The sequence below is a fragment of the Oncorhynchus gorbuscha genome, linkage group LG16, assembly GCF_021184085.1.
Source record: "Oncorhynchus gorbuscha isolate QuinsamMale2020 ecotype Even-year linkage group LG16, OgorEven_v1.0, whole genome shotgun sequence".
Classification (NCBI taxonomy): domain Eukaryota; kingdom Metazoa; phylum Chordata; class Actinopteri; order Salmoniformes; family Salmonidae; genus Oncorhynchus; species Oncorhynchus gorbuscha.
The window spans coordinates 66,284,789-66,356,629 of NC_060188.1; the positions used below are offsets into that span (position 1 = coordinate 66,284,789).

The following is a 71,841-nucleotide window of genomic DNA, read 5'->3' on the forward strand; positions in this document are numbered from 1 at the left end:
TCCACCTGCCTGTTACTCTCAGGGTGAAAACCCGAGGTAAGGCTGATTGAGACACCCAGACGTTTCATGAACGCCCTCGACGTGAACTGGAGACCTCGAACAGACACTATGTCCTCAGGTACCCCGTAGTGTAAATGGGAAAGTGGGTTTCCAGGGTTAGAGTAGTGCAGAAGTTGTCATATGCTGAGTCAGTGGAGAAAGTAGAGGAAGATGGGTCAAGGTGGGGTAACCTGAGAGGAGTGGTGTGAGTAGTAGATCTGTACCAGTACAGAGGGATAGGCCAACAAGTGATATGTTTCCGTAAGATTGGATTTTTAGCAATGGTTATCAACTGTACTGCTGGGATGGAATATAAGTTACAGAAAATTGAGGTTGTGGTGGCAGCTGCAGAGAGGTATTTGGATGTGCAGAAGTTACAGGGTGTGTTAAGTGGTGGTGTATCATCCTTTCAGGTCGTTGGCCTGAAGTAGGACTAAATAGATTTAAATAGTGGAGTAGGGTGGTGTTTTTTTTTTGTGAGTGTAGTGTTAGATGGTAGGGTATTTGTAGAAAAAATAATTACGCAAAGTATAAGGGAGTTGTACTCCAGTCTAGTAGGTTGCGGTAATGAAACAATTATTGGGTGCCAACCGCCGTTAAACCTCATCGAAGAAGAAATAAGAAGGCGCACATCACAGAAGAAGCGAACGAGACCAAAAAGACAACATGAGAACAAGCTGACATAAACGCTCATAACGAAAAATACAAAAAACTAGATTATGTGATACATGCATTTCGAATATCGCGCATAAACTTACATGTGAAATAATCGATTTAATTCGATATATCGCCCAGCCCTATGGATAGGGTCTAGTCGCGAAAGTGCAGACACGAAACATCGGAACCATTTTGAGAATTGTAAACATTCGTCATTCATGCTTGGCAGTGCTCGTTTTAGCTCAATGGCAGTGGTGGGCTACAAGCTAGTTAACCGAATAATTATAGAAAGACAGTAAAATAAAGACTAATTTAAAATCCAATACTTTTTTTGTATTATGAAAGTATCAGCATGGATGCAAAGCAAAAGCTTAACATGTGCTTGCTTATTATAGAGATAATCATTTAGCGCGAGCCAAGTTACTCCCCACGGAATTTTCACTTTGACCGACCTTTCTTTTTCTTTCCACGACAATCAGTTGAAGTTGTTATGATGTTGGCGTGTCAACGATTTGTGAGTGTTGTGAGGAACTCAAGGACACTATCACGACATGTCACTACTTGGTCTCCGGTTGGAGCAGCATTCAATGCCCAGCAGAGGAAAGTTGATTTGTTTCAGAAGAACGTGGTAAGTCAGCTAACGTTAGCGGTTTGTTTGCGGACCGCCATAATACCAGAGAAGAAGTTAACTAGCTGTATAAAATCCCAACCTATATTAAATGTCCTCATTGTCAAAATCACCCATAATTGTGTTCACTAGAAAAATACTTGCTCTTTTATAAATGTGTAATTTGGGGTTGTTGTAATGATCAGCCTCGAAAACGAAGAGTTGGCCACACAGACTTTTGACATGGCATTGTACGTGCTATATTTGCACAGGGATTATTCGGGGTTCCAGGGTTGAGTACTCCGGCTGGTTTCGAGGTGGCTCAGCAACGAGCGCTCAGGGAAACAGAACAGTTGGTAGAAACAGCCTGCAATAACCCACCAGGCGCCCTGACCGTGGAGACCTTCGATCAACTTTCTGACAGCCTTTGCAAAGTGGCAGATTTGGTAATGGCTCACAGTCACACTCAGAGATCATTGGCATCGTTGTTGTCAAGCCAAACTCCCCCCTGTTGAATATGATACACCCTTGATGTTGTATTTCTTTTCTTGCAGGCAGATTTTGTCAAAGTTGGCCATCCAGACCCTGCCTTTCGGGATGCTGCTGAGAAGGCATGCATAAACATTGGCACAGTAGTAGAAAGGTATGAACCCTCTTCCGTAGTTTCTCTAGTAAAGTATTACATGATGTCAAGTAAAACACTTTTTTAATACATTCTTTCTTTGATGTTTTCTCTTTTTTTGCCCTGATAGGCTGAACACTAATGTTGAACTGTGTAGGAGTCTCAAGAACCTACTAGATAACAAAGAGGTTCTGGATTCCTTGGACACAGATACAAGGTATGTACAATCATCTTCCTGTTTGTACGATGAGTAGCAGTGCATTTTGTCTTTTGCCTGACGACTCAAACTGAATTCTTCCGCTGCTCAATGTTTGCTACATATTTCATTGCAGAGAAGAAACTAATGTCCGTGGGCATAGTGTTTGGCTGGAGCAAGGAGGTTGGGTAGACAGGCAATCTTGTTTTACTGATATTTCACAACACATTTTGCAGGAGAGTAGCAGAACTGTTCATGTTTGATTTTGAGATCAGTGGCATTCATCTGGATGAATCAAAGGTTAGTGATGTGATATAAATGACATTACTAGCCTATCACTTATACTTCATGGAATATATTTTTAAATCAATAATTGTCATGTACACATTGATTATTAGCCTACTAAGCCACATCCTAAGGGAAGTATAACCACAATGTGAGCTTAACCTAAACAGCACCTCTGTTTCAATGTATGAATCTTTTTCCCAGAGAGGGAAGGCGGTGAGCCTCAATGTCAACCTGCTGGATCTGAACAATGAATTTCTAAATGGCACCCACCTGCCCAATAGGATAGAGAAGACGGCCCTGCCAGAACACATCCGACACTGCTTCTCCATAGACGGCAACTCCATCCAGATTGGAGGTCTCCATGCAGATTCTCCTGATGAACTGGTGTGTGTGTGAGCGTGTGTGTGTGTGAGCGTGTGTGTGTGTGAGCGTGTGTGTGTGTGAGCGTGTGTGTGTGTGAGCGTGTGCGCGCAACCCAGAGGTTTATCTCTATACATAATTAGTGGTCTTCCAGCTACTGTCCCATGGTAGGAAATGGTATTGGGCATGTTTGTTTGCTGTGCAGTAGCCTAGAGATATTATTTGCTTGTCCTTTTCTCTTAGGTGCGGGAGGCTGCTTATAAAATCTTTCTCTTCCCGAATTCAAGTCTGCTGCTTTGTCTGGATGACCTGTTGACTTGTAGGAATGAGCTAGCCAAATTAGTGGGCTATGAATCTTTTGCACACAGGGCTTTAAATGGAACTATGGCCAAGACTCCAGGTAAAGTACTCTGGCTGTTTACCTAATTTCTTTGTGCTCTGCTGCTTGGAAGAAATATTTAATTAATTGTATGATTCTTCGAACAGAGAAGTGTGTACTATGCTGTGTTGACCAGTGTGTTTTAGTATGTTTTTGTTTTGTAGAGACTGTCATGAAATTCCTTGAATTGCTGACAGACAAACTCTCGGACAGGTATGGTAGGAGTCAGAGAGCCAGACACTGGCATGAACACTGTACAACACATCAATGTTTTGCCCATCTCAAACATACTGTAAGAGTAGCACATGCTCATACAATGTCCCTATTCCTCAATCCAGAACTGCCAAAGATTTTAACCTGATGAGGGATATGAAGATGAAAATGAACTCAAGAAGCACCGTGAGTCATCTTATAAATGCGTATAAGTAGCTCTCATGGTTCTGACATCCATGTGTAAGAGATTATGACAATCTTTCTGCTGTTTGATGTTTCAATGTTTAAAAAAAAATCCAAGGTACTCATGCCATGGGACCACTCCTACTTCAGCAGCGCTGTGCGGGCAGAGAGGTAAGATACCTATACAAAGGTATACAGTACTGTAAACCTATGTGTATATTCTAAGTGGAAATAATATAACTTCTCAACAAGGAATCGTTTGGAATCTCCTAAAGAAACTATGGATAGGTTGACGGGAGTACCTGAGCTTTATTTTCTACTAAAAGGCCTCTAGAGGGGGCTTGTGTATTGCTTAACATTATTTGGCAAACAGTCTGTAATAACATAGCCTTACAAGTGTATGTTTGTGTGTGCAGGTATAAGATCGATCCCAGCCTGTACAGTCCTTACTTCTCCTTAGGGGCCTGCATGGAGGGCCTCAACATGCTGTTCAGCCAGCTGCTGGGAGTCTCCTTCCGGAATGAACAGCCCATGGCAGGAGAGGTGTGGAGTGAAGAAGTCCGCAAGTTGGTGAGAGAACAGTCTCTGTCTGTATGACACTCAACACCAGTTTCTGGGGGCTCCTATGAGTGAACCAGCAGAAAATGTAATAGTTGCTGCTTGGCTTTTTGTCATTTTAAGGCCCATCGTTTCTTTTGGGGATGGATTTTATTTTAAGCAGTCCTAAATGTCAGTTGGTTCTCTTAACAGGCTGTTGTCCATGAGACCGAGGGTCTTCTGGGATACATCTACTGTGACTTCTTCCAAAGGCCTGACAAACCACACCAGGTAAGACAAGCTGCTGCAGAAATACTGCCTAAATCCTCTGCGAAAGTAAGATACTAATGCTGATCATATCAAGGCTTTCTCTGTGCTCCCAGGATTGCCACTTCACCATCCAAGGGGGGCGTCTTAAGAAGGATGGGGAATACCAACATCCTGTGGTGGTGCTGATGCTGAGCCTGCCCCCTCCCACACGTAGCACCCCAACACTGCTCAACCCCGGCATGATGGAGAACCTGTTCCACGAGATGGGCCACGCCATGCATTCCATGCTGGGACGCACGCGTTACCAACATGTCACAGGTAACCTGAGTCCAGGCCAGAGCCTACTGCTTTAGGAGGGATTTCCCCTGTCTCTCATTATTGCATTGCATATGTTCCGCATTTGCTTAGCAGACACATTTATTTGCTTAGCAGACACATTTAGTGAACTACCATATGTACCAAACACAGTCTTGTGTTTGTAAGACCTACGATACAGTGCTAGCATGGCATGCTATCGCAAAACATTTTATGACATAGTACAGTTGGTAAACAATCTCTTTTGTGAGAGACTCATCTTCTGACTGGTCTTTTCCAGGAACTAGATGCTCCACTGACTTTGCTGAAGTCCCCTCCATCCTCATGGAGTTCTTTGCCACAGACTATCGGGTGGTAAATCAGTTTGCACGGCACTATCAGACCGGACAGGTGGGCAGCACAAGTTCATACCTGTCCTCTGTAACTTTCCCTCACACACAACACAGTCATTCTTAAGATTATGTCATCTATCTAGCAGTAGTTCTTGAGCTGTTTGTTTACTGCTGTGGTCCACAGATACAGTGGTGTCCTAAGCTGTCCTATCAGACTGTCTGTTATAATAACATAGACTTTGCCCCTTTGGTATGATAATAGTTCTGAGACGCATCACTAGCTCTGCATCAGCTCTGAACCAAATGCTCTCGGCTGCACTTGAACACACGTGGGTTTTGTGTGAAGTCTTTTGTCATGATTTTGAATTGGACTGAAAGTCTGTTGATTAGACAGACTACAAACAGTCAAGCTAATAGCAAACTATTTATTTAGCCAAATACTGAAGATAGCAGAGGTTCACCACACAGAAGACTCGATAGATGGGTGTGTTTTGTTTTTCTCAGAAATATTTTGTTCTATTTCAGCCCCTGCCCAAGAGCATGGTCTCTCGCCTTTGTGAATCCAAGAGAATCTGTGGGGCTGCCGACACTCAGCTTCAGGTATAGCCACAGTGGCAGTTTGTGTCTTTTCAGTACTTACTAAATAAAATTATTGGCGTGTTTATTTTTTTCACAGGTTTTTTATGCTGCTTTGGATCAAGTGTATCATGGCAAGCCACAAAATCAGTCAACGACAGACATTCTAAAAAAGATGCAAGAGAAATTCTATGGACTACCTTACGTTCCAAATACTGTAAGTGCCTGATATCTTAGTGAGTCTCATAGTACTGAAACTGTGGACGATGTACTGATCTGTGAATGTCAGATCCTTGGGGGTAAATAGTAATTAGACTATTCTCTCTACCGGATATAAACCATCCGGTTTGTACCCCCCTTACTGTGTGAGAGAGAATTTATATCCACAGAGAAACATAAAACAGAATAGAACAACCCACAGGCTATTTCTTCTCAACTGTAATTTGGACAATGATATTCTCCCTGAATTGGCTTACCACCACAGCTAACCAATATCTACTCCGTGAGTCCATTTTCTATTACATTAGTTTGTTGCCAAATAGCAGAGCTCAGTTTTTCCCTGGGGTATGATAAAAGTAGTTTCCCAAATGTGAAAAGACCAATTTATGTCTGAATGAAAAATTATGCTGTACTTCTGACAGTTTCTGATACTTTTTTAAATTTACAGTTGCAAAATGTGGTATTTTAATTTCAGGTGCAATTTAAGTTAGTGCCTGGCCATACAAACCAAACTGCATTTGTTAACTGCAGTGATCATATGGAGCTACTTTCACCCCGGTCTTAGTTTAGAACATGTTTGGAACTGTGACACTCAGCAAGTCTTTTGATAGGTCCTTATCTGTCATTGACTGTGAGAAGCAAAGGGGGGGTTCCCACTGGATTTGGATTATAACAAGTCACCACACAGACAGCCGGGCTCTTATCATTAAAATAAGACTGCGTAGGAGTTAGAAACAACTGACCAGAGAGAGAGAATACACAGAAGCAGCATCATTCCGATAGATACTGCACATCTCACTTATGTTCTGTAGCCAATTTAGTCATCTTCTATAAGGTGGGTGGCACGTAGGAGAGAGGTTTGAAAAAATATTTTCAGATTGACAATGTTGCTTGAATACAAAATATTCAATCGAAAATATGGAAGTGTCTTTCAGTGCTGGGGTTAATTCCACAAATGCAATTCAAATGAAATAAAATCCCTCAGGCTTTCAGGCTGATCATGTCACTCACTGTTCAGACAGCCTAGCTATACTGGAAATATATAAATACAAGTTGAAATTATTTCAAACAAATCCTGCAGCCCATTTTTTTTATACTAACTACATGAATTCCATTCACTGGAATTTAATTGGAATTCAATATTTGAACATTTCCCAAAGATAAAAACAGCATTAATCCCAAAACTTGAAGATTGTTGAAATTCGAATTGAAGTCAACGTAAATTCTCTACTTAATGTGTGAATTCAAGAACTGAATTGGAATTTCAAATTAAATTGGAATTGACCCCAACCCTGGTGTCTAGATGAAGATGGGTAACTGGTATTCTTGTCCCTAGGCCTGGCAGCTGAGATTCAGCCACCTCATTGGGTACGGTGCTAAGTACTACTCATACCTCATGTCGCGCGCCATAGCCTCCATGGTGTGGAGGCAGTGCTTTCAAAAAGACCCCTTCAACAGGTGAGAGAAATTCACCTGACCTGACCCCTGACCTGACCCACCTGACCCATGTTGTAAATTATTTCAAAAGTTATTTAGTCTGCCATGTGAAGTCTCTATTTGAATTTTTTTATTTCACCTTTATTTAACCAGGTTGGCCAGTTGAGAACAAGTACTCATCCATAACTGCGAAGATAAAGCAAAGCAGTGCGACACAAACAACACAGTTACACATGGCATAAACAAACGTGCAGTCAATAACACAATAAAAATAAATGATATACAGTGTATGCAAATGTAGTAAGATTAGGGAGGTAGGGCAATAAATCTTCCATGGTGGAGTGATAGATGTGCATTAGATGAATGTGCAGAGATACTGGGGTACAATTAATTGTACAGTTCATTCCAGTAATTGGCAGCAGAGAACTGGAACAGGGGAGTTGGCTTTGGGGATGACCAGTGAAATATACCTGCAAGAGCGTGTGCTACGGATGGGTGCTGCTATGATGACCAGTGATCTGAGATAAGGCAGGGCTTTACTTAGCAAAGACTTATAGATGACCTGGAGCCAGTGTGTTTGGCGTCTAATATGAAGCGAGGGCCAGCCAACGAGAGCATACAGGTTGCAGTGGTGGGTAGTACAGTGGGGCAAAAAAAGTATTTAGTCAGCCACCAATTGTGCAAGTTCTCCCACTTAAAAAGATGAGAGAACTGTCATTTTCATCATAGGTACACTTAACTATGACAGACAAAATGAGAAGAAGAATAAATCCAGAAAATCACATTGTAGGATTTTAAATGAATTAATTTGCAAATTATGGTGGAAAATAAGTATTTGGTCAACAACAAAAGTTTATCTCAATACTTTGTTATATACCCTTTGTTGGCAATGACAGTGGTCAAACGTTTTCTGTAAGTCTTCACAAGGTTTTCACACACTGTTGCTGGTATTTTGGCCCATTCCTCCATGCAGATCTCCTCTAGAGCAGTGATGTTTTGGGGCTGTTGCTGGGCAACATGGACTTTCAACTCCCTCCAAAGATTTTCTATGGGGTTGAGATCTGGAGACTGGCTAGGCCACTCCAGGACCTTGAAATGCTTCTTACGAAGCCTCTCCTTCATTGCCCCGGTGGTGTGTTTGGGATCATTGTCATGCTGAAAGACCCAGCCACGTTTCATCTTCAATGCCCTTGCTGATGGAAGGAGGTTTTCACTCAAAATCTCACGATACATGGCCCCATTCATTCTTTCCTTTACATGGATCAGTCATACTGGTCTCTTTGCAGAAGAACAGCCCCAAAGCATGATGTTTCCACCCCCATGCTTCACAGTAGGTATGGTGTTCTTTGGATGCAACTCAGCATTCTTTGTCCTCCAAACACGACGAGTTGAGTTTTTACCAAAAAGTTATATTTTGGTATCATCTGACCATATGACATTCTCCCAATCTTCTTCTGGATCATCCAAATGCTCTCTAGCAAACTTCAGACGGGCCTGGACATGTACTGGCTTAAGCAGGGGGACACGTCTGGCACTGCAGGATTTGAGTCCCTGGCGGCGTAGTGTGTTACTGATGGTAGGCTTTGTTACTTTGGTCCCAGCTCTCTGCAGGTCATTCACTAGGTCCCCCGTGTGGTTCTGGGATTTTTGCTCACCGTTATTGTGATAATTTTGACCCCACGGGGTGAGATCTTGCGTGGAGCCCCAGATCGAGGGAGATTATCAGTGGTCTTGTATGTCTTCCATTTCCTAATAATTGCTCCCACAGTTGATTTCTTCAAACCAAGCTGCCTACCTATTGCAGATTCAGTCTTCCCAGCCTGGTGCAGGTCTACAATTTTGTTTCTGGTGTACTTTCACAGCTCTTTGGTCTTGGCCATAGTGGCGTTTGGACTGTGACTGTTTGAGGTTGTGGACAGGTGTCTTTTATAATGATAACAAGTTCAAACCGGTGCCATTAATACAGGTAACGAGTGGAGGACAGAGGAGCCTCTTAAAGAAGAAGTTACAGGTCTGTGAGAGCCAGAAATCTTGCTTGTTTATAGGTGACCAAATACTTATTTTCCACCATAATTTGCAAATAAATTCATTAAAAATCCTACAATGTGATTTTTCTGGATTTTTTTCTCTCATTTTGTTTGTCATAGTTGAAGTGTACCTATGATGAAAATTACAGGCCTCATCTTTTAACAAGTTCAAACAGGTGCCATTAATACAGGTAACGAGTGGAGGACAGAGGAGCCTCTTAAAGAAGAAGTTACAGGTCTGTGAGAGCCAGAAATCTTGCTTGTTTATAGGTGACCAAATACTTATTTTCCACCATAATTTGCAAATAAATTCATTAAAAATCCTACAATGTGATTTTTCTGGATTTTTTTTCTCTCATTTTGTTTGTCATAGTTGAAGTGTACCTATGATGAAAATTACAGGCCTCATCTTTTCAAGTGGGAGAACATGCACAATTGGTGGCTGACTAAATATTTTTTTGCCCCACTGTACATGGGGCTTTGGTGACAAAAGGGATGGCACTGTGATAGACTACATCCAATTTGCTGAGTAGAGTGTTGGAGGCTATTTTGTAAATTACATCGTCGAAGATCGGTAAGATAGTCAGTTTTACTAGGGTATGTTTGGCAGCATGAGTGGAGGCGGCTTTGTTGCGAAATAGGAAGCCGATTCTAGATTTCATTTTGGATTGGATTTGCTTAATGGGAGTCTGGAAGGAGAGTTTACAGTCTAACCAGACACCTAGGTAGTTGTCCACATATTCTAAGTCAGAACCGTCCAGAGTAGTGATGCTAGACGGGCGGGCTACGGGCAGCGATCGGTTGAAGAGCATGCATTTAGTTTTACTTGCATTTAAGAGCAGTTGGAGGCCACGGAAGGAGTGTTGTATGGCATTGAAGCTTGTCTGGAGTTTTGTTAACACAGTGTCCAAAGAAGAGCCAGAAGTATACAGAATGGTGTCGTCTGTGTAGAGGTGGATCAGAGAATCACCAGCAGCAAGAGCGACATCATTGATGTATACATAAAAAAGAGTCGGCCCGAGAATTGAACCCTGTGGCACCCCCATAGACTTCGAGGTCTGGACAACAGGCCATACGATTTGACACACTGAACTCTAACTGAGAAGTAGTTGGTGAACCAGGCGAGGCAGTCATTTGAAAAACCAAGTCTGTTGGGTCTGCCGATAAGAATGCGGTGATTGACAGAGTTGAAAGCCTTGGCCAGGTCGATGAAGCCGGCTGCACAGTATTGTCTTTTATTGATGGTGGTTATGATATCGTTTAGGACCTTGAGCGTGGCTGTGGTGCACACATGACCAGCTAGGAAACCAGATTGCATAGTGGAGAAGGTACGGTGGGATTTGAAATGGTCGGTGATCTGTTTAACTTGGCTTTCGAAGATTTTACTTTAGGTGGATTCGCTCACACTAGTCTGAACATGACAGTGACAAAGAAAATGACCACACACCCACATCACAGATGTCACTGTGACATCAGGGGATTTGTGTTTAGAAATTGAGTATTGTTTTGCCTGGGGTGTTATGTTTTTCTCAGAGCTTTTTTTTCTTCTTTCTGCTCTTTGTGTCTCTGTCATGGGGGCTTGTAGAGTGGCAGACTACAGTCAGTTGCAGTGAAAGTACAGCTCAACCCACAGGAAAACCAAGCCAGTACAGTATTCAGACATATCCTTATCTGTCTGACATAAACCCCAATCCTATCTCTCTCTGCCTCTCTCTCTGCCTATTCACCCCCTCGTTTAATGTCCCCACACAGGGACATGGGAGAGCGATATCGAAGGGAGATGCTAGCTCATGGAGGTAGTAAGGAGCCCATGCTTATGGTGCAAGGTAAGGAGCTCACACTGTCACTATTTTTCTTGGCCGCTACCTTCCTCCCTTTCTTTAGGGTTCTTGCACTATTTTTCTCCTATTAGTTCCTTCCCCAGGTCACCACTCCTGTATGTATAGTACAGTGCCTTCAGAAAGTATTCACAACCTTTGACCACTTTTTATGTGTTATAACCTGCATTTGAAATTGATTAAATGTTTTTTTTATTGTCACTGGCCAACAACACACACTATCCCATAATGTCAGTGGAATTATGCTTTTCAAAATGGTAATAAATCAATTAAAAATCTGATATGTCTTGAGTCAGAGTATTCAACCCTTTAATTATGGCAAGCATAAATAACTTCAGGAGTAAAAATGTGCTTAACAAGTCCCATAATAAGTTGCATGCAATAATAGTACTTAACATGATATTTGAATGACTACCTCATGTCTATACCCCACACATACAATTATCTGTAAGGTTCCTCAGTCGAACACTGAATTTCAAACATGGACCAAAGACCAGGGACGTTTTCTAATGCCTCGCGAAGGACACCTATTGGTTGATGGGTAAAAAATAAAAAAAAGCAGACATTGAATATCCCTTTGAACATGAAGTTATTAATTACACTTTTGATGTTGTATCAAAACACCCAGTCACTACAAAGATACTCAATTACCAAAGAGGAAGGAAACTGATCAGGGATTTCACCATGATGACAATGTTGACTTTAAAACAGTTACAGAGTTTAATGGCTGTGACAAGAGAACTGAGGATGGATGAACTTTATAGTTACTCCACAATACTAACCTAATTGACAGAGTGAAAAGAAGGAAGCTTGAAAGAATACAAATATTCCAAAACATGCATCCTTTTTGCAACAAGGCAATAAAGTAATTCTGCAAGAAAATGTGGCAAAGCAACTACATTTTTGTCCTGAATAAAAAGTGTTATGTTTGGGGAAAATCCAATACAAGGCATTACTGAGTACCACTTACCCTTTTTTTAGCATAGTGATGCCTGCATCATGTCATGGGTATGCTTGTAATCTTGTAAGGACTGGGGAGTTGTTCAGGATAAAAAAGAAACGGAATAGAGCTAAGTACAGGCAAAATCTTAGAGGATTCAGTCTGCTTTCTACCAGACACTGGTAGATAAATTCACCTTTCAGCAAGACGATAACCTAAAACACAAGGCCTAATCTACATGAGTTGATTACCAAGAAGACAGTGAATGTTCCTGAGTAGCTGAGTTAGTTTTGACTTAAATCTACTTTGAAAAACTATGGCAAGACCTGAAACTGTTTGTCTTGCTATTATCAACAACCAATTAGACAGAGCTTAAAGAATGTTTGGTAAGTTTTGCACAATCCAGGTGTGGATAGCTCTTAGAGACTGAGCCAGAAAGACTCACAGCCACGATCACTGCCAAAGGTGCTTCTATAAAGTATTGACACAGGTGTGAATACTTATGTAAATTAAATATTTCTGTATTTAATTTTCAATAAATTTGCTAACTTTTCTAAAAAATATGTTTTCACTTTGTCATTGTGGGGTATTGTGTGTCGATAGGTGAGAGAAAAAAAAAATTAAATCCATTTTGGTTTCAGGCTGTAAAACAACCAAAATGTGGAATAAGTCAAGGGAGTAGAATACTTTCTGAAGGCACTGTATATTATTACATTTACATTTAAGTCATTTAGCAGACGCTCTTATCCAGAGCGACTTATTATCAACTTATATCATTTTGGCAAAGCCATCAATGCATAATTTGTTTTGCAAATGTATATGCCTGAGGCACGGGCTTTGGCTACTTCAAACTCTTAATTATAGCTGTGTGATGATGGCAGTTGCTTTGCTTTTCCCTGGGTTTGGAAACAGGTAAGGGCTCCTACTATGCATCATGGCCCTCTGATGCCTCCCAGGTTATCTTGAAACCACCATAAATCTCAAGACTGGAAGCTTTATTTGTGTGTTTAAAGGAAAGATTCACCCATTCCCCACGAATAGATCGAATCAAATGTTATTTGTCACATACGCCGAATACAACAGGTGTAGACAGTGAAATGCTTACTTTCAAGCCATTAACCAACAATGCAGTTTTAAGAAAATACAACAACAAAAAAACGTAAGAGAATAACAAATGATTGAAGAGCAGCAGTAAATAACAATAGCGGGGCTATATACAGGGGGCACCAGTGTTGAGGTAATATGTACGTGTAGGTGGAGTTATTCGTGACTATGCCTAGATAATAACAAGAGTAGCAGCAGTGTTCTGGGGGGGGGCAATGCATAGATAATAACAGAGTAGCAGCAGTGTATTGGGGGGGGCAATGCATTTAGTCTGGGTAGACATTTTATTAGCTGTTCAGGAGTCTTATGGCTCTGGGTAGAAGATATTTAGGAGCCTCTTGGACCTAGACTTGGTGCTCCAGTATTGCTTTCTGTGCTGGTAGCAGAGAGAACAGTCTATGGCTAGGGTGGCTGAAGTCTTTGGCAATATTTAGGGCCTTTCTCTGGCGCTTGGTCCCGGTGATGTACTGGGCCGTACACACTACCCTCTGTAGTGTATTGCGTTCGGAGGCCGAGCAGTTGCCATACCAGGCAGTGATGCAACCCGTCAGGATGCTCTCGATGGTGCAGCTGTAATACCTTTTGAGGATCCGAGACCCATGCCAAATCTTTTCTGTCTCCAGAGGGAGGTGTTTAGTCCCAGAGTCCTTATCTTATTGATGAGCTTTGAGGGTACCATGGTGTTGAACGCTGAGCTGTAGTCAATGAATAGCGTTCTCAGATAGGTCTTCCTTTTGTCCAGGTGGGAAAGGGCAGTGTGGAGTGCAATAGATATTGCATGATCTGTTGGTGCTGTATGCAAATTGGAGTGGGCCTAGGGTTTCTGGGATAATGGTTTTGATGTGAGCCATTACCAGCCTTTCAAAGCATTTCATGGCTACAGACGTGTGTGCTATGGGTCGGTAGTCATTTAGGCAGGTTACCTTAGTGTTCTTAGGCACAGGGACTATGGTGGTCTGCTTGAAACATGTTGGTATTACAGACTCCGACAGGGAGAGGTTGAAGGGAGAGCTTTGTACGTGTCTCTGTGTGGGGTAAAGGTGGTCTGGAGTGTTTTTTCCTCTGGTTGCACGTTTAACATGCTGAATAACGGGGATCTAGGCCTGGTCGGGTTTCTGTATTATATCCCTGACTCATTGAAGAACTCTTTGTCCAGTTTGAGGTGAGCAATCGCAGTTCTGATATCCAGAAGCTCTTTTCGGTCATAAGAGATGGTAGCAGCACATTATATACAAAACAAGTTACGAACAACGCAAAAATATATGTTTTTAAATAGTATGGTTGGTTAAGAGCCGATAAGATGGCAGCCTTCCCCTCCGGTGCCATCATGGAACATAGCTCAGAAATGCACAAAAACGATAATGTTCAAAATGGGTGGATATTTCCTTTAATTTGCACACTTAATTCAAAGCCCTATTTATGGTGATACTTTGGAAACTCTCCAGATAGATTTTTACATCCATTTAGCAAATGTTGAAACTAGAAGTTATTCCATCCACTCACACCCAAAAAGCTAAACCCACTCTCAACATTCCCTGGAGTCACTCAGAATTTTGGCACTGGCTCTTGTTTTTCATAGTCACAGTTGAAAGATGGGCTGAAGTTCATGATTTGTCGGTATTTGTAGAAGATCAAATACATTAATCAATGGCATTACTCTCCCATAGGGCCAAAGTGAGTTGTATATGGCTTTCATTTTCAATTGCTGTGTTAACGCGACCAGGCTCTGAGAGGTGACCTGCATCTCTGGTAATTAACCTCTTAGTAGCTGTCAACATGACATGAGTACAGCCAAAGCTGAGTTGTTACAATACAGAACCAGCACAGATAATCAGCGGTGTATTACAGGCCAATTTGACATGGACCTGGTTGGATCTAGTTAAATTTCTGTACATATGAATTAACTCAAACACAATGAATCCGGGTTAAAACAATAGCTCAATAGATTGAGCACTACAAATAAAATATCAAGATTTTCTTTCCCTCAGACAAGTTTCAAATTTGTCATTGAAGTCCTTTATCTAAATCTGTCCCCCTCTCTCCTGGCCTGTTCCATGGTTTGCAGGCATGCTTCAGAGATCCCCTACCCTTGAAGAATTAGTGGACGCTCTAGTAGCTGACCTGGACACAGACTCGGTAACCTGCCGTGATGATTCCTCATGAGCAGATTGTACTTTTGTTTTTTACCTACTGTGAATTATCACGGGAAATTAGGGGCAGGGCCCCTCCCCACTTACCTCATCCTACGCTTAGCGATGTTGAATTTCAAAATTGATATTACTCTGCAGTGGCCTGATGAGTATGAGGGAATGAAAATATGAAGTGTGTATAATATTGTATTTGACTTGTGATGCATCCTTGTCTCATTGTGAATTATGAACCCTTAACATCCATGTTGCCAATGCCAGCCCTATATTGTCTACTTTTTTTTTGTCATCTGAACAACTAGTGTTCTCTTACTTGGCTATTACTCTCTAAATCTCTAGCTACAGGTTTCAGCTATTGAATGAATCACTCTTGAATGCTCTTTTTTGTGAGATAGACCGCCAGCAGCCTGATTAGTGAAACAAGTGGGCCTGTCATTGTTTTGACAGAGAATAAGGGGACGGAGGATGTCTGAAGGGCTGCAGATAAATGACAGACTCACTAAAGCAATACAGCTCCGTGCTGGCCTCTGGAAGAGCTCTGCTGTATTCTCTGGTTTTCCTTCATACTAACCAACACCATTAAAATCATGTTTAACACTTTGCTTGACACCCTGCTCGTAACGGCTTCATAAAGTATTGAAAAATGGGTGCCATCCATCATTTTGAGATGTTTTATTTGTTAAACCATTTTTTTCTAAGCAATTGAACTACTATAAAATACAATAGTTCAGAATTTTTTGCTCATCTTTATCAAGGGTGCCAATAATTTGATGAGACTGTAAATTACAAGCTTTTTAAATGTATACATTGTACATATTAACATTTTTTAAATCCAAGAGAATTAGTTAAATTTAAACTTGCACTATATCAGACATTGGCCCACACATATTTGGTAATGGCAATAACAGAAGCAGAAAATACAAGTTTGAATGGCTTTGAAACCAGAAAGTCACATTTCTGTCAGCAGTTGCATTGTCTTTCACATAACCACAAGTCTGTTATGATGACAGTCAACATATCAAAGGTTATCCTCATGAAGAAATGGTCTCTGCTTTTAAGCCTACTCAGTACAGTTTAGTGAATCCCATATCTTTAGTTTAATACAGCATGGGTCCACGTCTTCTCATCAGACACTTCCACATCAGTTTGGTAGAGGTCATGGTTCAGCTCACTGGGCATTGTGTTCTCTAGTGGTCTTCTCTGAGTCCCAGGCAGGATATGTGGCCATACCATTGCTGTTCTCCATGCTGCAAGGTTCCTCAGAGAACTGATAAGGGAAAAGCTTCACTTGACCTTAGGACAGGAAAATGCAGTTTTAGAGATGTTGATGGGACATGTCAAGTGCAGCAATTCAAGTTATGCACTCTTCTCAAATGTGGATTTGGCGCCATGTGCATATTGTTAAAGAATGATATGAAAAGGTTATTTGCAAGCCCAGGCTAACAGAACAACATACCACAAGTTATGCCTGTGCCATGGTAGCAGTTTGAGGTGATTTGATGTAGCTGATGGACCTGAATATTCTCAAAGCTGGGGAACTTTGCATCATGGCAGCTACCACCCTGGCATGGCTCTGATTAGTGCAAAAACACAAGTGTTTATATCAATAAATATTTGGCATGGTATAAATACAGCATATCTGCATTAAACATTGTTTGACATGATTACAATCTTAGTCGACACGAGGGATGAGTGAGAATCTGTGATTCAGGCAGGGTTACCATGAGGTTTCTTCTCCAGCTGTCTTTTGCAGTAGATGACACAGAAAAGCATTAGGGCCAGTAGGACAGAAGTCAGAGCGATGCAGATGACTACAGCCAGGACAGTGTCCCTGGAGCTTGCCACAACAGACGAAAGGGGCACCAGGTTCACCCTGCTACTGCCTACACAGTAAACATGCATAAACACACACGCATGTGCACAAATATCACTACAGCTGTTTATCCTTGGGTGCAATACAGCACACCCACAAACATGCATTTAATTATAGAACAGTTCTTACCTTGGAATATTGAAGTCTCATGTTAAAAGGAACCAACTTTCATATGTTCTCATGTTCTGAGCAAGGAACTCAAACGTTAGCTTTTTTACATGGCACATATTTCACTTTTACTTCTCCAACACTGTTTTTGCATTATTTAAACCAAATTGAACATGATTTATTTGAGTCTACATTGTTTTTTATTGATGTATTATATTATGTTAAACTAAGTGTTCATTCAGTATTGTTGTAATTGTCATTATTACAAAGAAAAAAGAACAACTTTTAAAAATCGGCCAATTTAATCGGTATCGACATTTTTTGGTCCCCCAATAATCGGTATCGGCGTTGAAAAATCATAATCGGCCGACCTCTAGTTGTTATGACACCCACTTTCTCAAAGTATTTTTAAGTGTGGGATAATTCAGATTTGTAATTGAGTGTGGGTGCAGTGTGTGTTGGCATGTGTATATTAGGTTTTCAGTAAGGCAGTGAATGCTATCTCACATGTCCTCTTTGGTAGTGGCTTCTCAAATCCAAAGACAGCACATTGAGTCTGGTTGTCTTTGTGTCTCCCCAAATCTTTCCTGCTTTTCAGTTCAGATAGAGGACAATCCACTGAAACAAATGTACATGCTGATCTAATCATAACACTGTTCTGTGCCAAAACCCTTTAGTTTGATAACCAAACCGAACATACCCCTGGGGCATCACCAAACTGAAGCACCAGAACAGAGATGTCTAAAAGGTGTCAGGAAATCAAAAACAAGCACCTATTAATTTTTTTCAAGCCTATTTTCTCAAAAAAGTGATTGGAAGTACAAACTACGGTAAGATCCTTCAGTTGGAAGGATATGCAATAACTTACTTGTGCTGGTCTACACTTCGTTTTAGTTTTATAAAAGTCACTATGAATGAAATGCTGCTCCATCACAACTGGAGGCATGTAGTGAGAGGTGGGGAGAAGACACTTGGAGTGCACTGTCACTCTGGGATACAACAACCTATTTGTCTCATAAGAATTTCACATTTCAACTACAAGAGTTCTCAGATGGACTTCAAATAAGTTTTTGTAATCTCAAAATCATCTAAATATGCCTTTTATGGTATCAAAGTGTGCTTCAATACCAAGAGTATTTTTCCATACCTAACATCTAACAGTAGGTTGTAACATCTGGGAAATGTGTTCTTATTTCAACCCCATTTGACTGCCAAGTTAAACACAGAGAGAGACGGAAGTTCAACAGCCAGCTAGCTCACACTCCACTACAAAATAGTGGTGGGCATGATTTGATCTTCCAAGAATTTCATTTGAGGCTGGTACATAGTGGATATGTGTGTGCAAACAATCCCAGAAAGATGGTTAAACAGAGACATCAGTGAAGCACATGTTCCCTGGAAATATTTTCTTAAATTATTCTAAAAGTGGTACAGTAACATTAAACGTGCTTATAGTACATGGACTGAAGCCCAATCTTGCCTATGGGGAAATCAAAATAAAATAAAATGTTATGTCACATGAACTGAATATAACAGCCGTAGACTTTTCCCGTGAAATGCTTACTTATGAGTCCTTTCCCAACAGTGCAATTAAAAAGTAAGAAAAAAATAATTAGTAAATAAGAAGAAATAAAAGGAAATAGTAACATAAAATAATAACGAGGCTATAAACAAGGAATACCGCTACCGAGTCAATGTGCAGGACTGCGATTACTCACCATGGACTGGCAGAATCCTTTTTTTCCCTTTAACGAGTCTGACGAGGCCGACGCAAACTATACACTTTTCTCTGGTACAGGCCCAGATCCCTGTGATTTGCATGGAGAGGAGGCAGAGAAAAAGGGGCCGGAGGGCGGGCTGCCTTCTGAGAATTCATGGGCGATCGAATAAACCCCCACTTCCATTCTGCAAGCAAACGTGCAATCTTTGGACAATAAAATAGATGACCTACGCAGAAGATTAAACTACCAACAGGACATTAAAAATTGTAATATCTTATGCTTCACGGAAACGTGGCTGAACAACCACACTATCAACATGCAGCTGGCTGGTTATATGCTGCACCGGCTGGATAGAACAGCGGCGTCTGGTATTTTTGTAAATCACAGCTGGTGCACGATATCTAAGGAAGTCTCGAGCTATTGTGAGATAGTGTATCATGATAAACTGTAGACTACACAACCTACCAAGAGAGTTTTCATCTGTGTGTTTCGTAGTTGTTTACATACCACCACAGTCAGAGGTTGGCACTAAGACAGCATTGAATGAGCTGTATTCCGCCATAAGCAAACAAGAAAACGCTCACCCAGAGCTCGCCCTTGATGGGGTCAAATTGGGGTCATGATAGGGGCTGCCCCAAATGTTTGATGTATTATAATAAAATAATTTATATTCTTATGTTGTATTAATAGAAGGAGAGGGGCTATGGGACCCCTCCTCCTCTACATTTAAAGGGTCCTAGACTACAGATTAACAATATATATATATTCATTGTAAGGTTTTAGAATTGTTCCAATCTTTTCTAAGTCTCTGCCTCTTATAAAGAAATGGGGTCTGTGAAAAAGCATTTTAAAGATAAACAAAGAGCCATGCAGGGGACTAGAAGAGATAAGAGGCTAATCAGACATACCTCTATAAATCAACTTGGGGGAGTGGACATTTACTGCTGAGGCCTTAGAAAACACTGGAACTATTGTATGCATGGGCTTGGTCTGAGGAGTAGCAGGTAATGACGTATGCAGTGACATCACAGGGGGTTGACTACAAGCATGATAAAAGTAACTTGGACTTTTCCTATGGGGCAGAACTCATGAGAGACATTAGTTGTATGTGTGATGTTTGATCTTTGACTTCTGTCTACAGCTGTATTTTGATTCAAATTGTTATGATTTATAAGTGCACATTTTGAGTGTTCCTTATTTGTTAAGTAAACAAAATGGAGCACAGAAAAACAGAACCAACACCCTCCATTTGACAGATCTGACCATAATTCTATCTTCCTGATTCCTGCTTACAAGCAAAAATTAAAGCAGGAAGCACCAGTGACTAGATCAATAAAAAAGTTGTCAGATGAAGCAGATGCTAAGCAACAGGACTGTTTTGCTAGCACAGACTGGAATATGTTCCGGGATTCCTCCGGTGGCATTGAGGAGTACACCACATCAGTCATTGGCTTCATCAATAAGTGCATCGATGACGTCAGTCGAATCAGAATTAGTTAGGTAACATTGATAAATAATATGTTTTATCTACTTTCATAAATATGCTTATGTGGGTAAAGTCAGAGAGGGGAGAGGTCAGACTTGTCTTTATATGTGAACGTTTCTTTTAAACCATGTGAAGGGATGATTGAGGGGGAACCAATTATCTCTTGGCTCCACAATGTCTGTGCTAGTCACTCCCTACTTTTCCCATTTGGTGGAAGAGTATGGCAGTGTCTGGAACCATTGTGTGTCCCCTCTGATGTTGCCCTTATCTTGACCTAGAGGCTCACTCTCCTCTCTGTGAGCTTGTCCAGGAGGGATTGTATTTGAGATGGGAGTATCTAGAATTGACAATTGATATATGCCATTGGATGAGGTAATGATTTGGCACTATGTTGTACCAAGAACAGGTTTAAGAACTTCGTTTAGGAGACCAAACTGAACGATAATTTATAGCTAATGCTGTCTGGATATGGGATACTCCTCAAGTAAAAGTCTTCCTTTATGCAGTTTTCCTAAGACCTGTGGTTCGTCATTGTGAGTTGGGAGGGGTGGATCTTTGCTATAAAAGATATAGTTAGTTATAGTTAGTTGCCATTTTGTAAGCACTCTCAGAATTAATTTATAGACACTGAATTGATCTGAGAGTCAAAGGGCTATGGGGAAGCTCATATTATTAAAATATTAAGTTTAAAGTATAACTCTGACTTGTGTGTGGTTTGTAAACTCTCCTTTCACTTAGTAATACAGGAAATTACCACGACATGTCGTACCTACAGTGACCGTGATGTCAAGCAAAGAGGCACTGAGTTTGAAGGTAGGCCGTGAAATACATCCACAGGTACACCTCCAATTGACTCAAATTATGTCAATTAGCCCATCAGAAGACTCAGTTTCATCAGCTCTGTCAGGAGGAATGGGCCAAAATTCACCCAACTTATTGTGGGAAGCTTGTGGAAGGCTACCCGAAACGTTTGAACCAAGTTAAACAATTTAAAGGCAATGCTACCAAATATGAGTGTATGTAAACTTCTGACCCACTGGGAATGTGATGGAAGAAATAAAAGTTGAAATAAATCACTCTACTATTATTCTGACATTTCACATTCTTAAAATAAAGTGGTGATCCTAACTGACCTAAGACGGACTTTTTACTGGTATTAAATGTCAGGAATTGTGAAAAACTGAGTTTAAATGTATTTGGCTAATGTGTATGTAAACTTCCGACTTCAACTGTATGTAAAAATGCTGTTCATTGGCTACAGCTCAGCATTCAACACCATGGTACCCTCCAAACTCATCATTAAGCTTGAGACCCAGGGTCTCGACCCCGCCATGTGCAACTGGGTGCTGGACTGAAGGGCCGCCCCCCAGGTGTTGAAGGTAGGAAACAACATCTCCACTCCGCTGATCCTCAACACTGGGGCCCCACAAGGAGTGTGTTCTCAGCCCCCTCCTGTACTCCCTGTTCACCCACAACTACGTGGCCATGCACACCTCCATCCATGCATGCCTCCAACTCAATAAAGTTTGCAGATGACACAACAGTGGTAGGCTTATTTACCAACAATGACGAGACAGCCTACAGGGAGGAGGTGAGGGCCCACGGAGTATGGTGTCAGGAAAATATCCTCTCACTCAATGTCAGAAAAACAAAAGAGATGATTGTGGACTTCAGGAAACAGCAAAGGGAGCACCCCCCTATCCACATTGACGGGACAGCAGTGGAGAAGGTGGAAAGTTTTAAGTTCCTTGGTGTACATATCACTGACAAACTGAAATGGTCCACGCACACAGACAGTGTGGTGAAGGCGCAACAGAACCTCTTCAACAGAACCTCTTCAACCTCAGGAGGCTGAAGAAATTTGGCTTGTCACCATAAACACTCACTAACTTTTACAGGTGCACAATTGAGAGCATCCTGTCGGGCTGTATCACCGCCTGGAATGGCAACTGCACCGCCCACAACCGCAAGGCTCTCCAGAGGGTAGTGCAGTCTGCACAACGCATCACAGGGGGCAAACTACCTGCCCTCCAGGAAACCTACAACATCCGATGTCACTGGAAGGCAAAACATATCATCAAGGACAATAACCACCCGAGCCACTGCCTGTTCACCCCGCTTCCATCCAGAAGGAGAGGTCAGTACAGGTGCATCAAAGCTGGGACAGAGAGATTGAAACTACAGCTTCTATCTCAAGGCCATCAGATTGTTAAACAGCCACCACAAGCACAGAGAGGCGGCTGCCTACCTACAGACTTGATATCATTGGCCACTTTACGAAATGGAACACTAGCCACTTTAATAATGCCACTTCAAGAATGTTTACATATCTCGCATTACTCATTTCATATGTATATAAAGAATACTGTGTCCTTCACTATCCATTCTTTACTATCTATTGCATCTCAGCCGCTCTGTCACTGCTCATCCATATATTTTATACTGATATTTTCTTATCCCATTCCTTTACTAGATTGTGTGTATTAGGTTTTGTTGTGGAATTTTTTCAGATATTAGGTTTTGTTGTGAAATTGTTAGCTATTACCTGTAAGATACTGCTGCACTGTTGGAACCAGAAGCATAAGCATTTCGCTACACTTGCAATAACATCTGCTAACCATGTGTATGTGACTAATACAATTTGTGTCTGTGTGAGTGTGGTGTCAATATGCATGTATGTGAGAGTCTGTAGTGTGTGTGTGTGTGCATAGATCATTTGTATTGATGAAAAGGCCTACTCACAGAGAGGCTCATAGGCATGAGGAGGGTCTCCACAGGGTACACAGTCCATGTCCTGAAACCCACTCAGCTTGGTTTTCCTATAGAACCTGTAATACAACAACAGCATATGTGATGGAAAATGGAGACACTTCGGAGATAATGGGGAGGATGAGACAGCAGCTGTCCTCACCCGGGCAGACAGTCTCCACACACAGCGTTTCCTGTGGTGGTGCAGTTGGCTCTATGGAAGCGGCTGGTGTGGGCACATGATAGACATGGCTTGCATTTCTGCCCTCCTGCTTCCTCTTTGTAGCGCCCCGGTCTGCAGGGTGCACAGCGAGCACCCACCCCATAGCCAAAACCACATTCCTGAGGGGTTTAACACACACACAGGAGACCCAGTTGATGGTGAGGAGGTGCGGTGGGGGTTGGGAGTTTGTGAAGGAACAGCAAGCAGAGGTCGCTGACAGTGGTTGAGAAAGAGACAACTTGCATAGTAACATTTGTGTAAAATGTTTCATATGTCAACAAAGTATGTAACAGGAAATACATAACATTTTAGTCATTTAGCAGATGCTCTTATCCAGAGCAATTAGGGTTAAGTGCCTTGCTCAGGTTCAGATTGACACATTTTTCACCTAGTCGGCTCAGGGTTTCGAACCAGCGACTTGTATTATTTTATAGGGGAACCTTTCTTACTGGCCCAAAGCTCTTAACCGCTAGTCTACTTGCGGCGCGCAGATTAATTCTATTCTTACAACGGCATGACTGGTTGTATCAATAATTTTGACAGGAGGGAATACGTTTGATAGACTACTCACCGTGGATAACTCCTGCCCAGATCCACACTGTCTGCAGGCGACACAGTCCCCTGCTTCATCCCTGTACTCCTGCTCCCTGCATTCTCTATTCCCCACTGCAGTTCCGTGAACCTGACCAAGAGCATCACTCACAGACTTCAGATACACTACAACAAATGAAAAACTACATCCGTAAATGAAAAACTTTATGCCTTACCATATAGCACAAAATAATCACCTCCAGTAAAAGCGACAGCATCTTCTTTAGCTTCCACTCCATGTTAACTATTTTGTCTTAAAATGTCTGCCAATACCTGGATGGGAATCAATGAGCTAATACTATTATACCACCCACGCTCATAATAATGCGATTAAACGGTCCATGTTCTGATACAGTACGTCCAATGTTAATTGACATAAGAAGCTATTAAGTACATTAATATAAGTAGATATCTGGCGGACATGACATATGATGCTACCATAGGCAAGATAAGGCAACAGCGTTTATTCCATAACAGGTTCCTAGAAAATACCGCGCCCCACTCCTAAATACCCAGTCAGAAGTGTAGTTCGCAGACACGGCTATTGGGTAGGCTACTTTTTCAACAAATACTGTTGCCGCCTGCCAGATACTAGCGCATCAAGCTCCCCCTGAACATTATTAACAATCTTCAATCACATATGTACACTGCACGTTCAAAATATCAACCTGTCTTCAGAGCAATGGGTAGGATTTGGAAAATGCATTTGTTTCCCTCCGTTTAGTATGATATATTACCCTACAATAGGTTACGTTATGGATGGAATAGCGGTCGTACAATATCATATAGGACGTATAGTATCATACATGTTATCCGGTTGTACAACATCATAACCAACATATGTTTACTGTGAAAGGGATGAAAATATCCACAAATATAATTAATGAAACTATTCCCAGACAAAACAGGTAACATAGTTGGTGCCACTAGAGTAGCACACCTTGCATGTACATCTTTTAGATATGAAGCTGTGAAAAAAACGATTAAAATATACAAATGTTGTTTTATTAAAAGTTTTCTGAACTTTCATATTTTTCTAATATGCACTTTGCATAATTTTCAGGCAAGACACGACTGACTGCACAATGATGATGATGTATGTATAAAGATGATCCCAGGTAAATACAAAATCTCAAGATAATAAATAGAGTGTGGTCTTTTAACAATTGTGACTGTTGTCATGGCAGGTGGAGGTGTGACCAGCTTTGGACAGGTACAGTCTTCCATCAGGACACACACACACTTCATACAACTGCTCCCCAGGACTCCCTTTCTCTCCTTCTCCACTCAGAGGTAACCTGGGCAGCTGCACCCTCTCAGCATCCAGAATCAACTGCAGAAAGAGAGGAAAATAATATGATGCTATATTCATTATTTGTTTGAGCACATGAACCATAAGACATACATTTAGTTTTTGCTAAAAATAAGAAATATATTTGGAAACATGACAGTGTCCTTATTCCAATGCAAATGAATTAAGTATTGTAATCAGGACACTGAAGTAAAAAGTGTTGCCATGAGTGCTAGCCTAGATTTAGTGGTGCCTCTTCTTACCACTCCGTCCATAGAGAGTAGAGAGATGTCCATGCTGGACACGGCCTGGCCGCTGCCGGACACTGCTTTGATGTGGACTCCCTTTGGAGCATCCAGGTGGAGGGACCGGGTGGGGGCCTCTAGCCTGAACACACAGAAAGCCAGAGTATACGGTAAAGAATATTAGATAATAAGAGAATGGACACAAATGGTGCATGCTTTACACTTAGAAGGCTGAATTGGACTTGAATTAAGCCTATAGGTGGCAGAAAATCCACACATTACCAGTTTAGCACATTTATTCAGTCTACATTCAAATGCATTTAGTCATGTTATCAATTCGAATACAGAACATATTTGAATTTAATTTGTTGGAAATCGGCAGAGACTGAAAGAACTGTGGACAAATTCACTGGGGGTTTTCACCGAGCAATATGAGCCAATGACATGAATATTTATGCACACCATCTCCAAGCTGTTGCTATGAGACCCCTTGATCCGTCCAAATCAGAAATTAGCTTAACACCTCTTATCTTAATTAAACATGTAAATTGGATTGACATATTTCCACAAAAGCATCTCTTTACATCGACAGTAAAGCCCCTAAATACATAAGTCCCAATTTATAGGTCTGCCCACTCATGTACACAAAAGAGGAGGTCTCTACTCCCACCCACTGGCAGTACATGGAGTGTGTGGCATTAGGATTACGATTCGCTAAGGTAGGACACTTTGTATGCTGAGGGAGAGAGAGTGAGCAGAGCGCTGTGCATTCTGAGGGCCACACACTGGGGAAACCAAGATGGCGGGGGAGATAACAACGGCACAGGAAACACACGCTGCTCCTAACCCCAGAGCAGGGGACTGTTGTGCCTGTTACGTCTGTGCTGCAGCCTGCACTCCACCACTGCGGACACTGCTGTTGATGGGACATTTATATTGAAGAGAGAAGATGTCTGGGAAATGTTGCCCTGCTGTGTGATACATATGGTGACTGTAAGACAACAAATTATGTTTAATCGTTATGTTGTTTACCCAAGGTGGGATTATTTCTGTCACAGGAAATGGAGACAAAATGATCAAAATTCTAATTTAACAATAGAAGAAAAGCAAAGGCTTCTCTCCCCTATGATCAGATAAAAACTGCCATTAGGTGTCAACATTTTAAAGTTACCTCAAGTCCATGGAATGCTCTGCCCTTACCAGGGATGTCTCTATGGAATGTTCACACTGAGCACCATCAGAACCTGTAGAACACAAATGTAGGAGCACTGCCCAGTTTAGATTATATTCTTATAATAACATCATGTGAATCAGTATGCAGATATTGTATGTATTACCATATCCCTGGACAGTTACAGTATATCAGACAAAACTAACAAAGGATGTTTCATGATTAAACAAAGTTGGACTGTCTCTCTGAATAGTGTGAAATGCCCACATACCTGTAATGGTTAGCTTATCCGCTCCAACAACTACCTGTTCTGTACCAGCAGAAAATAACAATTTCCCAGTGCTTGTCATCACCTCAAAATGTTGTCCTACGCTTTCCATGGATTGTGGACCTAAATACAAATAATAAATTATATTACCAAAGTGATTAAAACACAGTAGGCATTTAATTAACACTTAAGTAAATGGATGCACACAGTGGGTTGAGTTCAAATGTTACAAACACATCTACCCACACAGCAATAACTGTGTGTGGAGAGTGTTTTGATTCAGCAGAAAAGCTATTTGCTATCTCCACGTACACATAGAGTAGGTAGTGGGAGATGTGAGTTAACCCCAATATTTAAAAACGCTTAGATTCTGAAATGAAAGGTGCTTCATAAATGGGATCCATTGAGTTGCCTAATGAGGGTCATTACCATAAACACATTTATATTTTACTCAAGTTTACATACACTTAGGTTGGAGTCATTAAAACTTGTTTTTCAACCACTCCAGAAATGACTTGTTAACAAACTATAGTTTTGGCAAGTCGGTTAGGACATCTACTTTGTGCATGACACAAGTCATTTTTCCAACAATTGTTTACAGACAGATTATTTCACTGTATCACAATTCCAGTGGGTGAGAAGTTTACATACACTAAGTTGACTGTGCCTTTAAACAGCTTGGAACATTCCAGAAAATGATGTCATGGCTTTAGAAGCTTCTGATAGGCAAATTGACATCATTTGAGTCAATTGGATGTGTACCTGTGGATGTATTTCAAGGCCTACCTTCAAACTCAGTGCCTCTTTGCTTGACATCATGGGAAAATCAAAAGAAAATCAGCCAAGACCTCAGAAAACAAATTGTAGACCGCAAGTCTGGTTCATCCTTGGGAGCAATTTCCAAACTCCTGAAGGTACCACGTTCATCTGTACAAACAATAGTACACAAGTATAAACACCATGGGACAATGCAGCCGTCATACCACTCAGGAAGGAGATCGTGTCACGATCGTCTTCAAGGAAATGACCAGACCAAGGTAAAGGGTAGTAAGCGTACATTCTTTTATTTTAAATGTCGCCAACAAAATGAACGTGGAGCTCTGTTATGCTATACATGCCACAAACAAAGACAACAACCCACAAATGAGAAAAGGAAAAAAGGCTGCCTAAGTATGATTCCCAATCAGAGACAACAATAGACAGCTGTCCCTGATTGAGAATCATACCCGGCCAAAAACAAAGAACCAGAAAGCATAGACTTTCCCACCAGAGTCACACCCTGACCAAACAAACATAGAGAATAGAAGGATCTCGAAGGTCAGGGCGTGACAGAACGTATTTTGGTGCGAAAAGTGCAAATCAATTCCAGAACAACAGCAAAGGACCTTATAAAGATGCTGGAGGAAACGGGTACAAAAATATCTATATCCACAGTAAAACGAGTCCTATATCGACATAACCTGAAAGGTCGCTCAGCAAGGAAGAAGCCACTGCCCCAAAACCGCGATAAAAAAGCCAGACTACGGTTTGCAATTGCACATGGGGACAAAGATCGTACTTTTTGGAGAAATGTCCTCTGGCCTGATGAAACAAAATTATAACTGTTTGGCCATAATGACCATCGTTATGTTTGGAGGAAAAAGGGGAGGCTTGCAAGCCGAAGAACAACATCCCAACCGTGAAGCACTGGGGTGGAAGCATCATGTTGTGGGGGTGCTTTGCTGCAGGAGGGGCTGGTGCACTTCACAAAATAGATGGCATTGTGAGGAAGGGAAATTATGTAGATATATTGATGCATCATCTCAAGACATCAGTCAGGAAGTTAAAGGTTGGTGGCAAATGCGTCTTCCAAATGGACAATGACCCTAAGCTTCCAAAGTTGTGGCAAAATGGCTTAAGGACAACAAAGTCAAGGTATTGGAGGCGCCATCACAAAGCCCTGACCTCAATCCTATAGAAAATGTGTAGGCAGAACTGAAAAGGTGTGTGCAAGCAAGGAGGCCTACAAACCTGACTCCATTACACCAGGAGGAATGGGCCAAAATTCACCCAACTTATTGTGGGAAGCTTGTGGAAGGCTACCCGAAACGTTTGACCCAAGTTAAACAACTTAAAGGCAATGCTCCCAAATACTGACTGAGTGTATGTTAACTTCTGACCCACTGGGAATGTGATGAAAGAAATAAAAGTTGAAATAAATCGTTCTCTCTACTATTTTCTGACATTTCACATTCTTAAAATAAAGTGGTGATCCTAACTGACCTAAGAAAGGGAATTTTGGCCTCCCGGGTGGCACAGTGGTTAAGGGCGCTGTACTGCAGCGCCAGCTGTGCCATTAGAGTCCCTGGGTTCGTGCCCAGGCTCTGTCGTAACCGGCCGGGGCGACGCACAATTGGCCTAGCGTCGTCCGGATTAGGGAGGGCTTGGTCGGTAGGGATGTCCTTGTCTCATCGCGCACCAGCGACCCCTGTGGCGGGCCGGGCGCAGTGCGCGCTAACAAAGGTTGCCAGGTGCGGCTGGCTTCCGGGTTGGATGTGCGCTGTGTTAAGAAGCAGTACGGCTGGTTGGGTTGTGTATCGGAGGACGCATGACTTTGAACCTTCGTCTCTCCCGAGCCCGTACGGGAGTTGTAGTGATGAGACAAGATAGTAGCTACTACAACAATTGGATACCACGAAATTGGGGAGAAAAAGGGGAAAATAAAAAAAATAAAAAAAGGGAATTTTTACTAGGATTAAATGTCAGGAATTGTGAAAAACTGAGTTTACATGTATTTGGCTAAGGCGTTGTCACGAATATTACCGAAGGTGACTCCCCTTCTTGTTCGGGTGGCGCTCAGCGGTCGCCGTCGCCGGTCTACTAGCTATCACCGATCCGTTGTTCTGTGTTCCTTTGGTTTTGTCTGATTGGTAGCACCTGTTTCTTGTTTGGTTGTTAGGGTAGGGTTATATATAGTTTGTTCAGCCCGCTTCTGTTTCGTGCAGGCTTGTTCGTCTGTTCTTTTGTTTGAGTGTATTTTGTTTGTATTTTGGGTTTCACGCTGTCCGTTTATATTTCTATTCATTTGTTTTCCTACTTTTGTTTATGTTATTTATCCGGGACATTAAAGCGTGTTTTTTCCCACATCTTTTGCTCTCTGCGCCTGACTCCACACCTCCTCACTCATCTGCCGTAAGAGGCGTATGTAAACCTGTGACTTCAACTGTTGTACATGGAGAGGACACAGACATTTTAAAGAGCATTGAGCATGAATACATTAAGTTGGGAGATAATTCATGTTGATATCCGCTCTCACCCTCATTATATTATAACCCGTCACACCCTTATCTGTTTCACCTGTCTTTGTGATTGTCTCCACCCCCCTTCAGCTGTCACCCATTTTCCCCATTATCCCCTGTGTATTTATACCTGTGTTCTCTGTTGGTCTGTTGCCAGTTCGTCTTGTTTGTCAAATCGACTAACAATTGTCTCAGCTCCTGCTTTTCCCAGTCTCCCTTTTTCTCGCTCTCTTGGTTTTGACCCTTGCCTGTCCTGCTCTGAGCCCGCCTGCCTGACCACTCTTCTTGAGCCTGCCTGCCATCCAGTACCGTTGCCCCACCTCTGGTTTATTGACCCCTGCCTGCCTTGACCTGTCTTTTGCCTACCCCTGTTGGATTATTAAACCATTGTTAATTCGACATTGTCTGCATCTGGGTCATAGCCTAAAACATATTAAATACAATATTTTCCACAAGGACCAACAGATTGTGCCACACCAACTCAAAGAACGAGACGGCCGAGTGCTGAAGCACATACAGTGAGGGAAAAAAGTATTTGATCCCCTGCTGATTTTGTACGTTTGCCCACTGACAAAGAAATGATCCGTCTATAATTTTAATGGTAGGTTTATTTGAACAGTGAGAGACAGAATAACAACAACAAAATCCAGAAAAACGCATGTCAAAAATGTTATAAATTTATTTGCATTTTAATGAGGGAAATACATATTTGACCCCTCTGCAAAACATGACTTAGTACTTGGTGGCAAAACCCTTGTTGGCAATCACAAAGGTCAGACGTTTCTTGTAGTTGGCCACCAGGTTTGCACACATCTCAGGAGGGATTTGGTCCCACTCCTCTTTGCAGATCTTCTCCATGTCATTAAGGTTTCGAGGCTGACGTTTGGCAACTCGAACCTTAAGCTCCCGCCACAGATTTTCTATGGGATTAAGGTCTGGAGACTGGCTAGGCCACTCCAGGACCTTAATGTGCTTCTTCTTGAGCCACTCCTTTGTTTCATTGGCTGTGTGTTTTGGGTCATTGCCATGCTGGAATACCCATCCATGACCCATTTTCAATGCCCTGGCTAAGGGAAGGAGGTTCTCACCCAACATTTGACGGTACATGGCCCCTTCCATCGTCCCTTTGATGGGCCGAAGTTGTCCTGTCCCCTTAGCAGAAAAACACCCCCAAAGCATAATGTTTCCACCTCCATGTTTGACGGTGAGGATGGTGTTCTTGGGGTCATAGGCAGCATTCCTCCTCCTCCAAACACAGCGAGTTGAGTTGATGCCAAAGAGCTCAATTTTGGTCTCATCTGACCACAACACTTTCACCCAGTTGTCCTCTGAATCATTCAGATGTTCATTGGCAAACTTCAGACAGATGTATATGTGCTTTCTTGAGTAGGGGGAACTTGCGGGCACTGTAGGATTTCAGTCCTTCATGGCGTAGTGTGTTACCAATTGTTTTCTTAGTGACTATGGTCCTAGCTGCCTTGAGATCATTGACAAGATCCTCCCGTGTGGTTCTTGACTGATTCCTGACCGTTCTCATGATCATTGCAACTCCACGAGGTGAGATCTTGCATGGAGCCCCAGGCCAAGGGAGATTGACAGTTATTTTGTGTTTCTTCCATTTGCAAATAATCGCACCAACTGTTGTCACCTTTTCACCAAGCTGCTTGGTGATGGTCTTGTAGCCCATTCCAGCCTTTGTGTAGGTCTACAATCTTGTCCCTGACATCCTTGGAGAGCTCTTTGGTCTTGGCCATGGTGGAGAGTTTGGAATCTGATTGATTGATTGCTTCTGTGGACAGGTGTCTTTTATACAGGTAACAAACTGAGATTAGGAGCACTCCCTTTAAGAGTGTGCTCCTAATCTCAGCTCGTTACCTGTATAAAAGACACCTGGGAGCCAGAAATCTTTCTGACAGAGGGGTCAAATACTTATTCCCTCATTAAAATGCAAACCAATTAATAACATTGTTGACATGTGTTTTTCTGGATTTTGTTGTTGTTATTCTGTCTCTCACTGTTCAAATAAACCTACCATTAAAATTACAGACGGATAATTTCTTTGTCAGTGGAAAAACGTACAAAATCAGCAGAGGATCAAATACTTTTTTCCCCTCACTGTAGCACGTAAAAATGGTCTGTCCTAAAAATGGTTGCAACACTCACTACCCAGTTCAAACTGTCTCTGGGAGCAACACCAGCACAAGAACCGTTCGTCGGGAGCTTCATTAAATGGTTTTCCATGGCCGAGCAGCCGCACACAAGCCTAAGATCACCATGCGCAATGCCAATCATCAGCTGGAGTGGTGTAAAGCGCTCCACCATTGGACTCTGGAGCAGTGAATCACACTTCACTGTCTGGCTACCTGCCCGACTGCATAGTGCCAACTTAACGCTACAGCATACATTACAATCAAGATGATTCTGTGCTTCCAACTTTGTGGCAACAGTTTTGAGAAGACCCTTTCCTGTTTCAGCATGACACTGCCCCGTGCACGAAGCGATACAGAGATCGGTGATGAAGGACTTGACTGGCATGCACAGAGCCCTGACCTCAACCCTATCGAATACCTTTGGGATGAATTGGAACGCTGACTGCGAGCCAGGCCTAATCGCCCAACATCCGTGCCCGACCTCACTAATGCTCTTGTGGCTGAATGGAAGCAAGTCCCCGCAGCAATGTTCCAACATCTAGTGGAAAGCCTTCACAGAATATTGGAGGCAGTTCTAGCAGCAAAGGGGGGACCAACTTCATATTAATGCCCATGATTTTGGAATGAGATGTTTAACGAGCAGCTGTCCACATACTTTTGGTCATGTAGTGTATAAGTAAGATCAGGAATCTTTATTTTTTGACTTGTATTTAACCCCTTATTTTTGGCACTAAACAGTCTCCATATATACTGTACTTCCATAAATGTTTTCAAATGGTTGACGGCGGACCTTCAGACGAGTCTTGTGTTGCTCTAGGACACCCACAGGCCCCACAACTGACATGTATGTGTTCGTGAGAGGCATTACCGTGTACCCCGAACTGTTTGGATGCTACAGACAGAAGTTGGCAGATCGGCTGTACCAACTTCAGACGAGTCACAAGATGCTTGTGGGGGTCGTAGAGCATCTTTCCATAGAGGGGTCATAATAGTTTGCGGACGCTACAGACTATTTTGTGAGAAGACCGATTTCTGGGATGTCTCATGGTCTGACAAACAACGCTCTAGCTCTGTCACCTTTCACCGCAGGTGCAGAAGTGCGACATCGGTGAATGCGGTGGACTGAGATGCACCCAATGCAAAAAAACATATCTCTAGCTTAAACTGACAGATTGTTTTCTTTTTTTGGGGGGGGGGGGGGTATTATGCTAATTAGATTTCAGCAGGGGCATGGACATCTACTTTGATAAATACTCACAGGCTATTTATATTAGCCATCAAATGTAGGGATCTAAAGTATTAATCATATATATATATATATATATATATATATGAGCCCATAAACTGAGAATAATATATTTCAGGTCTCATGTGGAGGCATCCCATCTATGGCATTTTGATTTGAATACATTAAAGCCATCCTTTCTGATTATTCAGAGTTGCACCTAGCTTTTTTGACATCTCCATTTCTCATAAATCTATTTAGCCCAGTAGGTCTGCATCTTATCAGTGCCACAGAGAAACTAATAGATACATCAGCATGAGTTCATTATACAGTCATCTATTAAACATCAAAAGTGTGTTTTAAAAATACTAGTTTTGAATTTGATTCCTTTAGAAGCATGTTTTGAGTCATAATAGCACTATATATCACATTCTTGTAGCTAGCAAAGATGGACTCTTACCCAGGTTAAGGCTACCTAACACACCTCCTTTTCCATTGTAGGCTTGAAGCGTGACATTCTGGGACTCAGAGTGGATAAGAAGGGAGGTGTCCTGTGAAGCAAGAGAACAGTGTTTGAGTGCAGTGTCCCTCTGATCAGAGGGGTATACTACAATTAAATCTAAATCTACTCAGGGTTTTCTAAAACGAGCCAGCTTCAGTTAGCTTCACATTCCAGCTCATGCTTCATTCATTTACGATGATACGGCCTGTTCTCTCTGCAGAAGGCAGGGCATTCATATGTGTTGCTCTTCGCAGAGCAGCGCAGAACTGTTGTGAAGGATGTTGTCAAGAATGTGGATTTGTATTTATACAGGACCTTCAGCCCCACCTACCGTCAACCAATCATGTCAATGCGTGGCTATACAGAGTCTCCCGCATTGTTACAAAATGTGTGCGCCGCATGCCAATGCAGTATGAAGCTCAATTTGGCCTCTGCATACCTCTGACCGCTCCGCAATTGCGCCTCCGACCACATTTTCGGATCAAGCATGAATTGGCTTTAACTAGCTAGTCAAACACCAAACTCTTCATTGAGTCAATGCTGAAACGTCAATCCATGGGCGAGTCAGTTCCACGTTTTAATTTGTGGCAAAATCAAAATTATAAAAGTTATCTTGCCAATCAAGCAGGCTACGGTGTGAAATAGGCTTGTTGAACTGCCGTCTTTATTGTATAACGTATTGTTAATGCTGGCTTTGGTGTGCTTATCAATGCACAACCACCTCCCACCTCTCCTATCAATAAAATAATTTAATAAAATGTCATACAAAACTTTTACTGTGGATGAAGTTTGAAATGCATCCCGTCATTAATAAATGTGATTGAAATACCTATGTTACTATCTTTTTACACAAAAACATTTGATGAATAAAATATTTAATCCATGGTGAAAGGGATGATGATGCAATCTTTGCAAGGGAATATGATTTCATTGGTCCTCAACTCATGGTCAGACACTTCATTCAGTATAAGTGGAGTTAGCACTGAGTTAGCCAGAACATTGAGGGGAAACAGGAAGATATGTAAATGTTCAATGTAAAGAACTTGAATTAGTTTACCTGTTTGGACTGTATCTCTTGGGCGTAGAGAGAGAAGAGGAACTCGGACACTCCATCAAGCCTCACCCGATCTGATGTTATTCTCAGCTGCCCCATTCCTTCCTGAAACAGTCAGGAGGAAATCAACTTTTAATACAAACTCTGTTTTGCCATTCTTGCTCTTGTAATATGCTGATATTCTCCTCCAGAAGAGGTCAAGTTATCTTACCGTACCTCTGAAGTGTTTTGTGAGGCTGCCGACATGCCTTGATGGTCTTTAACTAGACAAAGGTGTATAAATGACTTCCCTGTTTTATTATAGATAAAACCCATTTCAAGATAGGCTATCTCATCCAGGATGTCTAGTAATAAGCAACTGCCACTGATAAATCCTGAACTGAGCAAACTAGACTGAGCATGTACTCCTTGTGAGTCTCAAAAGTATTTAATTTGATTTCATGCATCCTTCTCCTGGCCACCTACTCAAAATTGTCAGAGGGAACCTCATAGCAGGCGAGAAGAGAAATACTGTTGGAATGCACTCACTGTGTTGAGACAGGTGACCCTGAGGATCCAGATTGTCAGGGCAATGTTGACCAGCAGGGTGGAGAGCAGGAGAAGCACCAGCAGACAGAGGCAGCGCTTCCTCCAGCCTTCGACCCCCAGCCTGTGATCATCATTCTGCTCCTCTGTATCCGGGCCTTCAGCACCCTCTGCTGGTGGGGGGTATTGCTGCAAAACCATCAGCTGAGAAGGACAGTTATAGCACTGTTGCAGAATAGGCTACCTACAACCTTGGGGAACATAGCATAAACATGGAGCATCACAATTAAAAATGTTCATACAACATGTTATGTGTACAAGTCATACAAGTTTGAAGTAAAGATGCAATAATGTGCTGCTATATGTGTGACCACATTGCATTGAAGTCATGTAATCTGCTGTTGCATTACTTTATTTAGATAAACAATCATTATACAGTACCTTGTTTAGAAACTAATCAGAAAACCGAATGCTTCAAACGTGGTGAGAGTGAAATTGTCCTTTTGAGCAGAAGTTCAGTCAATTTGAATCTTGGATGTTTAGAAGTTTTTAATTTCTGGCATCTCTTCAGTATGATGAAATGATTTTTAGAGTGGATATGAGACCCAAAATCCCAAATGTATTTGTGAACTGCACATTTCTCAATCTATACATTGCATGCTTTAAATAACTGATGGGAACAAGATGAGATGGAAATAACTTTGCCTCCAAAAGGATGAACAGCACTGAACACTAATGAGATTTTGTTGTGAAGAACCCCTTAAAAAGAAAAACAGGAACAACTCTGCTAAATCTCCCCAGTAATTACATGTCAGTTCAGTTCCTGTTCAAAGCATCCTAATGAGCTGTTCAGTATTCCCCCACTGAAACGGGAACAATCTATGGGAATAAGTGGTGTGATGGTCAAAAATTAATCTTCCATAACATAACTTTAAGCGATTGCTGGTTTTTATGTTAATCCACCGACTCATGTTAAGTGGATGTATTACACATTTTTATACCATAGCGATAAAAATGGTTCTCATCTTGAAATAACATATGCTACTTAAAAATAACTTTAATTCATATGACATGCAAGATGCAACATGATAAACAATAGGGCAGAATCTTCAGACTACTAGCTTAACCAATGACAGACAAATCAATGACAATAAGCATCACTTACCAAAGTCTCAGAGAGAAAGTTTCCCTCCTTTGCAGAGGCAATGGGACTTTTGTATGGAGCTCAGACCCATGGACCTGGCATTTACCAGCAAGATGCCATGAATCACGCTCCGAATCGGCACTGACTGAGTGATGCTTAGCATCCCTCCGCATGAGGACTTTGGCTTGCTCTCCTGCATTATATTAGGTACCCACGTTTCGCTGCCTGCCTCACTTCTCCATTCTCTTTGTTCAGCCTAAGTTATGGGCTACCTATGGGTATCCATTGGAGGTGAAAAACCATGTCATTATTCTCTGTCAAACTTTTTTGCAGAATAGCAGAAAAAAAAACCAGTCAGGTATACGAGATAAAAGAGACATAAAATATACAATATTTCAAGTGATTCTCAGTCTCATTAGAAAATTAAGATGTTTTCAGTACAGCATTCTGCTGAAGGGTTGCTGATATTATTTCAGAATTACCTATAGATTTTTGTAATAATATTAATAATTATTGCATATGATGCATTATGCATGTTGATATTATTCATTAAAACGTGCTGTTGACAAACAATCAGCACCAAGGACAGGTTTTATAATATCATCATTTTTTATAATTCACTCATTCATAATTTCACACTAGAGAAGGATTGTACCTAAATGTTCGCTCAAAGTGGAGATGCTGTGAACGAACATATCCTAAACTGTACGAATGAACACGAGTCATCACGTTTCCTTTCCGCATGCTATTCTGTCTGTCGGTCAGTGCATGCTCTATTCAAATCCTCCTCATTGTAAACAAAAAAATACCTCAATGTCTTACCGACTTGACAGACTGCACGACTAGAAAACTCGTCTCTGGCATGTTGGTGTTGGATTTACAGGCGTAAAACCAAATATTCATGACAAAGAAAGTCGTTTAAAATGAGTGATTGTCTGATACCTACACCAATATTACCTTGTTGCGATAGCGCCAATCCTGAAACTCAGATTGTCGCAAATTCTTAAAGGTGTGACGGTGCCACAGCTTTAGATATTTGGATATAAAAAAGACCCCCGACCCTGTCAACTCAACATCTCTGGACTGGAACTCCACTCCAGAATGAGTGATATGATGCCTTTATGCAATGTTGTGTTAATAATGGGCTGCTTATTCTAAATCCCCGTGGGGGCGTTATCACTACAAACATGCCACTCCAGTGCCCCTGGGTGCCATCACGCAAAGACAGGTTTGTTGATTTGGAGTTTACACATCCCAGTGCGCACACATAATTAATTCGGAACTTTAAATCACATTTTGGAAAGTAATTTGCACAACTGTTTGTTAAGTAAACACACATTTTAATGAGCCACTTGAAGACCAATACATGCATTACCAATGTTTTGATTTAGTCCTAAGCCTAAAACAACGAATCTCCCTACAGGTGAAGTTACAATGTTTCACCATTAAAATCACCATGGTACCATGGTAAGGGTTATTGGTACAAGAATCATATCTGCATCATATCATTCTATATCTAGAAAACTTGATTGCTGACTTGCAAAACATTTTGGGACTATCAACAGTGGACTATTGAAACAAATACCCCAAAATGTCTATACTTTTACAATAAGTAATGTGAAGGGAGGAATTTCATTGCTATGTGGCCTAAACACTAATGGTATATTGTATATACAGTGTGGTGTGAAATTATTGACACCCTTGATAAAGATTTTGATTAACAATATACAGTTCCAGTCAAACGTTTGGATAAACAATCTAATTTGTTTTGACTATTTTCTACATTCTAGAATATTAGTGAAGACATCAATACTATGAAATAAGACAGATGGAATCCTGTAGTAACCAAAAAAGTGTTAAACAAATCAAAATATATATTTTATATTTGAGGTTCTTCAAAGTAGCCACTCTTTGCCTTGATGACACCTTTGCACTCACTTGGCATTCTCTCAACCAGCTATACCTGGAATGCTTTTCCAACAGTCTTGAAGGAGTTCCCACATATGCTGAGCACTTGTTGGATGCTTTTCCTTCACTCTGCGGTCCAACTCATCCCAAACCATCTCAATTGGGTTGAGGTTGGGTGATTGTGGAAGCCAAGTCATCTGATGCAGCTCTCCATCACTCTCCTTCTTGGTCAAATAGCCAACCAGATTAAAAAATGCCCTGGTACTGGGTAAAGTTCATGATGCTGTTTAACGTTAACAAGGGTCCCAGGACCAGTGAATTATTTTTGCCCCATAACATCAAAGATCCACCACCATTTTTACAGTAGGTATGGGGTTGTTTTCTGCTCATGCATTCTCATTTCAACTCTTAAACCACCACTCTTATGGGTAGACAAAGAGCTCTATTTTCATGTCATCCAACAGATTGTATTGCAAATGGTGTTGGCACTTGGATTGGAACCAGTGTTTTGGTGAGATGACATGAAAATAGAGCTCCTTGGCCACACACACCAGTGGTGGGTTTTGGCGTGGAAATGAGAATGCATAAGAGGGGTGGCAGGTAGCCTAATGGTTTAAGAGCATTGGGCCAGTAACTGAAAGGTCACTGGTTCAGATCCCCAAGCCAACTGGGGGAAAAATCTGCCAATTGTCCGTGGGCAAGTTACTTTACCCTCCTGTTAGTCGATCTGTGCCCGGTTTCCCGATATTGATGGAAATTAAGCTTATGAGTGTTTTAATGATGCATTCTAAAAAATAACTGCCAAAGATGTCAAACCCGTTTCCCAAAACGATACAAGACACTTATACTGCATGTACCGACATTTGTTGTTTTTCTAAAATCTGCGATTGTGACACACGGCGCTTCATGATTTACAACTGCCCCGTTGACGGGACTCCTATCCCTAAGTAGTAGGCTAATAGGTAAGTTTACCGATTTCACACAAAATTTGCTTGTGTTTTCCTTTTTTTAAGTATCCTTGCTTCGTTTATTTATAACACAGCAAGCTTTTTAGGCTATTAATATTCATCTATTACATTTTCGGTGGTCACAGAGAGACAGGTAATTCATCTTCATTCTATGTTTAGCTGAGATTTTCTGTGTTGAAGTGACGCAGGAGGACAAATGGTGATCTACACACAAGTGGCTCGCTTGTGGCTTTGCTGGCAGCATATAGCAACATGTTGTGCGTCAAGAATTCAGCATAGCAAGTTTGTATGACGGTCTGCTTATTAAGTGGGTAAATAGTTGATTACAGCACAGCTTCGCGTTCTTAGGAAACTAGGCAGTATTTAGTTTTTTAATGTATTATTTCTTGCACTGTTACCCCAGGTAATCGTAAGTTTTGTTACATACAGCCAGGAAGAGCTATTGGATATAAAACCAACGTCAACTTACCAACATTACGACCAGGCATACGACTTTCCCGAAGCGCATCCTCTGTTTGGACCACCACCCAGGACAGTGGATCGGATCCCAGTAGGCGACCCAAAACAACGGCACCGCAGACGGAGCGGTCTTCTGGTCAGACTCCGTAGACGGGCACATCGCTCACCACTCCCGAGTATACTACTCGCCAATGACCAGTCTCTTGACAACAAGGTAGACTAAATTCAAGCAAGGGTTGCCTTCCAGAGAGACATCAGAGATTGTAACATTCTCTGTTTCACGGAAACATGGCTCACTCTGGATAACTTATGAGAGGCGGTACAGCCACCTGGTTTCTTCACGCATTGTGCCGACAGAAACAAACATCTCTCTGTTAACTAAGAAGAAGGGAGGGAGTGTATGCCTTATGATTAACGAGTCGGGGTGTGATCATAACAACATACAGGAACTCAAGTCCTTTAGTTCACCAGACCTAGAATTCCTTACAATCAAATGCTGACCGCATTATCTACCAAGAGAATTCTCTTCGATTATAATCACAGCAGTGTATATCCCCTGCCCCCAAGCAGACACCTCGATGGCTCTGAAAGAACTTCATTGGACTCTATGTAAACTGGAAACCACATTTCCTGAGGTTGTAGTTATTGTAGCTGGGGAGTTTAACAAGGCTAATCTGAAAACAAGGCTCCTTAGAATTTATCAGCATATCAAATGCGCGACCTGGATCATTGCTACTCTAACTTCCGTGACGCATACAAAGCCCTCCCTCGCCCTCCTTTCGACAAATCTGACAACGACTCCATTTTGTTGATCCCAGCCTATAGACAGAAACTAAAACAGGAAACGCCCTTGCTGAGGTCTGTTCAACGCTGATCTGACCAATCTGATTCCACGCTTCAAGAATGCTTCGATCACGTGGACTGGGATATGTTCCAGATAGCTTCAGACAACAACATTGATGTATACGCTGATTCAGTGAGTGAGTTTATTAGAAAGTGCATCGGTGATGTTATACCCACGGTGACTATTAAAACCTTCCCCAACCAGAAACCGTGAATTGATGGCAGCATTCGCGCAAAACTGAAAGCACAAACCACTGCTTTTAATCATGGCAAGGCGACCGTAAACATGACCGAATACAAACAGCGTAGCTATTCCCTCCGCAAGGCAATCAAATAAGCTAAGCGTCAGCATAGAGACAAAAGTTGTGGTCCTTCTGTAGCTCAGTTGGTAGAGCATGGCGCTCGCAGGGTAGGGGTTCAATCAAATGTATGCACACATGACTGTAAGTCGCTCAAATGGCATATATTATATTATTATTATTATTATTAAGTTGTCGCAATTCAATGGCTCAGACAAGAGACATATGTGACTGGGTCTACAGTCAATCACGGACACCGACGTCTTGCTCCCAGACAAACTAAACAACTTCTTTGCTTGCTTTGAGGACAATACAGTGCCACTGACGCAGCCCGCTACCAAAACCTTTGGGCTCTCCTTCACCGCAGCCAACTTGAGTGAAACATTTAAACGTGTTAACCCTCGCAAGGCTGCTGGCCCAGACGGCATCCCTAGCCGTGTCCTCAGAGCATGCGCAGACCAGCTGGCTGGTGTGTTTACGGACATATTCAATCAATACTTATCCCAATCTGCTGTTCCCACAAACTTCAAGAGGGCCACCATTGTTCCTGATCCCAAGAAAGCTAAGGTAAGTGCTTTGAGAGACTCATCAAGGATCATATCACCTACACCCTACCTGACACCCTAGACCCACTCCAATATGCTTACCGCCCCAATAGGTCCACAGACGACGCAATCGCAATCACACTGCACACTGACATAACTAATATGGACGAGGTATACCTATGCGAGGGTCTCGACCCCGCCCTGTGCAACTGGGTCCTGAACTTTCTGACGGACCGCCCCCAGGTGGTGAAGGTAGAAAACAACATCTCTATCCCGCTGATCCTCAACACTGGGGCCCCACAAGGGTGCGTTCTCAGCCCTCTCCTGTACTCACTGTTCACCCATGACTGCATGGCCATGCACGCCTCCAACTCAATCATCAAGTTTGCAGACCACACTACATTGGTAGGCTTGATTACCACGACGAGATGACCTACACATCGGCATACACATAACAGACAAACTGAAGTGGTCCACCCACACAGACAGCGTGGTGAAGAAAGTGCAACAGCGCCTCTTTAACCTCAGGAGGCTGAAGAAATTTGGCTTGTCACCAAAAACACTCAAACATTTACAGATGCACAATCGAGAGCATCCTGTCGGGCTGTATCACCGCCTGGTAGAGCAACTGCTCCGCCCACAACTGTAAGGTTCTCCAGAGGGTAGTGAGGTCTGCACAACACATCACCGAGGGCAAACTACCTGCCCTCCAGGACACCTACACCACCTGATGTCACAGGAAGGCAAAAATTATAATCAAGGACAACAACCACCCAAGCTACTGCCTGTTCACCCCGCTATCATCCAGAAGGCGAGGTCAGTACAGGTGCATCAAAGCTGGGGCCGAGAGACTGAAAAACAGCTTCTATCTCAAGGCCATCAGACTTGTCTCAGGATGGTAAGTTGGTGGTTGAAGATATCCCTCTAGTGGTGTGGGGGCTGTGCTTTGGCAAAGTGGGTGGGGTTATATCCTTCCTGTTTGGCCCTGTCCGGGGGTGTCCTCGGATGGGGCCACAGTGTCTCCTGACCCCTTCTGTCTCAGCCTCCAGTATTTATGCTGCAGTAGTTTGTGTCGGGGGGCTGGGTCAGTTTGTAATATCTGGAGTACTTCTCCTGTACTATTTGGTGTCCTGTGTGAATCTAAGTGTGCGTTCTCTAATTCTCTCCTTTCTTTCTCTCTCTCAGAGGACCATGCCCCAGGACTACCTGACATGATGACTCCTTGCTGTCCCCAGTCCACCTGGCCATGCTGCTGCTCCAGTTTCAACTGACCTGAGCCCTAGGACCATGCCCCAGGACTACATGACATGACTCCTTGCTGTCCCCAGTCCACCAGGCCATGCTGCTGCTCCAGTTTCAGCTGTTCTGCCTTACTATTATTTGACCATGCTGGTCATTTATGAACATTTGAACATCTTGGCCATGTTCTGTTATAATCTCCACCCGGCACAGCCGGAAGAGGACTGGCCACCCCACATAGCCTGGTTCCTCTCTAGGTTTCTTCCTAGGTTTTGGCCTTTCTAGGGAGTTTTTCCTAGCCACTGTGCTTCTACACCTGCATTGCTTGCTGTTTGGGGTTTTAGGCTGGGTTTCTGTACAGCACTTTGAGATATCAGCTGATGTACGAAGGGCTATATAAATAAATTTGATTTGATTTGTTAAACAGCCATCACTAACATTGAGTGACTGCTTCCAACATACTGACTCAAATCTCTAGCCAATGTAATCATTTACAATTGGATGTAATAAATGTACCACAAGTCACTTGAAACAATGCCACTTTATATAATGTTTACATACCCTACATTACTCATATGTATATATGTACTCTATAACATTTACTGCATCTTGCCTATCCCATTCGGCCATCGCTCATCCATATATTTATATGTACATATTCTTATTCATTCATTTACACTTGTGTGTATAAGGTAGTTGTTGTGAAATTGTTAGATTACTTGTTAGATATTCCTACACGGTCGGAACTAGAAGCACAAGCATTTCGCTACACTCGCATTAACATCTGCTAACCATGTGTATGTGACCAATAAAATTTTATTTGATTTAGTTTAATCAATTCTCCATTTAATGGATTTATTCACAGGTAAATAGTAATATGCTCTAAACCGCTCTGCTGACAAACCTTTTGCCCTGTTTCCAATTGTCAACAAGTAAATAATTTATTTTTTAAACGTTTTATTATTAGCAAACTAGCTACAGAGCTGGCCAACTTTTACATACGATATAGCTAGCTAGATAAGTGAATAAAATATCACCAGCTACCTAACTTCATATTAGCTAGCTATCTTGGTGTATTCATCATTGTAAAAAACAACTCTAAATGCATTTAGCTAAAAGCCATGGCGGAGGGTGAAAGAATAGCAACCAACTGTCAAAGTGAGAGAATAGGCTATTCTGCATAGGGCAGTTTTTGTGTAGTTCCTCTCCGAGTAAGCATGCTCATAGATAATAGTAACAATAGTAACATAATGCTCAGTGCTGTATAATTTGAGTATAATGAAGTCTGATTCTCCTGATGTTTTCTGACCTCAGATACAGAGAGCTGTGAAAGCCTGTATGCAGATGAAGAGGTCCCAATAAAGAACAGTGGTTCTCAGTCCTAGTCCTGGGAACTCAAAGGGGTGCACATTTTAATTTTTGCCTCAGCACTACACAGCTGGGTCAAATGATTAACTCATCATCAAGCTTCAAGTGGTATTTATGCATTCATTTGTGATGCTATACTTGAAATGATCCTGCTGTTGTCATGATACACATGCACATGTGTGTGCACATGAATCTATCCCAATGTTATCATGATTTGTTATAAGATATATTATACTTTAGTAATCCACAATGACATGGTGATATAAACGTCTAATAATGACATTATCTTCCATATTCCTACAGACACCTTGCAATTGGAGATTCCTTCAAAATGATTGCCTATAGTTACAAGTTTGGGTGACCAGGGCCATCTGGGACTGTCTCCTGGGAAATTCAGGCATGTGAAGGCTACCCGTGTCCTGTATAACTTCATAAGAATGGACACGGGGACCAGGAGGGGATCTGCAGCTCGCCACCGTGTCCCGGAGGAGAAGTCCGCTGCTCTGCAGGAGGGGATCTGCAGCTCGCCGCCGTGTGCCAGAGGAGAAGTCTGCTGCTCTGCAGAATGTTTCAAGGATGGGGTCCAACAATGCAGCAAGAGAGGCAATCCAATCTTCATCTCCTACTTCTTCGAAGAGGGTGCTGTTCCCTGGCAACACTATAGACTACACTATGCAAAACCAAAGGCTCTTTTAACCTCTTGGGGCTAGGTGGCACTATTTTCATTTTTGGAAAAATAACGTTCCCAAAGTAAACAGGCTATTTCTCAGGACCAGATGCTACAATATGCATATAATTGACAGCTTAGGATAGAAAACACTAAAGCTTCCAAAACTGTAAAAATATTGTCTGTGAGTATAAGAGCCATTCACATTGTAATAACAGTATTCTTCCATTTACTTAGCTATGTTAACTGCAGTTCTTCAATTCCCAATTTCTTTCCTTTTGATTTCTACTTCTCAGGTGAGGGTGCTGTTTAGGTAAGGGGGTGATGTCTGTACAAAAACAAAACACTATTTTAAGTCACTCATATTGAAAAACATTTGAACAAATACATGCCCTATAACCCACACTTACACACTCATGTATCAATCTGATCAATGGATTGTGTTGTGCAGTAAGCAGGTTCAGGTGTATAACTGTGGCTCCTTCCACCTTCATATTATAGTATGAAGTATATTATAGTATGAAATAATAGGCAAGAGGGCCTACGCTATATTGCTTATCCTCGTGTGTCTGTGCGTGTTTTTCAGTATATAGTACTCTGAAGCCACTTAGTGTGGACGCCAGGTGAGGCTACACACACAGATATCTGTTGAACACGGTCTCTTTAACTACCTTATTTTCTCAATAACAGTCTCTCTCCTTCACTTCATCCCTCCCCCGTCTCCCTAAATCCTCTAGGTTATATCAGCTATGTCGGTGAACCCTTCCTGCATCTGAACTGGCTACATAGAGGGCACAGCAGGACCAGAGGTGAGAGGTCACTTGGTTGGGTCAACAGGAAGTATTATCAATGACATGCTTTACATTGAAATACAGATAGAGATGTAGTAGTCCCAGAGTTAATGATCCAAGGTCAGTTTTGCATTTCACCTCCTAATGGTTATGAAGACTGACAGTTTTAGCGAGTTTAAGCCTTTTTTGTTCTCTCTCTCCATCTGTGTCTCGTCTACAGGTATGTTTTGATGTGAGAGAGGATGCCAACCCCCAGTCCCATCATCGCCACCTCACCCGCTCTTAAGATAAACTTTGGGCCAACTGGGGGCCCAAGGCAGGTTAGGGGACACCGCTAGAGACACTATTATGTAATTGGGATGAACTGAGAGAATATTAGAGTAGCACTGTGATTCATTAATCATATGCTGTCTTCCTTGCTCCTCTGTTCTTACCTCTTTCCCTTTCTGTTACACTCTCACACCTCTCTCCCCACCTCTTTCTTCCTCTGTTTTATAATGCACACCAGATGTGCATTGAAGTACAGATTGAACTTGTATTTATAATATTATAATTTTTATAATCCATGTGTTATGTATCTATAACACTTGGATAATGAACTTCTTTCAATAAAGCATTTCACATTCTCTACTGATTGAAATTAAGTCTATCATTTGGTGAAATACTACACCTATCCTGCCTCCTCAGATCAGTGCAGATGAAGGAAATGATATATTGATATGAACCCGTTTTTTAGTATTTACATGATGCATAGGAAGTGTAGTTTTGTGTTTCTTAGATTCTGTTTCTGTATAGAGCACCAGCCAAGTTTGAACACACCTATAATTTTTACTATTTTCTACATTGTAAAATAGTAGTGAAGACAAACTATGAAATAACACATATGGAATCATGTAGTAACTAAAAAAGTGTTAATATATTTATATTTGAAATTCTTCAAAATAGCCACCCTTTTCCTTGATGACAGCTTTGCACACTCTTGGCATTCTCTCAACCGGCTTCATGATGAATGTTTTTCCAACAGTCTTGAAGGAGTTCCCACATATGCTGAGCACTTGTTGGCTGCTTTTCCTTCACTCTGCGGTCCAACTCATCCCAAACCACCTCAATTGAGTTGAGGTCTGGTGATTGTGGAGACCAGGTCATCTGATGCAGCACCATCACTCTCCTTCTTGGTCAAATAGTCCTAACACAGCCTGGAGGTTTTTTGGGTCATTGTCCTGTTGAAAAACAAATGATAATCCCACTACATGCAAACCAGATGGGATGGCGTTTTGATGCAGAATGCTGTGGTAGCCAAATTCTCATCAGACCAAAGGACAAATTTCCCACCGATCTAATGTCCATTGCCCGTTTTTCTCGGCCCAAGCAAGTGTCTTCTTATTATTGGTGTCCTTCAGTAGTTGTTTCTTTGCAGCAATTCGACAACGAAGGCCTGATTCACGCAGTCTCCCCTGAACAGTTGATCTTGAGATGTGTCTGTTACTTGAACTCTGTGAAGCATTTATTTGGGCTGCAATTTCTGAGGCTCGTAACTCTAAGGAACATATACTCTGCAGCAGAGGTAACTCTGGGTCTTCCTTTCCTGTGGCGGTCCTCAAGAGAGCCAGTTTCATAGCGCTTGATGGTTTTTGCGACTGCACTTGGAGGAAACTTTCAAAGTTCTTGACATTTTCCAAATTGACCTTCATATCTTAAAGTAATGATGGACTGTCATTTCTCTTTGCTTATTTGAGCTCTTCTTGCCATAATATGGACTTTGTCTTTTACCAAATTGGGCTATATTCTGTATAACACCCCTACCTTGTCACAACACAACTGATTGGCTCACACACATTGAGGAAAGAAATTCCACAAATTAACTTTTAAGAAGGCACACCTATTAATTGAAATTTATTCCAGGTGACTACCTCATGAAACTGGTTGAGAGAATGCCAAGAATGCCATCAAGGCTACTTGAAGAATCTCAAATAACATATTTTGATTTAACATTTTAGTTACTACATGATTCCATATGTGCTATTTCATATTTTTGATGTCTTCACTATTATTCTACAATATAGATATAGAAAATAGTTTAAATAAAGAAAAACCATTGAATGAATAGGTGTCCAAATGTTTGACTGGTACTGTGTATGAATTACAAATCTGCCTTTAACTAGTCAAATCATGTTTCTAGTCTATTGCATAGTTACAATGTGCAGACACAGGATCATTCAAAGACTGGAATTTGATACTCCTGGTATTAGATAGGACTGAAAAAGAATGCCTCACAGACATTCATACCTGAACTACACCTTTATTTGCTAAGGTAGAGTACATGATCAGTGGATATATTCAATATACAGGCTACAATGTGGGGATCTCATGCGTGGTAATAACCACATGTATATATAACTTGTATCCAGGGCAAAGTTATATTATAGTCTACTCAATCCATAGGCTTCTTTAATTTCATTCAGACCGTTTTGAAGTTGATACACTCGGCTATGATAGCTGAGGTTCATAGCTAGTTTCTGAACTAATATTTATAGCAAACGTTTTAGGGTCCATACACAAATCAGCTACATAGCTAGCTACATACATCCATACATGTAGGTTTATCCTCCACTGCACAATAAGCAAGAAAATAGTAAGCTAGCTATGTTATTTCAGCTGCATTGCATGGAAAATATCAGCAAGTGAAGATTACAACATTTTACATTCATTTTGCTGTAAATGCTTTAGCTAGCTAGACTCTTTACATCCACTGTTTCAAAAGACCACAGCCTGGTTTGCTGGTTGTTTCAGGAGTCCCTAAAACATTGAAACAACCAGAATTATAATTTCATACTCACCCATATAGCCAGCTGGCTAATGTTAGCTCGTCAGCTAGCTTGCTAAATAGTGATTTTTGTAAATTTACTCTATGACCAAAAAATATGTATAATAATTCAACATTAACATATTCAACAACTTTTTTGCATGATTCATTATGACGTTATATTTACTTCCATCCTAGTATTTTTGTCAGCCATCTTTGCTGAATAAAGTATCCTACCTTGGATTGCATAGCGTCAAATTCATCATGGGAACCACTTGATATGATTGGTCAACGCCCAGTGGTCGCCACTGGTGATTTGCATGACGTTGGGAAATGAACTTTTTCACTGCCTCCCATGCCACTTTTGCGCCACACAACGATCCCCCGCCCTCTCCGCTTTCCTTCCATTGGAAATTAATGGGAATCTGTGTTTCACCGCGTGCTAGTGTACACTGGGCATTAGCTGATCTACTAGTGGTCTGAGGCAGGCATTACTATTAAAGGCTGATATCTAATTCATATACACAGAAACAATGTAAAAACAGCACACTACACTTCCAATGCATCAGCAAGTGACTGATGTGGTGTATTCCTCAATGCCATTGGAAGAATCCAGGAACATTTTCCAGTCTGTGATAGCAAAGCAGTCCTGTAGTTTAGCATCTGCTTCATCTGACCATTTTTTTATAGACCGAGTCACTGGTGCTTCCTGCTTAAATGTTTGCTTGTAAGCAGGAATCAAGAGGATAGAGTTGTGGTCGGATTTACCAAATGGAAAGCTTTGTACACGTCTCTGTGTGTGGAGCACAGGTGATCTAGAATTGTTTTCCCTCTGGTTGCACATTTAAGATGTTGATAGAGATTTGGTAGAACTGATTTCAGTTTCCCTGCATTAAAGTCTCCGGCCACCAGGAGCGCCGCCTCTGCGTGAGTGGTTTCCTGTTTGCTTATTTCCTTATACAGCTGACTGAGTGCGGTCTTAGTGCCAGCATCCGTCTGTGGTGGTAAATAAACAGCCACAAAAATTATAGCTGAGAACACTCTAGGCAAGTAGTGTGGCCTGCAGTTTGTCACAATATTCTCTACTTCAGGCAACCAAAATCTAGAGACTTCCTTAGATTTCGTGCACCAGCTGTTGTTTACAAATATGCACAGACTGCCCCCCCCCCCCTCGTCTGTTCTATTGTGCTGTTCTATCCTGCCGGAGCTGCGTGTATCCCGCTAGCTGAATATCCATGTCGTCATTCAGCCATGATTCCGTGAAGCATAGGATATTACAGTTTTTGATGTTCCGTTGGTAGGATATTCGTGATCTTACCACATCTAGTTTATTGTCCAATGTTGCACGATGGTGAGTAATATTGATGTAACGGAAGCTTTCCTAGTTGTCTTCTGCAGGTCCGGACGAGGCATCCGGCTCTTTGTCCTCTGCGTCACTTCCTTTTGTGAATAATTGGGATGTCTGCCCTGTGGGGTGTTTGGAGAATATCGTGTGAGTCCTGCTTGCTGCTGTTGAAGAAATCTTTGTCTAATCCGAGGTGAGTGATCGCTGCCCTTATATCCAGAAGCTCTTTTCTTCTGTAAGATACGGTTGCAGAAATATTTATGTACAAAATAATTTACAAATATCGCAAAAAACCCCACATAATAGCACAATTGGTTAGGAGACTAAAAACGGCGGCCATCTCATCCAGCACCATTTTGCAATGCTTCATCCCCCACATCACATGTAAATAGTCTAAAACAGGTCAATCTGCACTGATCTGAGGACACAGGATAGGTGTAGTATTTAAATGAGACTTCATTTAAGGAGATTATCAGTGGTCTTGTATGTCTTCCATTTCCTAATAATTGCTCCCACAGTTGATTTCTTCAAACTGAGCTGCTTACCTATTGCAGATTCAGTCTTCCCAGCCTGGTGCAGATCTACAATTTTGTTTCTGGTGTCCTTTGACAGCTCTTTGGTCTTGGCCATAGTGGAGTTTGGAGTGTGACTGTTTGAGGTTGTGTCTTTTCTATTGATAACAAACAAGTTCAAACAGGTGCCATTAATACAGGTAACGAGTGGAGGACAGAGGAGCCTCTTAAAGAAGAAGTTACAGGTCTGTGAGAGCCAAAAATCTTGCTTGTTTGTAGGTGACCAAATACTTATTTTCCACCATAATTTGCAAATAAATTCATTAAAAATCATGTGATTTTCTGGATTCTTTTTCCACATTTTGTCTGTCATAGTTGAAGTGTACCTATGATGAAAATTACAGGCCTCGCATCATTTTATATGGGAGAACTTGCACAATTGGTGGCTGACTAAATACTTTTTTGACCCACTGTATACCTAGACATACCAAAACCCCATAGAATACAAAAAAACCCTAGACAAGACAAAAACACACATACCACTCTCGTCACACCCTGACCTAACCAAAATAAGAAAACTAAGGTCAGGGCGTGACACTAATTGTATCTGTGTCAGGTGTAGACCTTACCGTGAAATGCTTACTTACAAGTCCTTAAGCCCTTAACCAACAATGCAGTTCAGAAATGATTTCCAAAAAAACTAAAGTAAACATAAAACCCTACAAAAACTAAAACAGCGTCTGTGCCACCAGTAAGTACAGATAGTAGTATAAATCCCCTGGCACAGTCCCCGCAGCCGGACAACTTTCTCACGGTTTCTGGAAGGAAATGCTGTAGGAACGCTCAACCGGTGTCGCTCATTCAGCAGACAGAAACTTTCAACCGGTTCTCCCCATTAAGCAGCGGGTCGGTGTCAGAGGCCGAGTCTTCTCTGGTCTCTACTCCTCCCGTTACGGGGTCTGAGACGCCGAAGCTTCCCACCATTAGCTCTGACAAATTGAAAACTCTAGTCATTGGCGACTCCATTACCCGCAGTATTAGACTTAAAGCGAATCATCCAGCGATCATACACTGTTTACCCGGGGGCAGGGCTACCGACGTTAAGGCTAATCTGAAGATGGTGCTGGCTAAAGCTAAAACTGGCGAGTGTAGAGAGTATAGAGATATTGTTATCCACGTCGGCACCAACGATGTTAGGATGAAACAGTCAGAGATCACCAAGCGCAACATAGCTTCTGCGTGCATATCAGCTAGAAAGATGTGTCGGCATCGAGTAATTGTCTCTGGCCCCCTCCCAGTTAGGGGGAGTGATGAGCTCTACAGCAGAGTCTCACAACTCAATCGCTGGTTGAAAACTGTTTTCTGCCCCTCCCAAAAGATAGAATTTGTAGATAATTGGCCCTCTTTCTGGGACTCGCCCACAAACAGGACCAAGCCTGACCTGCTGAGGAGTGACGGACTCCATCCTAGCTGGAGGGGTGCTCTCATCTTATCTGCCAACATAGACAGGGCTCTAACTCCTCTAGCTCCACAATGAAATAGGGTGCAGGCCAGGCAGCAGGCTATTAGCCAGCCTGCCAGCATAGTGGAGTCTGCCACTAGCATAGTTAGTGTAGTCAGCTCAGCTATCACCATTGAGACCGTGTCTGTGCCTCGACCTGGGTTGGGCAAAACTAAACATGGCGGTGTTCGCCTTAGCAATCTCACTAGGATAAAGACCACCTCCATTCCTGTCATTACTGAAAGAGATCATGATACCTCACATCTCAAAATAGGGCTACTTAATGTTAGATCCCTTACTTCAAAGGCAATTATAGTCAATGAACTAATCACTGATCATAATCTTGATGTGATTGGCCTGACTGAAACATGGCTTAAGCCTGATGAATTTACTGTGTTAAATGAGGCCTCACCTCCTGGCTACACTAGTGACCATATCCCCCGTGCATCCCGCAAAGGCGGAGGTGTTGCTAACATTTACGATAGCAAATTTCAATTTACAAAAAAAAAAAAAATGACGTTTTTCGTCTTTTGAGCTTCTAGTCATGAAATCTATGCAGTCTACTCAATCACTTTTTATAGCTACTGTTTACAGGCCTCCTGGGCCATATACAGCGTTTCTCACTGAGTTCCCTGAATTCCTATCAGACCTTGTAGTCATTGCAGATAATATTCTAATCTTTGGTGACTTTAATATTCACATGGAAAAGTCCACAGACCCACTCCAAAAGGCTTTTGGAGCCATCATCGACTCAGTGGGTTTTGTCCAACATGTCTCTGGACCCACTCACTCTCACAGTCATACGCTGGACCTAGTTTTGTCCCATGGAATAAATGTTGTGGATCTTAATGTTTTTCCTCATAATCCTGGACTATCAGACCACCATTTTATTACGTTTGCAATTGCAACAAATAATCTGCTCAGACCCCAACCAAGGAACATCAAAAGTCGTGCTATAAATTCACAGACAACACAAAGATTCCTTGATGCCCTTCCAGACTCCCTCTGCCTACCCAAGGACGCCAGAGGACAAAAATCCGTTAACCACCTAACTGAGGATCTCAATTTAACCTTGCGCAATACCCTAGATGCAGTTGCACCCCTAAAAACTAAAAAAATGTCTCATAAGAAACTAGCTCCATGGTACACAGAAAATACCCGAGCTCTGAAGCAAGCTTCCAGAAAATTGGAACGGAAATGGCGCCACACCAAACTGGAAGTCTTCCGACTAGCTTGGAAGGATGGTACCGTGCAGTACCGAAGAGCCCTTACTGCTGCTCGATCGTCCTATTTTTCTAACTTAATTGAGGAAAATAAGAACAATCCGAAATTCCTTTTTGATACTGTGGCAAAGCTAACTAAAAAGCAGCATTCCCCAAGAGAGGATGACTTGCACTTTAGCAGTGATAAATTCATGAACTTCTTTGAGGAAAAGATTATGATTATTAGAAAGCAAATTATGGACTCCTCTTTAAACCTGCGTATTCCTCCAAACCTCAGTTGTCCTGAGTCTGCACAACTCTGCCAGGACCTAGGATCAAGAGAGACGCTCAAGTGTTTTAGTACTATATCTCTTGACACAATGATGAAAATAATCATGGCCTCTAAACCTTCAAGCTGTATACTGGACCCTATTCCAACTAAACTACTGAAAGAGCTGCTTCCTGTGCTTGGCCCTCCTATGTTGAACATAATAAACGGCTCTCTATCCACTGGATGTGTACCAAACTCACTAAAAGTGGCAGTAATAAAGCCTCTCTTGAAAAAGCCAAACCTTGACCCAGAAAATATAAAAAACTATCGGCCTATATCGAATCTTCCATTCCTCTCAAAGATTTTAGAGAAGGCTGTTGCGCAGCAACTCACTGCCTTCCTGAAGACAAACAATGTATACGAAATGCTTCAGTCTGGTTTTAGACCCCATCATAGCACTGAGACGGCACTTGTGAAGGTGGTAAATGACATTTTGATGGCATCGGACCGAGGCTCTGCATCTGTCCTCGTGCTCCTAGACCTTAGTGCTGCTTTTGATACCATCGATCACCACATTCTTTTGGAGAGATTGGAAACCCAAATTGGTCTACACGGACATGTTCTGGCCTGGTTTAGGTCTTATCTGTCGGAAAGATATCAGTTTGTCTCTGTGAATGGTTTGTCCTCTGACAAATCAACTGTACATTTCGGTGTTCCTCAAGGTTCTGTTTTAGGACCACTATTGTTTTCACTATATATTTTACCTCTTGGGGATGTTATTCGAAAACATAATGTAAACTTTCACTGCTATGCGGATGACACACAGCTGTACATTTCAATGAAACATGGTGAAGCACCAAAATTGCCCTCGCTAGAAGCATGTGTTTCAGACATAAGGAAGTGGATGGCTGCAAACTTTCTACTATTAAACTCGGACAAAACAGAGATGCTTGTTCTAGGTCCCAAGAAACAAAGAGATCTTCTGTTGAATCTGACAATTAATCTTAATGGTTGTACAGTCGTCTCAAATAAAACTGTGAAGGACCTCGGCGTTACTCTGGACCCTGATCTCTCTTTTGAAGAACATATCAAGACCATTTCGAGGACAGCTTTTTTCCATCTACGTAACATTGCAAAAATCAGAAACTTTCTGTCCAAAAATGATGCAGAAAAATTAATCCATGCTTTTGTCACTTCTAGGTTAGACTACTGCAATGCTCTATTTTCCGGCTACCCGGATAAAGCACTAAATAAACTTCAGTTAGTGCTAAATACGGCTGCTAGAATCCTGACTAGAACCAAAAAATTTGATCATATTACTCCAGTGCTAGCCTCTCTACACTGGCTTCCTGTCAAAGCAAGGGCTGATTTCAAGGTTTTACTGCTAACCTACAAAGCATTACATGGGCTTGCTCCTACCTACCTCTCTGATTTGGTCCTGCCGTACATACCTATACGTACGCTACGGTCACAAGACGCAGGCCTCCTAATTGTCCCTAGAATTTCTAAGCAAACAGCTGGAGGCAGGGCTTTCTCCTATAGAGCTCCATTTTTATGGAACGGTCTGCCTACCCATGTCAGAGACGCAAACTCGGTCTCAACCTTTAAGTCTTTACTGAAGACTCATCTCTTCAGTGGGTCATATGATTGAGTGTAGTCTGGCCCAGGAGTGGGAAGGTGAACGGAAAGGCTCTGGAGCAACGAACCGCCCTTGCTGTCTCTGCCTGGCCGGTTCCCCTTTTCCACTGGGATTCTCTGCCTCTAACCCTGTTACGGGGGCTGAGTCACTGGCTTGCTGGGGCTCTCTCGTGCCGTCCCTGGGGGGATGCGTCACCTGGGTGGGTTGATTCACTGTTGTGGTCGGCCTGTCTGGGTTCCCCCACCCCTTGGGTTGTACCGTGTCGGAGATCTTTGTGGGCTATACTCGGCCTTGTCTCAGGATGGTAAGTTGGTGGTTGAAGATTTCCCTCTAGTGGTGTGGGGGCTGTGCTTTGGCAAAGTGGGTGGGGTTATATCCTTCCTGTTTGGCCCTGTCCGGGGGTGTCCTCGGATGGGGCCACAGTGTCTCCTGACCCCTCCTGTCTCAGCCTCCAGTATTTATGCTGCAGTAGTTTATGTGTCGGGGGCTAGGGTCAGTTTGTTTATCTGGAGTACTTCTCCTGTCCTATTCGGTGTCCTGTGTAAATCTAAGTGTGCGTTCTCTAATTCTCTCCTTCTCTCTTTCTTTCTCTCTCTCGGAGGACCTGAGCCCTAGAACCATGCCCCAGGACTACCTGACATGATGACTCCTTGCTGTCCCCAGTCCACCTGGCCATGCTGCTGCTCAGTTTCAACTGGCCTGGGCCCTAGGACCATGTCCCAGGACTACCTGACATGAGGACTCCTTGCTGTCCCCAGTCCACCTGGCCATGCTCCTGCTCCAGTTTCAACTGTTCTGCCTTACTATTATTCAACCATGCTGGTCATTTATGAACATTTGAACATCTTGGCCACGTTCTGTTATAATCTCCACCTGGCACAGCCAGAAGAGGACTGGCCACCCCACATATGCTCTCTCTAATTCTCTCTTTCTTTCTCTCTCTCGGAGGACCTGAGCCCTAGGACCGTGCCCCAGGACTACCTGACATGATGGCTCCTTGCTGTCCCCAGTCCATCTGACTGTGCTGCTGCTCCAGTTTCAACTGTTCTGCCTTATTATTATTTGACCATGCTGGTCATTTATGAACATTTGAACATCTTGGTCATGTTCTGTTATAATCTCTACCCGGCACAGCCAGAAGAGGACTGGCCACCCCACATAGCCCGGTTCCTCTCTAGGTTTCTTCCTAGGTTTTGGCCTTTCTAGGGAGTTTTTCCTAGCCACCGTGCTTTTACACCTGCATTGTTTGCTGTTTGGGGTTTTAGGCTGGGTTTCTGTACAGCACTTTGAGATATCAGCTGATGTACGAAGGGCTATATAAATAAATTTGATTTGATTTGATTTGATTTGAATTTCCCCATAGGACTTGCCAACGAACCACGGCAGAGTTAGTACCTACCCCAGACACCATTACTATTTCTCTCTATTTGTTGTACTTCTGGGAAACCCCGAGCCGCCGCCTCCTTCTTCGTGTGGTGTTCCAGCAGACGCCTCTTTGTTGCGTATTGCTCCCTTTCACAATTCCGAAAATACATTGCACATTTGTTCTCAAAAAATGGCAAATGGGGAATGGGGGAAAAAGGAAATTGCACCACCATTTAACCCTATATATACACATCCACAACACACCTCACCACCCCTTCACACTACTTTGGCCCTAACAGATCCTACTTCAGGCTGTTGGCCTGGAACCCCTTTTCTCAAAACCCTCTACAGTTCTTCTGCACTAAAATCTCTGACACCCAAAAACTTCCCTGCTGCTACTACCAATTACATTTTCTGAGATTACCTTTTATTTTGTCCAGTACAATGACCATAGCAATAAACGCCAAGAAGTCAACCTTAGCAAAACACAAACAGTTCGGGTCACTCTGTACTGACCTACTACTCATATGGATCCTCTCAGGCTCCCTTACAATTTGCCCTCCATTCTCTACTTTCCTCACTGCCTCAGCATATGACATTCTGCACTACTATCACCCTGGAAACTTGAACCGGTGTCACTCGCACAGGACATTTCTGATCCCCAGCAACATGGCCACCCCCACAATTGAAACACTCCACTTTTTCCACTGAAACTACACTCCTTAGTCCCATGCCCTCCTGCTCATTTCTCAAACCTCCGAATAAAACTCAGAGCTATTGGGCTTGTACAATATTGCAGGCAGCTTTCTATACCTTAAGGGAACATTTTGACATTCGCCATATGGTTAGTGAGAAAGTCCACATCTGTGCAAGCCTAACCTTGACCGTGTGGCATTAACCCATAACAGTTAAAAGGTGTTTACATCAAACAGTTTAATTACTTCTCTCCCTATAGGAATACATTGCCTGCACCCCTAAATTCAACCTGAAGCCTATGTGGGTTATGAATGCCATATGAACCTGTCTTCGATGACAATCCATCAGGCCACTATGAGGTCTACCTGTATTGATTCTAAGCTTCCTGAAGCAACCGGAAGTGATTCAATTCACCCTAAAAGTGTTTTGATATACATAACCTGCAATCATGAAAATCACTGCATTCAACCCTGTGTAGATCAGTCAATTCTAAACATAAAGACTTAAAACTCAGGATTCTGTAAGAGCCTACCCCAATGAGGACGTGTTCACGTTCAGCTTCCTGTGCCAACCGGAAGTGCCTTAAAATGGTGTCATATGTGCTGTTTCGAAGGGTTAAAAAGGCCAGATCTTTTTAAAACTTCATATGTGTGATTAAGCAATCCTCATGAACTGTAAATCAGTAATTTTTCCCAACAGATGTCAAAGGCTCTCTCACACATACACACAGCAAGGATGGAGTGACAATGTGCGGTGCTTAAAGACACACAGAGCCTGCAATGGCATTTCCATATTCTCAAGGCCGTGCCGAGTTCAACGAGATACCCCGCTTGACCGTAGCTCACTCTGAGTGCAGTGACCGTGAAACAAGTAGGCCCAAAATTAAGCCTGGCCCTAAATTTCATTTGCTTTTGGGTGACAGTGAGAGAACCGTTAGGGTGAGAAGCACAATTCGACCTCAGGTACGTTCCCGAGGTCTCCCCGATCTGTGCAAACCTTGACCGTGTGGCATTAACCCTTAACAGTAGATCAGGTTTTTTTGATCTCACAGATTACAATGACATCTCTCTTTATAGGAATACATTGCCTGCACCCCTAAATTTAACCTAGAGCCTGTGGGTTAATATTGCCTTATGAACCTGTCTTCGATGACAATCCATCAGGCCACTATGAGGTCTACTTGTGTCGATTCTAAGCTTCCTGAAGGAACCGGAAGTGGTTAAAATCACCCTAAAAGTGTTTTGCCATACTCAACCTGATGTTTGTGCATTCAACCCTTTGTAAATCAGTCAGTTCTTAACATAAAGACTTAAAAATCAGGATTCTGTAAAACCATACCCCAATGAGGATATGCGTTTACTTTTAGCTTCCTGTGCCAACCGGAAGTGCCATAATTGGTGTAACAGGGGATGTTTCGAAGGATTAAAAAATCAGATCTTTCCAAAACGTCATATGTGCGATTAGGCAACCCTAATGAACTGTAAATCAGTCATGTCTCCCACAAAATTTCCAAGAAAAAACTCACACACACAGCTTGGACAGAGGGACATAGTGTGGTGAGTAGAGACAGACAGAGCCTGCAATAGTTAACTTTGTTCGAACTATTAAAGAACCGTCAGACCTAGAGTTCTGAAACTTTAGAAACCTGTTCTAGAGCTCAGATCGATAGTGCGTGGTGAGTTATGTGGTGAGTTATGGACCGAGAAACAGCCTCGTACATTTGCAATAACTTCAATTAAATTCGACAAAAGTATATTCATACAGTTCTTACACGTGTAATTGACAACAAAAAATCAATTTTACTCTTGGGTCTTGACTTGTGTTACATTTGCAATATGAACAATTACAGTGGAGTGCACTCGCCATCTGTTGGATTTTTGCAGTGTAACACTTGGCATTTACCATATGGCATTTGCAATCAACTTTGAATGAAACGACGTCCAATTGAGTGGTATTGGACACCGTGTATATGTTTCGTACGGTGCCAATATGTTCCCAATAATTGTTGTACATTTCAGGGGGGGGTTTTCCCTTACATTAGATAGCACAGCCACAAAGTAAAATTGTCTGTATCGTAAAAAATGTATGTAAACAAAAATAATTTATGGTTAGGTTAAAAAACAATCACATTTTAAAAAGATAAATTGTAGAAATAGCTGGGGTTGACTTTGTGGCTGTGGTAACTAGTTTTGACCTTGCAGGGGACTGCTGACTGACTGATCGACAAAGAACCTTGCATCATAAATAACTACTCATTATTATTTGGAGAGAGTCGGACTCATAATACATTACGATTTGATCCTCTCGAACATGAGGTAACATAAATAGCTTGTGTTCCTGGGATATTGAGTTTCTCGTTGGTACCTCACACTTTTTTCTTCATATCCACCCATATATCACAATTTAGAGATTTTTTGTTGTTGTATACACTGATTAACATCTACGAAGGATTTTGCACTATGGGACTAATATATATACACTGAACAAAAATCTAAACTCAACATGTAAAGTGTTGGTCGCATGGTCCATGAGCTGAAATAAAAGATCCCAGAAATGTTCCATACCCACAAAAAGCTTATTTCTCTCAAATTTGTTGCACACATTTGTTTACATCCCTGTTCTTGAGCATTTCTCCTTTGCCAATATAATCTATACACCTGACAGGTGTGGCATATCAAGAAGCTGATTAAATAGCATCATTACACAGGAGCAACAGACGCTTCACAAGTCCTCAACTGGCAGCCTCATTAAAATAGTACCCACAAAACTGAGGCTGCCAGTTGTATGAACTGTAACTCAGGAAAAAAAATGAAATTGTTGCATCTATATTTTTGCCCAGTACATATATTTATTAATTTAGTCCCATGCAGAACCAACAAATATGTGCAAAATGTGCCCAATATGGTTACTTCTATTTCTGTGGTAAATGTAACCAACAAGGCACATTGGATTAGAAAACCAGTACGTTTTATGATTAATGGTCTGTCCATAACAGGCTATAGAGTGAAATAAGAACAGGGTGACAATACATTCATTGCTCTTTATTAGTTTTCCTTATCATTTCAATAATTCCAGTTAGACAAATATGCCTGAGTGGCACAGAATAGTGAGATAAATATTTTTCAGTTATAAACTGCTTGTGAAAAGGTCCAATGCAGCCATTTTTATCCAAATATCAAATCATTTCTGGGTACAAGTACCTTTCTGTGATTATTTGTTTACCATTTTAAAACAAACAAAAATAGCTTCTTAGCAAAGAGCAATTTCTCAAGTAAGTATTTAGCTAAGACTGTCTGAGAGGGGAAAACTGTCAATGTAGCGGTTATTAGCCAAGATGTCTGTAACTCTTTCTTATTGGTCTATTAACTAATTTACCGCCTGGTGATAACACCAAGAAGGCCAAAACTCCATTCCACCAAAACAGGCTGAAATTTCAGGCTCTTTTCAAACAGCTCTTACACAAAAAAATGGCATTATCATAATTTCACAGTATTACTATAAATAATGGATAAAGAGCTGAGCTGATTGGCCGAAAGACATTTTATTGGCAAAAGATCAGAATAAGGCTGCCTGTGTAAACGCAACCATTGGGCGCATTGCTCAGCCCAGGCGTTGCTGATGCATGCCAGGTCTTACAGAGCCTGAATAGGTATTTTAAGTATCAGCTAACCACATCATATGTTATAGCAATCTGTCAGTCAATGACAGTCGATGACGTGGAATGAAACCATTGCTTGATGCATGCAACGTCTGAGCAGGGGAATGTAACCAGTGGAATTGTTGACACAGACAGCCCAATTCTGATTTTTTATTTCACTAATTGGCATTTTGACCAATCAGATCAGCTATTTTGCCAATAATTGGGCAAAAGATCAGAATTAGGCTACCTGTGTATAAACGCAACATTTCATACTTTGGTGAGAATATCAGGATGATGCGAGCCTGGTGTTCCAGCCTCTTTGGCTGCATTTACACAGGCAGCCCATTTCAGATATTTTTCCCCCCAACTAATTGGTCTTTTGACCAATCAAATCAACTATAAAACAATATCTGATCTATTTCAGAGACCAATTAGTGAAGAAATAAACATCAGAATTGAGCTGCCTGTGTAAATGCAAACATAGAAGAGTTGGCCACAGCTCATACAGTATGGGACCAGGCTCAGAAATCTAATTCTGATATTTTTTCACAAATCAGATCAGCTCTTCTACCAATAATTGGGGAAAAGATCAGAATTAGTATACCTGTGTAAACCCAGCCTCTGTGACCACATTGTCTAATAACAAAACCTGTAGTGACAAAACAGTATCCTGTGACAAACACTTGGACTGTGTGCATACTTTAATGCTTTCAAGATTTCACATTATTAAAGGGATAGTTCGGGAATCGGGATTTTGGCAATCCGGAAATGTCCCAGGTTAGCCCACAGCCAGAAAGTGTTGCATCCGCAACAGCATAGGCTACAGAACTTGGGTGATTCTGAAATTACTATACAGTGGGGCAAAAAAGTATTTAGTCAGCCACCAATTGTGCAAGTTCTCCCACTTAAAAAGATGAGGCCTGTAATTTCCATCATAGGTACACTTCAACTATGACAGACAAAATGAGAAAAAAAATCCAGAAAATCACATTGTAGCATTTTTTATGAATTTATTTGCAAATTATGGTGGAAAATAAGTATTTGGTCACCTACAAACAAGCAAGATTTCTGTAAAATACTTATTTTCCACCATAATTTGCAAATAAATTAATTAAAAATCCTACAATGTGATTTTCTGGATTTTTTCCCCACATTTTGTCTGTCATAGTTGAAGTGTACCTATGATGACAATTACAGGCCTCATCTTTTTAAGTGGATAACTTGCACAATTGTTGGCTGACTAAGTACTTTTTTGCCCCACTGTATGTTGAAAAATGTGTAGGGGAAATCAATTTCTGTGTAATAATAACAGTATTTGAAACAACAATAGCGAGAAAAAAATTATAGTTAGCCTAAATATTTTTCACCCCCATTGATTATACATTTTTTCACACAGCTACATCACCTTAAGTTAGCAATTTCCTTCAAACTGCACGTAGATACATGAAAATGTTCATCTGACTCTGGGGAAGTAGATAAAGGGCCTCAATGCCAAAATCCTGAACTATCCCTTCTAGGTTGATGCATTTAAATATTTTCATAGACAACTAGCTAAGATCTCTAAACTTTAAAAGTCCATTTAGTAAAGCCAGTATGTCATCAAACATAGATGTCGTGTTTGTCGTAAAGTATCTATTTTCCTGACTGAACATTATTTTATAAATGAAGAATTAGTGAAAGGGAAATACTACTGTGATCGTCAAACATTACCGTTTTGTGCAAATTTCTATACATACATAGTTTTAATGCTGGCTCATCAATGAAGCATTCGGGAACTTCAAGACATTTGGCATCCACTGAAGGCAATCTATGCAATGGACAGCAGAGTCACTGTGTATCAACAACATGCTTCAAATAATATTGGTTATTATACCGACTAAATAAGTGGTAAGAGAACAGATTATTCTAAATTTAGGACTTAGGCCTACATGATATACTATACTTTTGGAAGTCATTACTGTGAGTGGATGCCGAAGGTGTAGATTCCATAGGTGCTTAGAACTGTACGGCTTGTGAGGAGTTTGACGGTGTATTAAATGACAAACTAAAGTGTAGCAAAGTATCCTTTTAGAAAACATGGTTGCTAACATCTAAAACGTCTCCAGGTGAGATCACTTTGACACAGTGTTGTGTTTCCAGGGATAGGAGGTGTACTTTAGGGGCTATGTAATGTGCAGCCAGTCCAACAACCCTTGCTGTAGAATATTCACCCAGTCACACAGCAGGAACCTGTGCATAGCTCAGGAGATGCAGAAATCAATCAATCAATCAATTTTCTGGGGGATGTGGCCCATTTTGGTGCGAATGTTACGGAACAGAAAGAAGATCACTGTCGTCACGGCAATGGTCACTTCAGCTACCCAGAAGGCCATGTCCCAGCTGTAGTATTTAGCGATAGTGCTGAAGGGGAGTCCCGCAAAGAAAGCCCCAACTGCAACCAATAAAAACACAGCTAGCTTACTGATATGAATGTCTCAGAGAATTGCAGAATTCACGAACCATTCGTTGTCTTTATGAGAATACAGATAAAAAGGAACCAATATAGGAGACTTACCATTGGCCATGAGAGCTACGATGGCATGGGAGGACCCACAATAGTTTGCTGGAGCACTTTCATTGGCTATCACACCAAACAATGCGATGGGTCCATAAGAGGAGAATCCAAACATAGCACCCAGGGAAAGTATCCAGATCTAGATGAGAGAATATGAAACAGAATATAAAATGTAATGAATGTTTTTTCATATACATAATTTCAAATTGGTCTACAACTCAGATAAATATATACTGAACAAAAATACAAAAACGCAACATGCAACAATTTCCAAGATTTTACTGAGTTACAGTTCATATAAGGAAGTCAGTCAATTGAAATCAATTCATTAGGCACTCATCTATGGATTTCACATGACTGGGCTGGGGTGTAGCCATGGGAGCCAGGCCCACCCACTGGGGAGCCAGGGCTAGCCAATCAGTTTATTCCCACAAAAGGGCTTTATCACAGACAGAAATACTCCTCAGTTCCATCAGCTGTCCATGTTGCTGGTCGAAGACGACCCCACAGGTAAAAAAGCTGGATGTGGAGGTCCTGGGCTGGCGTGGTTACACGTGGTCTGAAGTTGTGAGGCCGGTTGGATGTACTGCCAAATTCTCTAAAAACGTTGTAGGTGGCTTATGGTAGAGAAATTAACATTAAATTATCTGGCAACATTTCTGGTGGAACTGTCAGCATGCCAATTGCACACTCCCTCCAAATTGTGGCATTGTGTTGTGTGACAAAACTGCACATTTTAGAGAGGCCTTTTATTGCCCCCAACACAAGGTTCACCTGTGTAATTATTAAACTATTAGCTTCTTGATATGCCACACCTGTCAGGTGGATGGATTATCTTAGCAAAGGATACATGCTCAGTAACAGGGATGTAAACAAATTTGTGCATTTTAGAGAAATAAGAGTTTTGTGCATATGGAACACTTCTGGGATCTTTTATTTCAGCTCATGAAAAATGGGACCAACACTTTACATTTTTAGTTTATATTTTTGTTCAGTATAAATATTCCTGTTCTTGCAACCAATATACATTTTTCAACAGATAGTGTTGCCGATGACTTAGGACATTATGTGATAGAGTATAAACAATGTAAGCTACAAACACATTTGAGTAAATTCGTTATAATGGCTACCTCTTTCTCTGACAGGCCAATAAGGACAGAGAGAGGATGAAGGGCCACTACCCAGACGGGAGCTTCCTGTGGGAACAGTGATGTGACGAGAAAAGATAAATGGCACAGATGATAGTTTTACATACATTATTCTTTAAACGAGGAGTAACAACTGAAAACTTGCAAAAACACCACCATGAAATGACTGAGATTTTAATGGGAATGTTGAATTTAATGTACCTTTAGGGCCTCAGCTGTGATAGTGACACGGAACAGGTATAGGGACAAAAACATGCCAGCCATCATGGAGAGGAGGAGGACATGGCGAGGGTTACCATGGGTACCCAAACCTTGCTGTGGGACAATAAGACAATAAAAACAATGCAGAGTGATGTAAACACTTATTTTGATGTGTGATTGGTGTTGTCACTCACCCTAGCAACAGCCCTGTCAGACAGGAAGCCAGCTGCGAGGCTGCCCACCAGACCTCCAACCTCCAAGGCACTCATGTAGGAACTGCCTTTGGATGACATACAGTACCAATCAAAAGTTTGGACACACATACTCATTCAAGGGTTTTTCTTTATTTTTACTATTATCTACATTGTAGAATAATAGTGAAGACATCAAAACTATGAAATAACATATATGGAGATTCTTCAAAGTAGTCACCCTTTGCCTTGATGACAGCTTTGCAGACTCTTGGCATTCTCTCAACCAGATTCATGAGGTAGTCACCTGGAATGAATTTCAATTAACAGGTGTCCCTTGGGAATATGTGGAATGTCTTTCCTTTTTAATGCGCCTGAGCCAATCAGTTGTGTTGTGACAATGTAGGAGTGGTATACAGAAGATAGCCCTATTTGGTAAAAGTCCATATTATGGCAAGAACAGCTCAAATAAACAAAGAGAAACAATAGTCCATCACTACTTTAAGACATTAAGTTCAGTCAATCCGGAAGAGTTACCTCTGCTACAGAGGATAACTTCATTAGAGTTACAAGCCTCAGAAATTGCAGCCAAAATAAATGCTGCACAAGGACATCAACAGTTCAGAGGAGACTGTGTGAATCAGGCCTTCATTGTTGAATTGCTGCAAAGAAAACTGCTTGGGCCAATAAACACGGGCAAAGGACATTAGACTGGTGGAAATCTGTTCTTTGGTCTGATGAGTCCAAATTTGAGATTTTTGGTTCCAACCACTGTGTCTTTGTGAGACGCAGACTAGCATGGAGGAGGAGGTGTGATGGTGTGTGGGTGCTTCGCTGGTGAAGCAGTCAGTGATTTATTTTGAATTCAAGGCACACTGCAGCGATACGCCATCCCATCTGATTTGCGCTTAGTGGGACTGTCATTTGTTTTTCAACAGGACAATGACCTAACACACCTCCAGTCTGTGTAAGGGCTATTTGACCAAATAGAGTAATGGAGTGCTGCATCAGATGACCTGGACTCCACAATCACCCGACCACAACACAAATGAGTTGGACAGCAGAGTGAAGGAAAAGCATCCAACAAGTGCTCAGCATATGTGGGAACTCCTTCAAGACTGTTGGAAAAGCATTCCAGGTGAAGCTGGTTGAGGAAATGCCAAGAGTGTGCAAAGCTGTCATCAAGGCAAAGGGTGGCTACATTGAAGAGTCTCAAAAATATTTGATTTGTTTAACACTTTTTTGGTTACAACATGATTCCATATATATTATTTCATAGTTTTGATTTCTTCACTATTATTCTACAATGTAGAAAATTGTAAAAAATAAAGAAAAACCCTTGAATGAGTATGTGTGTCCAAACTTTTGACTGGTACGGTACATGATGTTAGGCAAATATCTAGATATACACTTGTAAATTGTGTGTGTGCGTTACCTATGAGGACAGTCTGGCCCTTATCCTGAATGAGATAGAGCTGGCCCCAGTCAGTGCATGCCGTCTTCACCCCGAACACTACCAGGTAGCCTAGGGACAGCACCCACAGGTATGGAGACAGCAGGAACTCACTCAGAGTACTGTCACAGTTGGCTACTGTAGGATAAAACAAAAAGAAAACATGTTTTTAATGATTATGCTCCAAGTCTGTTGGACAGAGTAACCAGAGCAATACATATGGATATAGTCAAAATGTACACATGGATCTTAAAACACACAAAATCAACAAATGCAAAACAGTCCTCTGTCCTGCGGTAACGGCTTTTTTTCTCCTCACCTCCTTTCTTGGCTGAGGCCTCAATGCTGGGCAGGCCCACGTCTTTGGGTTCGTTCTTTATAAACACCAGGCAGATGACAGAAAAGGATGCACAGATGATGCCTGACATGGACAGGATAGTCCTCCAGTCGTAGTACTGAAGCAATACCATAGCCAGGAGAGGACCCAATCCACCGGCCAGGTTCATGCTGCAGGACAGCACTGCCCACCATGTCCCAAACTGAGACGGCTCAAACCACTGAGAACAGATATGTTGATGGCATGAATATGTAAACTATAGAATGAGAACACTGAGAACAGTAAAATAGATCTGACATCTAGACATGTGGAAAGGCAAGTCAAAACATTTTCACTTTGATACTAAATTTAGACCACTGTGGATACTTAATTAATGGTTTTATCTGTAAATACTGTAACCAGTGTCATCAGTTAACAACCTCTGAAGCTGTGCCGAGTTGTCTAAAGTGATGTAATGTAGCTCAAGCCATAACGCCACGGAAATGGTGACCGCAGAAATTAACAGTAACATAATCAATTTGCCGGCTGACCACTTAAATCCTACCTGCAGGTTGCTTTAATACCATATTGATCCAGAGTGCTAAGCACAGAACCAGCAGTCCACCACTACCCCTACCACTGTTCAAACAGTCCGGCTTAGGTGCTATCTGCATTGTTCTTTTTCCATTTTTACAAACTCCCCCCCACTTCCCTTCTACACTGGAGGGGAGCCTGCCACCTATTGGTCACCACACACCTCATTCAATGTAATCATTCAGATCACCACCACCTAAAAGGGGTGGCACTAGCCTTTTAAATGCCCCACCACGAGGACTCTGTGGCCGACGTCAGTAAGTAATTTAAACGTGTTAACCCTTGCAAGGCTTCTGGCCCAGAAGGCATCCCAATCCGCGTCCTCAGTGCATGTGCAGACCAACTGGATGTTTACGAACATATTCAATATCTCCATATCACAGTCTGTTGTACCCACTTGCTTCAGGGTGTTCCTGTACCCAAGAAAGCAAAGGTAACAACTAAATAATGGTTGCCCCGCAGCACTCACTTCTGGCATCATGAAGTGCTTTGAGAGGCTAAGTTAAAGATCATATCACCACCTTCTCCGACACCCTAGACCCACTACAATTCGCATACCGCCCCAACAGATCAATGGACGACGCAATTGCCATTGATCTGCACACTGCCCTATCCCACTTGGACAAGATAAATGAGAATGCTGTTCCTGTGAAGGTAAGAGTTTCGCTATAAGGTCTATACTTGTTGTATTCGGCGCATGTGACAAATAAACTTCGATTTGATCTACTACAGCTCAGCTTCCAACACCATAGTGGCCTTCAAGCTCATCACTAAGCTTAGAGCCTTGAGTGTCTGAGACACTCCCTGTGCTACTGGGTCCTGGACTTCCTGAAGTGGGCCTACCCCAAGTAGGCAACAACAACTCCGCCATGCTGATCCTCAATACGGGACCCTACAGGGGTGCGTGCGCAGTCCTCTGCTGTACTCCCTGTTCACCAACGGTCAACTCAATCATCAAGTTTGCTGACGACAACAGTGGTAGGCTTGATTACCAACAATGACGAGGCAGCCTACAGGGGAGGGGAGAGCCCTGGTGGAGCGGTGCCAGAAAAATAACCTCTCCCTCAATATCAACAAAATGAAGGAGCCGAGTGTGGATTACAGGCGACAGCAGAGAGAACACGCCCCTATCCACATCGATGGGGCTGCAGTGGAGAGGGTCAATTCAAAAGCATCAAGTTCCTCGGCTTGCACATCACTGACAACCTGACATGGTCCCTTCACACAAACAGTGTTGTGAAGGAGGCTGAAGAAATTTGGCTTGACCCCTAAGACACTTATTAACTTTTACAGATACACCATTGAGAGTATCCTGTTGGGCTGTATCACTGCCTGGTACGGCAATTGCGTCGTCCGCAACCGAAGGACTCTCCAGAAGGTGGTGCGGTCAGCCCAACTCATCACCGGGGGTACACTGACAAGTTCAGGACTTCTACAGCACCTGGTGTCAGAGGAAGGCCAAGAAGATCATCAAGGACCTCAGCCAACCGAGCCACAGCCTGTTTACCCTGCTACCATTTAGGAGGCGAGGACAGTAAAGGTGCCTCAGAGCTGGGACCGAGAGAATGATAAACAGCTTCAATCTCCAGGGCATCAGAATGTTAAACAGTCACCACTAGCCAGGCTCCGCCCAGTACCCTGCCTTGAACCTTGTTACTAGCAGGCTACCACCTTGTACTCTACCATGCACCTTTGACACTCCTGCCCTATGTACATAGTCATTGATCACTGGTAACCTTATTAATAATGTTTACATACTGTTTTGCCTACTTTATATGTATATACTGTATTCTGGTGATGGCTCATTCTATATAACTACTACTGTAAACATTTATATTCATACACACCATTATTTTTTACACACACGACCAGTCAAAAGTTATAGAGCACTCACTCATTCAAGGGTTTTTCTCTCTTTTGACAATAATATTGAAGACATCAAAACTATGAAATAACACATGTAATCATGTAGGAACCAAAAACGTTAATCAAATAAAAATATTTTATATTTGAGATTCTTCAAATAGCCACCCTTTGCATTGATGACAGCTTTGCACACTCTTGGCATTCTCTCAACCAGCTTCATGAGGTAGTCACTTCGAATGCGTTTCAATTAACAGGTGTGCCTTGTTAAAAGTTCATTTGTGGAATTTCTTTCCTTCTTAATGATTTTGAGACAATCAGTTGTGTTATGACAAGGTAGGGGTGGTACACAGAACATAGCCCTATTTGGTAAAAGACCAAGTCCATATTATGGCAAGAAGAGCTCAAATAAGCAAAGAGAAATGGCAGTCCATCATTACTTTAACACATGAAAGTCAGTCAATGCGGATCATTTCAAGAACTTTTAATGTTTCTTCAAGTGCAGTCGCAAAAACCATCAAGCGCTAAGATGAAACTGGCTCTCATGAGGACCGCCACAGGAAAGGAAGACCCAGAGTTACCTCTGCAGCGGATAAGTTCATTAGAGTTGAGCCTCAGAAATTGAAGCCCAAATAAATGCTTTACAGAGCTCAAGTAACAGACATCTCTACATCAACTATTCAGACGAGACTGCGTGAATGGTCAAATTGCTATAAAGAAAACACAACTAAAGGACACCAATAAGAAGAGACTTGCTTGGGCCAAGAAACAAGAGCAATGGACATTAGACAGGTGGAAATCTGTCCTTTAGTCTGACGAGTCCAAATATGAGATTTTTGGTTCTTACCGCCGTGTCTTTGTGAGACGCGGCGTGGGTGAACGGATGAGCTCTGCATGTGTATTTCCTACCGTAAAGCATGGAGGAGGTGTTATGGTGGAGGGGTGCTTTGCTGGTGACACTGTCTGTGATTTATTTAAAATTCAAGGCACACTTAATCAGCATGGCTACCACAGCATTCTGCAGCGATATGCCATCCCATCTGGTTTGCGCCTAGTGGGACTATCAGTTGTTTTTCAACAGGACAATGACCCAACACACCTCCAGGCTGTGTACGAGCTATTTGACCAAGAAGGAGAGTGATGGTGCTGCATCAGATGACCTGGACTCCACAATCACCCGACCTCAACTCAATTGAGATGGTTTGGGATGAGTTGGACAGCAGTGTGAAGGAAAAGCAGCCAACAAGTGTACAGCATATGTGGGAACTCCTTCAAGACTGTCGGAAATGCATTCCAGAATGCTGTGGAACCCATGCTGGAAAAGTGTGCCTTGAATTCTAAATAAATCCCAGACAAGTTCACCAGCAAAGCACCCCCACAGCATCACATCTCCTCCTCCATGCTTCACGGTGGGAACCACACATGCAGAGATCATCCATTCACCGACTCTGCGTCTCACCAAGACACGCCGGTTGGAACCAAAAATCTCAAATTTGGACTCATCAGACTAAAGGACAGATTTTCACCAGTCTAATGACCATTGTCCATGTTTCTTGGCATAAGCAGGTCTCTTCTTATTGGTGTCCTTTAGTAGTGGTTTCTTTGCAGCAGTCTCATCTGAACAGTTGATGCTGAGATGTGTCTGTTACTTGAACTCTGAAATATTTATTTGGGCTGCAATTTCTGAGGCTGGTAACTCTAATGAACTTATCCTCTGCAGCAGAGGTGACTCTGGGTCTTCCTTTCATGAGAGCCAGTCTTTTACCAAATATGTCTATCTTCTGTATACCACCCCTACCTCGTCACAACACAACTGATTGGCTCAAATGCAATAATAAGGAAAGAAATTCGAAAAATGTACTTTTAAGAAGGCACACCTGTTCATTTAAATGCATTCCAGGTGACTACATCATGAAGCTGGTTGAGAGAATGCCAAAAGTGTGCAACCTGTCATCAAGGCAATGGATGGCTACTATGAAGAATCTCAACTATAAAATAACACGTTTTAGGTTACTACATGATTCCATGTGTTATTTCATAGTTTTGATGTCTTCACTATTATTCTACAATGTAAAAATAACGAAAAACCCTTGAATGAGTATGTGTCCAAACTTTTGACTGGTACTGTATATAAAATCAAATATGTAAGTGCCTTTGAACAGGGTTTGTTAGTAGGTGCCAGGCGCACCAGTTTGAGTGTGTAAAGAACTGCAACACTGCTGGGTTTTTCACATTCAGCAGTTTCCTGTGTATCAAAAATGGTCCACCACCCAAAGGACATCCAGCCAACTTGACAACTGTGGGAAGCATTGTTGTCAACATGGGCCAGCATCCCTGTGGAACGCTTGAGACACTTTGTAGAGTCCATGCCCTGACAAATTGAGGCTGTTCTGAGGGCAAAAGGGGGGTGCAACTCAATATTAGGACCGTGCTCTTACTGTTTTGTGCAGACTGTCAGTTTTAATTTGAGGGTATTTTCCTCCATTTCGGGTGAACCGTTAAAAAAAAATATAGCAATTTTTGTACATAGTCCCACCTCCATTTTTTGGGACTCAAAAGTATTGGGCCCAA

The 71,841-nt window shown here is 41.9% G+C and overlaps 4 protein-coding genes across 6 annotated transcripts in view; 1 reads left to right on the forward strand and 3 right to left on the reverse strand.

Moving 5' to 3' along the window:
* The first annotated feature begins 652 nt into the window (after positions 1-652).
* mipepb (mitochondrial intermediate peptidase b) lies at positions 653-15,952 on the forward strand. Its single transcript, XM_046303847.1, has 20 exons — positions 653-1,324; positions 1,576-1,749; positions 1,858-1,946; positions 2,056-2,142; positions 2,358-2,421; positions 2,611-2,793; positions 3,013-3,169; positions 3,313-3,361; positions 3,487-3,547; positions 3,663-3,715; positions 3,961-4,114; positions 4,295-4,372; positions 4,465-4,669; positions 4,947-5,056; positions 5,524-5,598; positions 5,675-5,791; positions 7,130-7,251; positions 11,010-11,083; positions 15,205-15,275; positions 15,734-15,952. The coding sequence occupies exons 1-20, from the start codon at positions 1,187-1,189 to the stop codon at positions 15,854-15,856; spliced, it is 2,184 nt and encodes a 727-aa protein (XP_046159803.1). The 5' UTR covers positions 653-1,186; the 3' UTR covers positions 15,857-15,952.
* Positions 15,944-24,595, reverse strand: LOC123998738 (tumor necrosis factor receptor superfamily member 19-like). Of its 2 annotated transcripts, none has more exons than XM_046303849.1 (7): positions 24,234-24,595; positions 24,017-24,127; positions 23,386-23,564; positions 23,217-23,302; positions 17,008-17,169; positions 16,743-16,859; positions 15,944-16,579 (listed from the first exon to the last, which is right to left on the reverse strand). In XM_046303849.1, exons 1-7 carry the CDS (start codon positions 24,273-24,275, stop codon positions 16,455-16,457), a joined length of 822 nt encoding a protein of 273 aa, XP_046159805.1. In that variant the 5' UTR covers positions 24,276-24,595; the 3' UTR covers positions 15,944-16,454. The 2 variants fall into 2 exon arrangements, with proteins under 2 accessions (XP_046159805.1, XP_046159804.1); XM_046303848.1 differs by having other exon boundaries at positions 24,213-24,591.
* A 339-nt stretch (positions 24,596-24,934) lies between these two features.
* LOC123999789 (gamma-sarcoglycan-like) lies at positions 24,935-37,753 on the reverse strand. The gene is made up of 8 exons (XM_046305812.1): positions 37,712-37,753; positions 35,749-35,934; positions 35,224-35,325; positions 34,125-34,215; positions 27,015-27,134; positions 26,744-26,816; positions 25,591-25,714; positions 24,935-25,369 (listed from the first exon to the last, which is right to left on the reverse strand). Exons 1-8 carry the CDS (start codon positions 37,751-37,753, stop codon positions 25,196-25,198), a joined length of 912 nt encoding a protein of 303 aa, XP_046161768.1. The 3' UTR covers positions 24,935-25,195.
* Positions 37,754-62,166: 24,413 nt separating this feature from the next.
* Positions 62,167-71,841, reverse strand: part of LOC123999933 (glucose-6-phosphate exchanger SLC37A4-like) — a 15,405-nt gene continuing 5,730 nt past the window's right edge. For both annotated transcript variants that reach the window (XM_046305974.1, XM_046305975.1), the window contains exons 4-10: positions 66,817-67,054; positions 66,480-66,635; positions 65,048-65,133; positions 64,854-64,967; positions 64,635-64,700; positions 63,505-63,643; positions 62,167-63,381 (exon numbers count right to left, since the gene is read on the reverse strand). In XM_046305974.1, coding sequence (XP_046161930.1) covers positions 63,215-63,381; positions 63,505-63,643; positions 64,635-64,700; positions 64,854-64,967; positions 65,048-65,133; positions 66,480-66,635; positions 66,817-67,054 — 966 coding nt within the window. In that variant the 3' untranslated portion in view covers positions 62,167-63,214. The remainder of the gene's footprint in view (positions 63,382-63,504; positions 63,644-64,634; positions 64,701-64,853; positions 64,968-65,047; positions 65,134-66,479; positions 66,636-66,816; positions 67,055-71,841) is intronic.

What these genes read in the sequence shown, in the direction of transcription:
- mipepb (XM_046303847.1), top strand. Translation starts at nt 1,187, where the DNA reads ATGATGTTGGCGTGTCAACGATTTGTGAGTGTTGTGAGGAACTCAAGG. An exon ending in CAAAAAGACCCCTTCAACAG is followed by an intron (nt 7,252 to 11,009) that starts GTGAGAGAAATT and finishes GTCCCCACACAG; the next exon opens with GGACATGGGAGAGCGATATC. An exon ending in CTGACCTGGACACAGACTCG is followed by an intron (nt 15,276 to 15,733) that starts GTAACCTGCCGT and finishes TTGTTTTGACAG; the next exon opens with AGAATAAGGGGACGGAGGAT.
- LOC123998738 (XM_046303848.1), bottom strand. Translation starts at nt 24,275, where the DNA reads ATGGAGTGGAAGCTAAAGAAGATGCTGTCGCTTTTACTGGAGGTGATT. An exon ending in CTGGGCAGGAGTTATCCACG is followed by an intron (nt 23,565 to 24,016) that starts GTGAGTAGTCTA and finishes TAAACCCCTCAG; the next exon opens with GAATGTGGTTTTGGCTATGG. An exon ending in TGGCACAGGCATAACTTGTG is followed by an intron (nt 16,580 to 16,742) that starts GTATGTTGTTCT and finishes TCCTGTCCTAAG; the next exon opens with GTCAAGTGAAGCTTTTCCCT.
- LOC123999789 (XM_046305812.1), bottom strand. Translation starts at nt 37,753, where the DNA reads ATGCCAGAGACGAGTTTTCTAGTCGTGCAGTCTGTCAAGTCG. An exon ending in GGGTCACCTGTCTCAACACA is followed by an intron (nt 35,326 to 35,748) that starts GTGAGTGCATTC and finishes TGACTGTTTCAG; the next exon opens with GAAGGAATGGGGCAGCTGAG. An exon ending in AAGAGATACAGTCCAAACAG is followed by an intron (nt 34,216 to 35,223) that starts GTAAACTAATTC and finishes CTTGCTTCACAG; the next exon opens with GACACCTCCCTTCTTATCCA.